The sequence below is a fragment of the Phyllostomus hastatus genome, unplaced genomic scaffold (assembly GCF_019186645.2).
Source record: "Phyllostomus hastatus isolate PE091 unplaced genomic scaffold, TTU_PhHast_1.1 phas_contig_40, whole genome shotgun sequence".
Taxonomy (NCBI): Eukaryota; Metazoa; Chordata; class Mammalia; order Chiroptera; family Phyllostomidae; genus Phyllostomus; species Phyllostomus hastatus.
The window spans coordinates 76,624,133-76,696,221 of NW_025333872.1; the positions used below are offsets into that span (position 1 = coordinate 76,624,133).

Here is a 72,089-nt window from a genome sequence, read left to right on the forward strand (position 1 = left end):
GGACCCCCAGCCCAGGGTTCCAGTACTAGGAAGATAAGTGATAACTTCTGGCAGTAGAAACCAGTAGGGATTGAGTCTGTGGAAGATAGGAACTGCTGGACTCCGTAGGTGATTTTCTTAAAGTGCCCATGAATAGACTTACACACACTCACTCCCTATGAGCTCCAGTGTGGTGGAAGCAAAGTGAAAGGGAGGAACTGAATTGTCTGGCATCAGAATCAGAGCTGAAGGGCAGCTTTCTCCCAGACAGAAGTGCTGGCAGAGGCCATCGTTTCTTTTCTGAACCTTCCCTCCACAGAGCCATAGAGCTGGGAGGCAGATACCATATCTGAGTCTCCATCAACCTAGCTCACACTGTTTTCCCCACTCTGGTGATTCCCTGAGGCCCTGTCCCACCCAATTTTGGGGCCCACCCAAGCTGTTTCCAGTGACTTTTCTATTCAAATGGCTTGTCTTGGCCCATGCTTCATATTTTCCTTAATTGTCTCAAACAAGCAGCATTTGGCTTCAGGAAGCCACATACTTTTCACTAAGTTGCCGCAGGCCCGATACTAGCAGCAGCTAGACTTGTTGCACATCTTGGCCTTGCTTGGGCAACTCCAAGCCCAGCACAAGTAGTAGCCATCTGCAGATTACTTTGTTGCTTATGCCATGTGACCCTGGACAGAACACTGTCAGTGGCTGACGTTGGGTTTCCCAATAGCAATCAAAGCTCAACTACAAGAGGAGGACATACACAGCTCATACAGTGGACACATCTTGGGTACTGACCTTGGGTAATAGGGGAGGTTGTGCCACAGGATGCTACAGGATACCTACTATATTAGGTCACTCTACCAAGCTTGGGAGTCATAGCAACTCCACCTAATACATAAACACAAACACAGGGAGGCTGCCAAAATGAGGAGACAAAGAAACATGGCCAAAATGAAAAACCAGAATAAAAGTCTAGAAAAAGAACTAAATAAAACGGAGGCAAGCAACTTACTAGATGTAGAGTTCAAAATACTGGTTATAAGGTTGCTTGAGGAACTTAGTAAGGACCTTGATAGCATAAAAAATCCAGTTAGAAATGAAGGATACACTAATTGAAATAAAGAACAATTAATAGGCAATCAACAGTAGAGTGAATGATGCCAAGAATTAAATCAGCAATTTGGAATATAAGGAAGCAAAAACAATCAATCAGAATGAAAGAAGAGTAAGAATCCCCCCAAAAGGAGACAGTGTAAGAAGCCTCTGGGACAACTTCAAGCATACCAACATTTGCATCATGGGGGTGTCATAAGGCGAAGAGAGAGGGCAAGAGTTTGGAAACCTGTTTGAAAAAATGATAGGAAACTTCCCTAACTTGTTGAGGAAAATAGACATACAAGTCCAGGAAACACAGAGAGTCCCAAACAAGAAGAACCCAAAGAGGCCCACACCAAGACACATTGTAATTAAAATGCCACAGGTTAAAGACAAAGAAATAATCTTAAAAGCTGCAAGAGAAAAGCAGTTAATTACCTACCGGGAAGTTCCCATAACAGTGTCAGCTGATTTCTCAAAAGAAACTTTGCAAGCTAGAAGGCATTGGCAAGAAATATTGAAAGTGATGGAAAGAAAGGACCTACAATCAAGATTATTCTATCCAGAAACCTTATCATTTAGAATTGAAGAACAAATAAAGAACTTCCCACACAAGAAAAAACTAAAGGAGTTCATCACCAGCAAGCCACTATTATATGAAATATTAAAGGCGCTCTCTCTCTCTCTCTCTTCTTTCTTTCTTTATTTCTTTCCCTCCCTCCCTCCCTCCCTTCCTTCCTTCCTTCCTTCCTTCCTTCCTTCCTTCCTTCCTTCCTTCCTTCCTATAAATTAAAAAAACATTTTTTTTAGAGAGAAGGTAAAAGAGGGAGAAAGAGAGGGAGAGAAACATTGATGTGCAAGAGAAATATCCATGGGTTGCCTCTTACTTGCCCCCAACTGGGGACCTGGCCCACAACCCTGGCATATGCCCTGACTGAGAATAAAACCAGGGAGTCTTCAGTTTGCAGACTGGCACTCAATCTACTTATCTACACCAGCCACAGCATGGTCTTCTTTAAGGAGAAGACCAAAAATATGAATAAAATGGCAATAAATACATATCTATCAACAATTGATTCTAAAAGACAAAATAAAGACACAAGCAAAACAGAAACAGAATAGATACAGAAAACATTTCAATGGTTGCCAGATAGGAAAGGGGGTCAGGGAGATGGGTGAAGAGGTGAGGGATTAAGAAGTATGATATAAATTGGTAGTTACAGAATGGCCATGATATATAAAGCATAGAGAACAGATTAGCCAAAGAATTTATATGCATGACCCAAGGACATGGACAATGAGTGGGGATTACTTGAGGGAGATGGGGAGGCTAGGTAGAGTGGGGGGCAAAGGGGAAAAAACTGGGACAGTTGTAATAGCATAAACAATAAAATATATATATATATTTAAAAAGTAACAATTAAACTACTACTAGTAATAGTACTCTCTGTAAGGGATTATGGTAGAGAGAATAGCTGAGAATCACTGTTAATTCATCAGAACTGTTTGAATTTTTATACAGAGAATATAACCATTAGGTGCTTGTATACTTAAAAATTAACTATTAAAAATAAACAAGAAATATTGAACATGGGCTGTATTCAGTTTTTAAAAGCAATTATTTTATTCATGAAACCAACCCTACTCAAATGAGGGCACCACCTGTCTCCTCCATCTGTTTTCCCGGCTTCCTTTCTTAGTCAAGAACACTCCTGTGGACACCTGCTCATCCCAGGATCTTCACTATAACTCTAAGCTCTCCAGTCTTAAGCCTCATCAAATCCATCCATCCTTTTATCCATTTTTTCAAGTGATTACCTAGTATGATAGATTAATTCCCTATAGGAGTGCTATAGTAATAGCTTAGTGTATTGTCTCTCATAGATAAACTATGTACTTTAACAGAGATCTTTGGTGCCTTATCTTGCAGAATCAATCCATGTATTCACTAATCTGTACACTTAAGATTTGTCCAATTTACTGTGTGCAGTTAAAATCTTTTTTAAAAAAGCTTAGGACAATGGGAAATTACCCACAATAAGCATCTTGTCTTTTGGAGTGTGACCTTGAAAGTAAATTGGGATTGTCCATTTCCCCAACAGATGGCAAAGAAAACGGACTCACAGATGCACATAAGACCCAGGGACTCTTCAAAATGTTTGTGGAGGTGAACCCTAAGAAAAGACTAGATTTATAGCTAATGAAGGACGTGGGAGCTGAGAGTATTGAGTTTGGCTCTAAGTGTTCATGTAAAGTGATCGCATTTTTAACAATTGGCCAAATAGAATCTCTCTGAGTTAGTTAAGAATTAGAACCATGTTTGGCCATATCAGTTAAGCTATAAAGCTAGCTCACTGCCTTCTGTTTTTTTTTAAAGAAAACATTGCTAAGATGATTTATCAGCCAAATATTTTCATAAGAAAGAATAATTGATTAATAAAAAGAGCTTGATTAGCTTCTGCTTCTTCATTTACATGTTTCCCAAAATTACCCTTTATATCAAATACCTTATTTCTCTCCCTGGCTTTTTCTTTCATATGTACTTTCATATTGCTGTAGCATATGACAGTTTATTAAAGGAAATCATAATTTAAGCCAATAAACCTAGTGAAAGGAATATTATGAAGCCTTAGATGACTGACTAATCTTTGATATGTCTTCTGCATCTTCCAATAACTTACATTTGTGTTTATAGCTGCCAGGTGTGTGTGTGTGTGTGTGTGTGTGTGTGTGTGTGTGTGTGTGTGTAGAAAGACAGAGCAACTGGTCTACCCCAAGTTCCTCAGTGTAGTTACCAAATAATAGCAAAATTAACAATAATGACAACAACAGCAACAGCTAGAAGCTTAGCAGTAGATTTTGTGATAGTTGTGCCATTTAAGGAGGAAGAGCTTCTTTGAGTACTTTGTTTCTGCTTCAGAGGAGCACAATTTTTCAACTGAAACATTTCTGAGTCTCAATTCTGGTTAGTCATGCATTTATTAGTTAGATGAACTTGGGGAAGTTCTTTAACTTCACTGGACATAAGTTTTCTCATCTAAAAGTGGAAAAAATAATATCTCTTATGGTTTTTGTGAGTTGGAAATATCATCACTGTAGAAGGGTCATAAAAGGCAATGTAGAAATATGTGTTCTTTTTCTTGTCCCAGCTGGAGGACTGTCCCGACACCTTTTTCTGGCAACATCCAACTCTTTCCCAATCTACATGTGGCAGTGTTGCTTTTAGACTGTTGTAGACTCAGCTAAGGAGCAAACATTTTGAGCTTTTGCATGGGGTCACTGCTTGTCAGCCAACAGGTAGATCTGTACTCCTGGAGTAAGCACAGCAGGGTGGATTAAATCTCTAGTTATTTTATTGTATCAGATCTTATTATTTTATAAATTAATTAAAAAATAAAAATATGAAAGTGGAAAGACTGGTTTATAAAAAAAGATGGGTCTTATAAACCATACCTTTCGAACAAAGATGTAAATTATTTGTCATGCCAACAGCTATGATGAGATATGCATTGACTTATGAATGAAAAGAAAATTGAAGAACATTTATAATATGCTGGAGCTCTATCATGGTGTCTAAAGGTAAGATGAGATCAAGATTCCTATAAAGATTTTAGACTTTTGGGAACAGCCTTGTACATGACATGGAAAGACTGGCTGTAATGACTTAACAGGTAGGATTTCAATTCAAAGGTAGGATTTCTCAGTAAATAAAAAGTCTTTATAAGGACTTACAATGTATAAAGTACCCAGACTTACTAGGTACAGAGCTTTTCAAAATGATGAAAATATCATTTTAGGAACCGTCTTGGTAGCAGAATTTTCCACCTCAGCCTTCCACTGTCCTCTTCTGCAGACAGAGGCTGCATCCTTTCTTTGCTGCCAGAACAGCAGTGACAGCCTAACAGGGAAACTGAAGAGGATTTACATGAATTATATAGACCCCAAAATCAAGCAGATAAATTCTCTTAGAATACATATCATCACATGGGGAACTTGTATCCCAGTTTGTTACTGGAGAGATACTAAAATCTTGTCAAAGCAAATGAAGAGAAGTTTGCAGGAGCTGCAAGTCAAGAAGAGATCATGAAAATGCACTGGCCAGAAAGAAGCCCTGGGAATATAAATGGTCTCTTAATGGATCCCTTGGGGAGCAGGTACTCAGGAAGCACTGGAAGAATTGAATTTACATCAAACTCCCTTTGAGGTGAAGAGGCTAATTTAAAGTAAGACTAATAATTTTAGCTCAAAGGCCCTGTGACTGTCCTCACATAGTGGCACAAAATTACCCTCAGGGTCCCCTGAGGGGCAGGCATTTTTCTCATCCCATGGAGGCATTTCCTTACTCTCTCCTGGCCTAATTAAGTCTCTCTTCTTTCCACTCTTTCTGATTCCCCCTCTGCACACAGGAATAGACATCTTTGCTCAGGGCTTCCACAAAAAGTGATTGGTGGTTAAATAAGTGTCCCCAAAGTATATTCAGTGAAAGGTCTTTTCCTGCCCAGTGCTTTTCAGTTCTCCCAAACCAAATTACTCAAGTTTATCTACTGGCCTCCTTGAGCCAATCCACCAAAGAGCTATACACCTTGGTCACGTTCACATTCAATGTGTTCGCAGCTCGTGCACGTTTCAGTTATTCTCATTTGCATCGTTCTCCCTCCAAGCACTTGTTATGCAAAAAACTTATCAGCTAGTTATTTTAACATATTTGTGATTCTTCTCTATTTACTGTTCCCCTGCAGGAAAAAATATCTCCACTATGGAAAAAGAAAAAATGTTAACTCTACTTTTTGCATCTGAATCTGGCCAAGAGTGCTATTAACCTGAGGGTTCAGAAGCGATCATCGGCATAACTCAGATTAGTGCCAAATCCTCCAGTGGAACATTCAGTTAGTGGAAACCAGCAATAACAATTCCATTCTAATTTCTTTTCATAGTTATGGCAACAATTCAAGCCACGTGATATTTCTGACTAGCATTTCTTCTCCTCCTCTTCCTTCTCCTCCTCCCCCTCCTCCTTCTTCTTTGCCACCAGAAGACCATGAGGACATTATGTTGGGAATGAGGAGCTGCTGGCCACAGCCGTCCTCTGAGATGCCTGTATCACTCCAAAGAGTTCAGATGTGTTTACACCAGGGGAACACGGCATATACAGAATGGAGCTAATGAATAGCATCTCTGTGAGGAGTGAGAGGGCAACTGATATTATCAATGATAGGAAATAAAAAGTAATTTTGCAGTAGAAAAGCCTAATAGACCCCTGTAACAAGCGATCAAAGTTAGCATTATTAGGAATGGGACAATGAAAATAGTATCAACTAATAGAATGCAATGAGAACACATAGGTTCTGTGATATTCCTTCCAAAGATGTGTAATCTGAGTGCTGTCATGATAAAATATCAAATAAACGGACATAAAGGGACATTCTACAAAACTACTGGCCTGAAATTGAATATGTCAAGGTCAAAGAAATTAAGGAAAGTGTGAGGAACTATTCCAGATTGAAGGATACTAAAGAGATGTGACAACAAAATGACCAACATGATTCTGAACTGAATCCTTTTGCTGTAAAGGATGTTGGAACAAATGGCAAAATTTAATTGAGGTCCAAGGGTTAGATGATAGTATTGTTATCAATGGTAATTTCTTAATTTTGATAGTTGACTGTGGTTATGTAGCAGAATAGCTTTTTTGTAGGTAATATATCTCAAAATATTTGGGGGTGATGAGGTAACAAGTCAGTAACTGATTCTGAAGTAATGCAGGAAAAAAATTATTGGTACTGAACTTGCAACTTTTCTCTAAGTTTGAGATTATTTCAGAAACATTAATATGAAGTAGAATGATACACACAATGGCAATACAAAGAGGATTCTTCTGGCTTTTAGTTTTTCAAGGACCACCCAGAGGATATACAGGAAGACTTGATCAAAATAGGTTTGATCAGATATTATAGGTCAAGTGCCTGGTTTTGAAGACTTGGACCAAACTTTTCTGTGAGGACAGACTGGCTCATGTGGTTTGCCTTGAGTTCTCTTCTCTGCAAACTTCCTAACCCGAAGTCTTTTTGTCTCCTTACCCCATGCTATATTGCACTGGTGGCAATGGCACAGCTTCTCTTTCCTTTCCTTGGCCAGGCTATGAGACCTACTTCACCAAGGCCAGAGTGTGCCCGGCTTTGATGAGAAAGCTAACTTCTCAACCTGAATGACAACACAAAATCTCCACATACAATTTCATAAGATCAGTAAACCCAATCAAATTCGGTTTAATAAGATTGGTAAATCTAATCATGGAAGTAGATTTCTACTTTATAAGTAGCAAAACACAAGCTGGAAAAAATAAATAAAGGTCAAGAAGTTGAGTGTCTTGGATAAGCACAAGCCCGGAACCTAGAAGAAGATGCCCAGGGAACCAGTCCTGGCTCTAGCACTTCCTGGGCCAGTTACCCACCCTGGCCATGTCTCTGTCTCCTCCTCTGTAAAAAGGGTTAAGACTGATACTCTCCTAACTGACCTTGTAAATGTAAAGCACTTACAATAGTACCTGGTAGATGGTAGTTTCTCAATAAGTACTATTAGCATTATCTATTAAAATTTCAAATATTTGCACCTTATGATTTAGCAAATCTCCTTCTAAGCTTCAGCATAGAGAAAGAGGAACACCATGCACAAGAATTTCCATCGCAATAATGTTTGTGCCAGAGAAAAATGTAATAACGGAAATATCTATAAATCAAAGGTTAGGTACACCTTGACACATTCCTATCATATTTTTTTATACTGGAATTCAAAAGAGTAACTGTCATGTTGTGTTGTGAAGGATAGTGTGTATTGGTACACACACTATCTTTATGTGAAAAATATGCTAAATAATGCTATATATTTTTGTGGTTCTACATAAATGTATGTAATGCTTAGAAAAATATCTGGAAGAATACACACAAAAATTGTCAACCATCTGTTACCTTTTGCGGTAAGAAACTAGGTTAAAACCATTAATCAAGAGCTATGTAACTTTGCTTATAATCCTAATTTTTAAAAAAGATTTTATTTATTTATTTTTTAGAGAGAAAGGAAGGGAGGGAGAGAGGTAGAGAAGCATCAATGTGTGGTTGCCTCTCAGGTGCCCCCTACTGGGGACCTGGCCTGCAACCCAGGCATGTTCCCTGACTGGGAATTAAACCAACAACCCTTTTGTTCACAGGCCTGTGCTCAATCCACTGAGCTACACTAGCCAGGGCTATAATCCTAATTTTTAAGAATATATTTTTATATTATTTATACAATTAAAGATTGGTAATAAAAATCATTACGGTATTTCTGTGCTATAGATATAAACATTTTAAGCATATGATTAATTTTTTATCAGCATTCTAATGAGAAGGGACAAAATATTTCAATCCAAAATATTAAATTGGAGAGAAAATTTGATGTATTTTACTCTGGGAGATAATGTTATTCATGTGTTTGCTTCTTTCTCCCGCCTATTTCCAGTTCTGTGTTTTACAGGGACTAAAAATAAAAGTTGTCTTTATTTTCTAACCAAATACCAACAGATGGGAAGGGATACTGGGATGGGGAGGGGGCAGGAAAATACGCTCAAGCTTTAGCTAAATGATGACAATTTTTTCGTGAGTTGTTTCTGCTGCTGCTCCTGGGCTAGTAAAGATTTTGTGCCTGGGGTCGTTGCATTGGATGGCCTTTGGAAGTATGTATGCTTAGTTTTCTCAGAAATGCTTTCTCTCCCCTGTGTCCTTTGTCCCTCTGACTGCCCGTTTGAGACTAGGGAGTGGACTTGTGGTTCTGAAAAATGAACGCTGAGACCTAGTCATAGTTCCCGGGAGCTCCCACCCGCTGGCCCTCTGCGAGTTCTGCTAGAGCAGGAAACGTTCATGTGCAGCAAGGAACAGGGGTGTGCCCTTGTGGGTAAAATGGAGGTGGGAGCCAACGGCAATGACCTCAAACCCTGGCTTGAGAGAGTGTTTGCACTTCAGTAATAGGACATTTAACCTCTCATTTTTTCCATTTATAAAACAGGAATGATAATAGCACTAACAAATGTAACCCAATGCCACATTTACATAGCACTTAAAACTCCGGGATAAAAAGCAACTTAGAAAATGTCTCTGCATTACTCACTGGGATAATGGACCAGGAATGGGCTTCCTTTGAAAAAGTTAAACTCATAATATTCTTACTGGTTATTTGATCTCAATATTTGTGCCAAATGCAATGGAGATAATACAGTTTCCTATGCTGCTTACATTTTTATTACTCAGCCATAGAAAGTTCAAAATCAAATGTTTACTTACTTTTGGAGTTGGGGGAAAGCAAAATAAAGCAACTGGCCATATAGGCACAATAAAGTTAAAAGCTTTGACTTCAAAGAAAATACAATATCCATTTAGTCAAATGGCTTAAAATAAGACTGATTTAAAGGACACGAAGTTAAGGAGTTGGCAAAAATTAGACACAACTAGGATGCCAGATTCCCTGATGGGCTCCAAGGAAAAACATAAGAGAAAAAGCCAAAAGCCAGAGGCATCAGTGTGAAGCAGGAATAATGCAGCTACAATTAGGCCACAGAAATGCTGAGCTTGAGGGACAACAGCCAGTCTTTTCAGTGTGTCTGGAACCTGTCCCACGTCCAGGACCTGCTAGTCCTCTGTCTCCGCAACCCTAAACAATTACCTTAGATTCCTGGGAGTTTGCTTCTGGAATGTCAGCTGCGGGATTTGGAAGTTGATTCCCACCAGCTACGGGTCACTCACAGTTCCTTTTATTTTTTTCTACCTAGCTTTGGATGCAACTCAGTGTAGTTGGTCTGTAATTTCAGACAAGCACAAGGGCTGGCCTGAACTGCCTCTAGAAAGAATGTCATGAACTTGCCATCTACTCACATGCTAGCAAACGGAAGGGCCTGCTTCCCACGCGAGGCTAGCCTCAGCACCACTTCAGTACCAACACAGATCTGCGCCTATAGAGACTCATTTGGTCCAAATTGGGTGATCTGGGTGTGCGTAACCCTAACCTGAGCAACTCTTGCATAGGAGCTGGTAGTAGGTACGTCCTGGGTGCTCTGGATAGCACGGAAGTGACCTTGCCCCTCAATGGCTGCTTGAACTGGCCCCAGATAATTAAGAACCTATCCTGTTTCCTTTCTTGATCACTTCTAAGGAAGAATTTCATTTTCAGCTCCCCCCAGAATGCATTCCGGAGTTTACTAACCCACAACCTACACTCTTGGGAAACAAGACACACGTCCTCTCACCTGTGAATACGGGTGGAGCTGGGGAACGGAGTGAAGCAGGCTGGGGGAATGTCTTTTCCCAGGATGTGCCCCGGGCCGATCGGACAGTTGATGTGATAATAGCTTAAAATGCACTCTATGGCGTGCTTCCCAGAGAATTCTTGACTCCCACTTCCCTGGCAGTCTGCTGTGAGGTGTCCGTGGCTGAAATGAACAGGGCTTTCATTAGGCCTCTGGCGGAATGGCATCCCCTTGTTCCCTCTGGAAGCTGCTCTCTCAGTAAGTGAGAGAGGTGGTACCTTCATATCATGATCACTAAACGTCAGTGGAATCTGTTTTCCACTGGTCAAGTCAGATTCTTGATCTCTTTCTTAGTTACTTCCAAGAACTACAAGAAAACTTGCATTTAAGTAATGAAGTTCAGACATAAAATTTTAATGTAGGTAAAAATAATAGGTTATGTTTGTAGATAACTTTAAATGCTTTGAAATGGTTTTATTTATTCTCGACAGCCCTGAGAGAACACTGGAAGTATCAACTATGTAGAGCTGGAAGAAAACGTGGGGATTATTTGCCCAGGTACCTACATGATATAAGAATTTCCAGTGCAATCTGTCCCCAAAAGTAGTTAAGGTGTGTGATGGTTAATTTTATGTGTCAATTTGACTGGGCTAACGGATGCCCAGGAAATCGGCAGACATTATTTTTGGGTGTATCTGTGATGGTGTGTTCGGGAGGGATTAGCATTTGAATCTGTAGTCTGAGTGAAGAAGATCATCCTCACCGATGTGGGTGGGTGTCAGGCCATCTGCTGAGGCCTGAATAGAGCAAAAAGACCAGGAAGGTTGAATTTGCTGTCTTTGCTTGAACTGGGACATTCATCTTCTCTTGCCCTTGGACACTGGTGCTCCTGGTTGTCAGGCCTTCGGATCAGGCTGAATTAACTACACTGCTGGTTTTCCTGGCTGTCCCTCTTGCAGATAGTAGACGGTGGGACATCTCAGCCTCCATGATCAATGGGGCCAATGAGCCCATTCTCTCTCTCTCCCTCTCTCTCTCCACACACACACACACACACACACACACACACACAAACTATACAGGGTCCAGCACAAATAATGCCCTCTTTTTATTACAAAATCTTTTATTACAAAGTCTAAGCATGTAATTCTATCACATGACAGTATCACACTCAAGTACACCATATGACATTTTAGATGAAATGTTCAAATTAAAACTATAAATTATTACACACATATTATTATGCTACCAATCATTATTACCCTACCAATCACACTCAAGCAGGCATTATTTCTGCTGGACCATATATATATATATATATATATATGTAATTTTTTCCATATATATATGCATATACATATATATGCATATATGCATATATATGCTTCTGCTTCTTCGGAGAACCCCGACTGACACCTGGAGCCACAATATGGTCACTCCAGCCATCAGGATTTCACTAGGTTGCTTCAAAGTGGGCCTCCCTTTGCTTCTGACCCAGTTCCCGCTCTGTCTTCACACAGCACAGCAAGATAAGGGTAATCCCTGCTTCGCATGAAATATTTGTGGGCAGCTATCATGCTTTCCATCACTTCCCTCTCAGGCTAAATAGACTCCTCTTTTCCCAGCTCAGCACTCACAGTTTTTGCTTATAGAATCTGGGTTTAGTACTTTCCCATCCCACTCATTTTAATCCAAAGGCATTTCTTGAAATATCCTCCTGATCTTTTCTTGAAATTGTCCTCCTGATATTGCCTCATCAGTAATAAGATGGAACTGCTTTTCGTTTGGACACAGCCTTTCTGTTAATCAGCCTAAGAACACATTTGATTTTCGGAAGGCTTGTTTCCCCTTGACTCATATTGGGATTGCAATCAATTAAATTGTCTAATTTTCACGTGCACTGCTAAGTCCAACTCTTTCAATTTTATAGTTGTGAAGTTAAGTCTTTGTACTTTTATCTGGAATTTTATATTATTTATTTACTGGCTTTCATTTGATTTGATTTTTCTCCAATAATCTTTTTGAATTCTGATTCTATCATATATTATGCAATAGTTCTTTTCTTAGTCTTAAGTTTTAATTTCAGGCTATTGACCTTTTTGTTTATATATATTTTTTACTTGTTTTGATATTGTTATCACCCTTCTTTTTCAGTGAAGAGTATTTTTTAAATGTCTGAAAGGTATATACAGGTAATTACTCACTCACTGATTCAACAAACATTTGTTGAGTATTTACTATATGCCAGGTATATGGATGCTAGGGGTAACAGAGATCAGATAGAGAAAATCTTGACCCCCGGGAGCTCATATTCTAAGAAAAGACATAAATGAGTGTGGTGTAATAAAGGAAATAAGTATATTGGGGACATAATTTATAGGGAGCTGCTTTAGATAGGGTGGAGGGAACACGTTTTCCTCAAAAGGCAGCGTAGGTGAGGCAGACTTTCAGGAAGAAGGAAGAGAAAATGGAAGGCCCTGAGACAGGAGAGAGCTTGATCAGTATGAGAATGTCCTGAGATGCATGATCTGGTTTGGTTTCTGTCTGTCTGGTTCCAACTCTGGCCTTGACCCCCAGCACAGGACTTCTTGGGTTTACTCATGGCTTCACATACCAGAGCACAGTGAGAAGTCTTTCCCAGGGCACAGCCTTGAATGCAGGGCACTGGTCACTCAGCCTAGCCCTGACCAGCCTTTGAGTGGCAAATGCAGGACTCTTCTCCTATGAGTCATTTCATGGGGATTTTTGTTTGAAAGACCACATGCAATCAGGCATTGCAGGTTGAGCAAGCACAGCAACAGTGCAAAGTCCAGAGTCTCAAAGTTGAAAAGCCTGGGTTGCTGTTAAGAGTTTAGCTGGTGTGTGCAAGTGAGTGCAAATGCTTGTGCACTGTTCTTACTTTACCATCTGTGTGTTTCTCTGCAGGCATAGTCCTTCCACTAACCTAATAGGTAACCTTATTACCTACTTTCAGTCTTCCAATGTCTCACAATAGTGCCAACTCAGCTGCAAAGTCATCTGGAAAATTAATATCCAGGACTAGTGACACCAGCCTCTCCTCCATATTAGCTTTGGTTTCCAATTTTCCTTCTTCCCATATCATATTAAATGATGAGAACACGAGCCAAAGGGGAACCGCCCAGGGGGCCCTTCTCAGAAGTCCACGATGCAGAGAGAGAAATTACAAAAATGTGGTCACCATCAGCTCCAGAATATTTCCCTAGAACCGAGACTATGAAACAACATGCACTTAATTTAACAGACCTGTTTCGTTTGTGGCCATTTCTGAGAAGAATCTTAACCTCCCTAACTTCCTCTGCAAAAATAAAGAGATTGATATTAACCGTGTGCAATTTCCTGGCACCACGGAGAGTGAAAGTTTGTGACTGCCAGTTGACTGGATATCATGAGGAGTGAAATACATTTGGGTCACAGAGGAGTGTGTTCCGTTTCTGTCAGTCAGTCTTCTCACAGGGAAGGATAGAAATAGGAGAGCCTCTGGGGTCAGCAAGACCTGACATAAATCCTTATCCATAGAGCTCTGCCCTTCATGAGCTCTATGGATAAGTTACTTATTCTTGCCAGCCTCAGGGTCTGCCCCATGACCCAGGCCAACGGTACTTATCTGATTAAATAAAATAAGTATCTTAAATGCTTAACACATAGGTAGGTTTTCCACAAATGTTAGCTCTTCAGTAACATTTGTGTGGTTATTTAATTACTGCATATCTCTCTGACTAAATTTACAAACTTCATGAAAGCAGATATCACATTGCTTTTTGCTCATCATTGTCTGTCTTGCACTAACAAGGTGTGGACTTAGCAATTTTAAGCACAGCTTACGGGCAAATAAAGAAGGAAAAAGACCTCTCCAATGGCATCCACGGCTTCTCCTTCAATGTCAAATGACAGCTGGTTTATAAGACAAACAGGTAGCACTCATGACAATGACAGATATTCAAGCATAAAATATGGGTTTGTTATGATTTATACTTATAAAATTCATTGGTGAATATTTACCACTAAAAACAAGAAGATATATACAAATATGCAGCATTATTGTACCACTGGGTGGCACTGCAGACTGAGGTTGATGTTAAATCACAAACTTAAAGACAATGAAAGTTGGGACAGTGATTTCTTATAAGTTAAAGTTTCTTTCATTTGATTCTCACACCGGCTTTATGAGGAATGTAAAGTCTGTATAACAATTCCTTAAACACAGACCTTAGACACCATTACACATAAGAAACTACCTTTTAGGAGGTTTGTAAGAAATATTAATGGAGCTATAAGATGGACCATTCACATTTGAGCTGCCTGTTCCAAAGTTATTTGCTGGTCACCATGGTTTCTCTCTTTAGTTTTGAGTCTGTTTCACTAAAAGGCAAGCTCCATGGAAGGGAGACTAGGAGAGCTGACCTAGCCGTTCCTGGTGGGGGCTTCTCTGCTCACCGCTGAGCAACTGCGCCCTGATGCTCAGAGGCTGTGTAGAGGGCAAGCATCAGTGGGTTCCAGTCTGACTCTTCCACTTACTCCATAGGCATCTGTCTATTCATTGAAACTTTTCAAAGTTTATATTTTAGCATAAGTAAAAGGGAATACAAATAATTTACCCCATTTGTTTTACCCGTCTGGTAAGATAAAAGGAGTTAACATTAGGTAGCGTGATGTGTGCTGTGTATGTGGGTTATTATTTTCTCTGTCATGTTTTTACCTATTTGTTTATTTTCCCGTTAATATGTTATCCATTTATAAATAAAACATTCTTTCCTGTCCTCTGATTATTTTGTCTTTTATTTGTTATATTTTAAAGGAGTTGTCAAATATATGTTTGATTTGAAAAATTATACTTTCCATAAATATAGTTCAAAATATCCATTATTATTGGTAGCATGTGATTTATTGCAAGTATCAGATCATTTCTGTGTCCCTTATTTTATGATCTTTTAGAGGAAAGTATAATCATTATTTTCAATTTGGACCCCAAATTGTCTCCAGCGTAACTTTAATTAACCTAATTAAATAAACTTTAATTCAATTAGTTATGGCCAACACAAATAGATCTGTGCTGTGCTTTGCCAGTAACACTGCAACACATTTGGAATTAAATTAATTCCACTCAGGGGCAGCAATGACTTTGGCCTCTGGAATGCTAATTTAAAAATCTATGACTTGACAAATTGTATAACTTAGAAAAATAGATAAATTCCTAGAAAGATACATTTCTTTAAGACTGAATCAGAAAACCTCCCCCAGAAAACCTGAACACAGGTGAATTCTATCAAACATTCAAGGAAGAATTAAAAACTATTCTTCTCAAACTATTCCAAAAAATTGAAGAAGAAAGAATGCTTCCAAACTCATTCTGGGAGGCCAGCATTACCTTGACACCAATACCAGACAAAGACACTACAAAAAAATTACAGACCAATATACCCAATGAACATAGATGCAAAAATTCTAAAAAAAATGAGCAAACAAAATTCATCAATATATTAAAAGGGTTATATACAATGATCAAGTGGGATTTATTCCAGAAATTCAGGGGTGGTTCAATATCCACAAATTAATCAGCATAATATACCACATCAAAACAAAGAATAAAAATCATATGATCATCTCAATAGATGCAGAGAAGGTATTTGATAATATGTAACTTGTGTTTATGATAAAAACTTTCAACAAAGTGGGAACAGAGGGAATATATTTCAATGTAATACAGACTATATATAACAAAACCACAGCTAGCATCACACTCAATGGTGAAAAGCTAAAAACTTTTCCCTTAAGTTAAGGAACAAGAAAAAATGCCCACTTTTATCAACAATGTATTGTAGTCCTAGGCAAAGTAATAAGAAAAAAACAGCATTCACATTGGAAAGGAGAAGGTAAAACTGTCATTATTTGCAGATGACATGACATTATATGTAGAAAACCCTACAGACTATATAGAAAACTGTTAGGATTAATAAATGAATTCAGTAAAGTTGCAGAATGCAAAATTAATATATAGAAATCAGTGATGTCTGTGTACACTAATAATGAATTATCAGAAAGAGAAATTAAGAAAGCAGTCCCTTTTATAATTTCATAACATATAGAATACCTGGATATATTTAACCATGGAGACAAAAGACCTGTATTCTGAAAACTATAAGACCTTAATAAAAGACATTGAATAAGATGACACAAACAAATGGAAGAATATATCATGCTCATAGGTTGAAAGATTTAATATCATTAAAATATCCATACTTTCTAAAGTGATGTACAGATTCAATGCAATCTCTATCAAAGTAGCAATGACATTTTTTTTCACAGAACTAGAACAAATAATCCTAAAATTTATATGAAACCACAAAAGTCTTCAAATAGCCAAAGCAATCTTGAGAAAGAAAAACAAAGCTAGAGGTATCATACTTCCTGATTTCAATTATGCTACAAAGATATAGTAAACAAAACACTACATTACTGGTACAAAAACAGATGCATAATTAATGGAACAGAGTGTAAAAGGCAGAAATCAACACAGGCTTATATGGTCAATTAATCTACAACAAAGGAGGCAGGAATAGGTGATTGGAAGAAGACAATCTCTTCAATAAATGGTGTTGGAAACATTGGACAGACACTTGCAAAAATATAAAGGTGAACTACTGTTTTATGCCATATACAAAAAAGCTAAAAATAGATTAAAGACTTAAATATAAAACTTGAAGCCATAAAACTCCTATAAGAAAACATAGGCAGTAAATACTTTGACATTGCACTTAGCAATATTTTTCTGGAATATCTCCTCAGGCAAGGACAACAAAAACAAAAAAATAAACAAATGGGACTATATAAAACTAAAAAGCTTTTGCATAGCCAAGGAAACCATCAGCAAAACAAAAAGACAACCTACTGAATGGGAGAAGATACCTCATTGTGGTTTTGATTTGCATTTCCCTGATGATCAGTGAGGTTGAGCATCTTTTTATAAGTCTTTTAGCCATTTGTATGTCTTCTTTGGGGAAATGTTATTCAGGTTTTCTGCCCATTTTTAAATTGGATTTTTTTTCTTATTGAGTTTTATGAGTTCTTTATATCTTTTGGATATTAACACCTTATTGGAAATATTATTTGTGAATATCACCTCACACCATTCAGAAGGGCTATTATCATAAAGACAACAAGTAAGTATTGGTGAGGCTGTGAAGAACAGGGGGCCCTTGTGCACTGTTGGTGGGGCTGTAAATTGGTACAGATCCTATGGGAAAGAGTATGGAGGTTCCCCCCAAAATTAAAATAGAATTACTATACATTTCAGCAATTTCACTTCTGGGCATTTATTTGAAGGAAACAAATGCTAATTTAAAAAGATATATGCACTCTTATGTTTACTGAAGCATTATTCACAATAGCCAAGATAGGGAAGCAACCTAGGTGTCCAGCAATAAATGAAATGAGTGGGTAAGAAGTTGGTATATGTACACACACACATACATATACACACAATAAAATATTACTCAGCCATAAAAATAATTAAATCTGGCCCTGGCTGGCATAGTTCAGTGGATTGAGCGCGAGCTGTGATCCAAAGTGTCACAGGTTCGATTCCCAGCCAGGGTACATGCCTGGGTTGCAGGCCATACCCCCCAACAACCGCACATTGATGTTTCTCTCTCTCTCTCTCTCTTTCTCCCTCCCTTTCCTCTCTAAAAAAAAATAAATGAATAAAATCTTTTAAAAAAATAATTAAATCTTATCATTTGGGACAACATGGATGGACCTAGAGGGTATATTGCTAAGTGAAATGAGCCAGACAGAGAAAGACAAATATTGTATGATTTCACTTATATGTGGAATCTAAAACCCAAAAAGAAATGGTCAAATAAAACAAAACAGAGACAGCCTCACAGATACAGAGAAGAAACTGATAATTGCCAGAGGGGAGGAGCGGTGGGAGGACAGGTGTAAAAAGGTGAAGGGGTATAAGAGGTACACACCTGCACAGTTATTTTAAAAACCCAATTAAGTCACTGGAACGTAAAGTACAGCATAGAGAAAACTGTCAATATTACTGTAATGACTCTGTATGATGACAGATGGTTGCTACGTGTATTGTGGTGATCACACTTTAAGGAATATAAGTGTCAGTGTGTTATATATGTGTGAAACTGAAACAATATTGTATTTCAACTCTATTCCTTAAAAAAAGAGTATGGCTATTTAAAGTGACATTAACTACTGATTGAGCAGAATTGTGTTTAAATCATCTGGGTATCTGAACAGATTGGCAGCCACTTACCTGTTTCATGTATTTGCGTGACAATTGTATAAAGTGACACTATGCCTTTATGCTCATGACCCTTGGTCGACTCAAGAAGTAATTGTCTGCATGCATGCTTTTTGCGCACAGTCTGTACCTTGTGTATTGTTGTTTTATCATCAACATCATCATCACGCCTGCTGCGATGATGACCTAGGTGGAGCACAGAACAGGCAACACAGAAAAGAGAAAATCAAATACCCTGCCCATCGGAACTCATGGTTCCCAAGATCTTCAAATACACAAACATACCTGTCTGAACACAATGTGATAAGTAAACATCAAGGATTACTCCTACTCTTGTTGCTGAAGTCCCCACAGAAAAATGTGGAAAGCAGAGAAAACATGTAAATGAAACATGTTCTTATATAGTAAGCATGGAGTGCCCAAAGAAGACCAGGCACATGTAAGCCACATGTAAAGTCTAAGCAATAGAAATGTAATTGGTGGTTTTGATGATTGTTAACAATTTTCATGTCATATGAGAAAAAAATTTAAATAATTTAATTGGGATTAATTTAGAGGAGTGTTTTTTTTTCTTAATAGAAATGGAGTTCTAATTAATACCATCTTAATTTTAACATCATTATGCTCCTGTTACAAGACTCAAAACATAGGACTTTAGGGGCTTTTTGATGGATAAGTGAGAAATTTCTTAACAGGATGGGGTAGAGATTGACTACGGTGTGTAACATCTTGCTTTGCCAACTACATTGATTGATTATTGGCAAGCTGTCTCATTATATCCTGGGAATGTGGAAGAAACTGGTGGGTGGTCTTTGTCCTGTTACTGCAGCTGTAACAACTACTTCGATGAGCTGGGTCAGGTACACTAAAGAAATAAACTACACAAATGTGCCTTGGTGTTTTGATTCCTCCTTCTTCTCCACTCCATTCTCAATAACTCATCAGATAGGGTAAAGTGTCCTTCCTTTGTGTTTCTGTAATACCCTGTTTTTGCCATACTACATATTTTAAACATTTTTATTGACATATAACAAACACAGAAAAGGGCACATACCACAAGTCTGTAGCCTGATGAGATACCAAAGAGCAAAACCACTCTCTGAAACCCTCCGACCCAATCAGGAACTTACCACCACCCAGAAGACCGTGCACCTCGGGTGTCCTCTTACCCATTACTTCTAACCTCTCCCCGCAAAGGTGATCATAGCTTTACCTCTATGGAGATGCATTTTATTTGCCTGCCTTCAAATTATATACAAATCAGGTCACACAGTGTGGTTTCTGTTTTTCTTTGTGAGATTTAGTCCCTGCTGTTGTATGTAGCAATTACTCATTTTTATTGTAGTATAGTATTCCATTATATAAAATCACACTAATTTATTCATTTTACTGTTGGTAGACATTTTATTTTGTTCACATGTTGGGGCTAATATGGGTAGCGCCACCATGAACATTATTGAAAATCTTTTATTGAATATATGTAAGTTACTTTAGGCATAAACCATGGGGTGGAAATACTGGGTCATGAAGTTATATATATGTTCATTGTTAGTTGATAGTGCCAAACAGTTTTCCAAAATGCTTGTACTAATTTATATTCCCACTGCAAAGTATATCTCCAGCTGCTCCTCATCTTCATCAACAGATGGTGTCTACATTATATGCACCCCCCTGCCCCCCGTCTCTCTGTCTCTGTCTCTCTCTCTCTGCCTAGCATGACACCTAGGAGGTATCTTAGTAAAAGTCTGGTGAAATAATAAGTGAATGACTAACAATGGCTTCTATATTCTGCTGTCACCTGTCAGGCAGAATGGTTACACGCACAGGCTTTGGGGTCAGACTGTCATGATTCAGCTTCTAATCTCACCACCACTGACCAGCAAATCACCCTTCTGTGCTAGTTCCTTCACCTTTGACATCACAGGGTTGTTCTGAAGATTAAATAAACTGAGTATAAAATACTTAGAACAATGATTAGCATATAGCATATATTAGTAGTATTAGCTATTACTGTTACCTAATCCTCAGGGCTTGAATCCCATGAGACCCCCTAGAAATAGAATTGGTTAATAAGACTCTTTGATCTCCTTTTATGGAGCCTGCTCCAATCAGCTGACCCCCCAGAGAGCCTCTGGACTTCTGAAGTCCTCTTTACCCCTCATTCACCACCTGTCATGTCCCAGGGGTAGGTGCTGTGTCTCCCAAGGTAGAAGGCAAATTCTCTAAGCACAGTGTTTGACCCACTCCTCAGGGCAGCTGTGGTTTTAGAGTCCCATTTTACCTTGTGGGGATCTTGGCTCAATAATTTGCCCCAGTCCCAAAGACATGTGAGCAGGTCTGCAGCCCGAGAGCTGTGAAGAGAATTGGCCCTCTTTTGCAACCATCATGCTCAAATGTAGTTTCAAACGCTGGCAAGAACGTGCACCACGCCTGTAGATAAAAGATACTTACTTCTGTGCGAAGGCTACTTGACATCACTTGAATCATTTGACATCAGAGCTTAGTAAATATTTGCCCTTTTTTATTGATCCCTTGTCCCTTCTTGACTTCCCTGTTCTTGCCTTGTCCCCGTCCTGCCCACTTGTTTGATCCAGTCTCCTCCCACTTGGGTAACAATGCTTGCGATCCTGCTGGCTCCTTTCAGTTCTCAAACAATGCGAATCAGATCTCATATAATGATTGAATGTGACCCCATAAACCAAATTCCTACCCTTTAAAAAAATCAATAAGCTTTGAAATCCACGACTGGATCCTCTGAGTTATTTATAATCAGATTATCGATTTTCAGCCTGCCAGAACTGTGTTCAACTAAAAATGTGATTTAAGCACTTTTTGTTCAAGGAAGAATTCATAACTGTTACTTATGAGAATGAGGGAGAGATCTGCAATAATCTCCCGCTCAGAACTAGCACCAGTGTTTACCAGGAAAATGCAGGCTTTCGATTCTCTGCCATTGTAGCTGATTTTAGCATTTGGGGTTGGTTAGGGGAGCAGCACCTAACACACTGACTTGGACAGGAAGCCACCTTCTGCAAGAAGTTGCTGAGTCACTTTGATCCCATTCCTTAAGTGGATTATGAAGGACAAGGAGCAAGTGATCTTCAAACACCTGTTCTACCCTGAGAGGCCTTGAGGGTGGGGGTGGGGTCGAAATATGAGAAATATGAAATAAAAGGGAAAAAGATGACAACTTTCCCTGGGGAAATCCCTCTGCAAACTAAGAGGTCAGGGTAGAGGGAATACAGCTGACTTAGAGGTTAAGGCAGCAGCAAGGCCAACTGTTGCGGAATTCCCTGTTTGCTAAGAATTTGTGTGAAAGGCAGAGAAAAGTACATGTCCAAACAATTTGGATGCAAGACATTGATCTCATATCGTGCTACCTTCCCCTCTTCCATGGTAATCATTCCAGTGGAATGAGCTCTAGGAGCGGCCTCTGCACACTAGACCTAGAGTTTGCAGGGTCCATGCAGTGCTGGGTGCACACCAGAGCTGTGCCGCTCTTTGCAGATCCTTCTCTGAACCAGCACTGGACTTGGTTCAGTTCTGGGTACTCTCCCACTAGAAGTCTTTTGGGGAACATCAACTTTTGGGGGCCATCTCTATTTAGGACAAACGTCCTCACCCTCTTTGGTGGCCTTCTTCTACCCTTGCAGACTATGAACTTGACTTCCATTTCAATAAACTGCTTCACTGACAAAGTTGGCCTATTCTCTCAGGCTCTGTAAGGGCAGAGATTTGCCTTCTTTGCTCATTGCTAGAGCCCCAGCACACAGGACAGAGCCTGGCCCAGAGCAGGTACTCACGTACTGGTTGAAAGAATAACCTGTTAATCGCAGACAAGCTAAATGTCTGAACAAACAGCAGTCAATGTCACAGGACAGGCAATAAACATAGGGAACATTATGTCATGGCTGTCCTGGGGAGACCCATAAACTGAAAAGGATTTGTTTGGATAGATTTATGAATAACTGACCTCATAAAATGCTGCTAAGAAGACCTGGAATATATGTTGGATTTAAGACCGCCCTATACGTCCCTGGAGCCAGAAGGCGCTGTTATCAGAAGCAAATCAGTGAGCTGGAAATCACAGCAGCATTTTCCTGGTTTTAGATTTTTAAAAGGACCCATTATTGCCCCCCCAACCAAAATACACAAAAGAACACACATGACACAATTTATGTAAATATTTTTCAAGGTTTTATTGCAAACCAAAATCGGTTTATCACACACAAAAAAGTTGTGTGCTGGGGAGGGAGAAAGTATTGTACATATTATAACCATGTTAATTACAGTACATTACAAGGGTGGTTTACATTACAAATAGGCCTGTAAGTTTAAATATACTAGTGTTATAACCCAATGTACAGACTTTCTTTATACAATACATACAATTACCAGGAATGCAAAAAAAAATAACCCATAAATAATGCCCATTTTACAGGTGACGTTTTAAACAATGAAAACACTGGGCTCGACCGACAACTGGGGCATTGGTCCATAAAAACCCTTTCTAAAAATAGAAATATTTGTAGCAGCAATGCTTTCTTTAAGCATCTGGATACAAGTCATTGCAAGACCATTTCAATAAATTTTAGTTATTAACTATATCTTACAAAAAAACAGTCTACACATAAATTCATCTTCCCAATATGGAAGAAACAAACAATGTCCCACATTGTAGTGTCCTGCATGTGTCACGCTGACGCTCACTACTCGGTCCATCTGCGATCAGGCACCCCGCCCTCCGCCCGCTGTTCACACAGCGGTCCACAGGGAAAGGCAGAGGGCTGAAACACTGCAAGGGGAAAAGCTTTGGAGCTAACATGATCGCATCAGAAAAGGCACATTTCATAAAGTTCATCACCACCGCCCAGACAGACCTTCGGGAAATCCTTCTCAGAGCAGCGTCCTGCTGCTAGTCAGACCCCTGTGTCTGTCTATGGCGCGCTCTAGTGCGCTTTGAGAGATAGCACCACGTTGGAAGGAGGAGTGAGAATGAAAACTTCGTGAGCTCACTGAGAGGAGGATGTGCTCTTTGAAAAGCTTCCAGCAAACAGTGTGCAATGAGATTGCCAAGGTGTGCAAGCTCCCAGAGATGTGCAAATTCTCTTTTAAGATGTCCTGTCAGCTGGCAGCTCCGCCAAAAGGCTAACTAAAACATTTTCCAACACACAAAAAATCCTTCAAAACCAACCCTAAGACTGTTCAGAGGAAAGAGTCCACGGGAGGTGCATAGGAGAAGCCCAGGAAGGCCTCAGCGGCCTCCTTGACGCTAGCTGTGAGGAGGATGCTGTCGGGAGACCTGCCGATGGAGTTGGGCACTGGCTCTTCAGTAAACTCGGGATCGAAGTGCCGCAGGTCGCTGGGTCCGCTCTGCAGCAGGAAGGAAAAACCACATTCAATGTCAAGAATTCACACTGGATACAGGGCTTGGAAATCCTCATTTAGGCCTAAAGTTCTGGAGCCCAAGTCTTTAGGGCACAATATGGAAATCCCCATAATAATCATCCATTTCAAGCACAAAACCCAGAGGCCACACAGAGTTGAATTGATAAAGATAACATTCCCTTTCGGTCTTTTGGGACTTTAATTGATAAATGTGTTGGAAAATTATGTGAGCTTAATTATGTGGGACAAAAATTCCACTTTTTCTTTAGGTAAAATAATGGCCCATGAATAAAATATCTGCCAATTTGTTCCTCAGGGCCCTCCCCCTGCCAAATGTGACTTAAAGAAATGCCCTTTGGGCCTCCCTCTACTTAGAAGAGAGATACTCACCACATTTGGGTTAAAAGGAGGAGTGATCTTCTTATTAATGAGATCATCCCAGTTAATTACGGAGAAGAAGACATGATTCCTAATCTCCATCTGTGGAGAAGAAACACAGGATTCATTTAGCCAGGCAGAGTTCAAGGAGGGCAGTGAGGTCCAGCGCACACCCCAGACAACCGGGAGAGAAGAAGGAGGTCACTCACAAAGTCATCCTGGGCACCCAGCCTCTTCGTCCTGTCCTTCTGCAGGAGGCCCTCCAGGAGGTGGCGTGCAGAGTTCGTGATATTTGGCTTCAGCTGGAGGGGCTTGTTCAGAATGTTGTCGTACATCTCAGCTGTGTTTCGGCTATAAAAAGGAGGCTGAGAGAAGGGAGAAAATGGCTTAGTATTTAATCATAAGTTTTGGACTGTGTACATTACCAATAGAAAGATTTAATTCACAGGATATTTGGTTGGATTTAATGCTCTTTTTCTTGATAGGTTTTCTTTGCCCCGGATTTTTAAGTGTGTATTTTGCAACTTGTTATCAGGGGTTAGATGCTAATAAGGCCATGTTTTTCATTCTCACATAGGTTAAATGTGGTCAAATCTAGTATAATGTAAATTTACAAAAGAAAAATCTACTAGGTAAGAGTTTACCCTAAACTATGTATAAAATAACCAATATGCCTCCCTTATCAGCATTTGATAAGCTTGCTGATAAAGGCCAAGCCACCATGACCAGGTCTGCAATGGGGACCGAGTGCCCTGAAGAGTCTGGATTTTAAGAAGACCTACACTCGAGGCAACATTATCAAATTGGGGCAGTATCCCATGATTCTCAATGTCCTATGACTCACCAGGCCATATAGCATCTCATACAGGACGGCTCCCAGGCACCACCAGTCCACAGTCCTGTCATAAGGCTGCTTATGAAGAACCTCGGGTGCGAGATACTGAAAGACAGACAGGAGAACAGAGTTTAGAGCTGGTGAAACCAGGCAATCCCAAGGCCAGGCATGTACTTTGAAAGAGCTGAGAGACCCTGGGTCCCCTTGGAGAATGTATTTCTTCAAATGACTTCCTGATATAGCTACTAGATTTTGAGGCTGACTGGCCACCCAACAGCATCTTACTTGGGGATTCAGAAATCCTTTACCACATGCTAGTTTTAATTAAAGCAACATAAGGCCTTGAAATATCTCCTGCTGCATCAAAGAGCAAATGTATTTTACTTGCACTGAATTGGGCTAAGGAACCTCAGAGAACAGTTGACTCTCAGCACTTGAAAGCATTATTGCACTTATGTCTCTGGAAAGAAGAGGGTAGACCGGGCACCAAGTGGACCATGCTCTTACCTCAGGTGTGCCACAGAAAGTGGATGTCGTGCCGTTGGGTTCGATGTTCTCCTTACAGAGCCCAAAGTCAGTAAGGACAATGTGTCCCTGGGAATCTAGCAGAATATTCTCTGGTTTTAAGTCTCTGTAAAAAAAATGAACAAAAAGTAGTTGCACAAGTTAATTTCACTTCATAAGAAATCCTCTGTAAAGAGAATTGCTAGGGGTATTAGAAGCATTTTACATTCACGGCAGTTGTATCATATAAAAAAGGGAGCCCTTGTTCTGCTAATCTATTCTGGATGTGGTCCAATCCTCGTTGGCTAGTTCCCTAGTGGCATGGAGTCAAGGCAGCTCACATGCTGGGGCATCTGGTTTTAGGTGACCGAGTTATACCTAAATACAGATTATTTTAAGGCCCTGTCAAAGGCTAGGGCTGCTGTGTCTCCTTTATACCCAAGAAGGCTGCCTTGAAGAGCTCTTTAGCTCACCTATAAACGATGTTCAGAGAGTGCAGGTAACCCAAGGCACTGGCTATTTCAGCAGCATAGAAACGGGCCCTCGGTTCCAGGAAGCAGCGCTCCCTCTGGAGATGGTAGAACAACTGCGGGAGACAGAATACAGTTAGTCTGCGTTGCCAACGCCTGATAACAATGCATTTAATTAGTCTTGACATATATAGCTAAAAAGAACAATTGCAGGAAGTGGCCCTAAATAGTCTATTAACCGTTTGAAACCTGGCAGCTTAAAGGAAATTCTAATTCTGGTAACTTCCCTCCCTCTGAATCTCTTTTAAAACTGTGCCCAGACAGGTCAGCTCATCTTCCCGCTGCTCACCTCTCCGCCGTTAATGTAGTCGAGGACAAAGTACAGTTTGTCAGCAGTCTGGAAAGAGAAGTGAAGGCCCACCAGGAAAGGGTGTTTCACATTCTTCAGTAGAACATTCCGCTCTGACATAATATGCTTTTCCTAGGAAAAGGACAATTAAGATTTAGTGGCAAATTTCAACATGGCACCGAAGTGCTAACGTCAAACTATTAAATGGAAGTCAATCTCCAACCCCAACCCATCAAGCACATCTCCTACCTCCTTCTTTTTCAGGATCGCTTTCTTCTGTAAAACTTTGACTGCATAGAATGCTTCTTCTGCTTTGTGTCTTGCTAGAAGAACCTAAAATTTCAGTTGATAAATCATTTTGCTATCCGCATCCAGGGATCAAGTAAAATATGTGCATGAAAGGCTATAGATATTGAGGTCTGCAGATTTGAAATTACCTTTCCAAAACTGCCCTTCCCGATCACTTTCAAGAAGTGGAAGTCAGATGGTTTAGCGTGAGGATTGGATGATGGGCCAAGGTTGATTTGCTGAGAAGGACTTGGCTGGAAAATAAAATGTTTTCTTTTAATATCTTGGTTTCAAAGGAAGACATGGGTAATAAAGTACAAGCATTGTCAAAGATGCCTGATAATGACTGAGGCCAGTCACCATACGCCTAAAAAATCCCAAACTACTTTTCATCCATGCATGTTAATTTTTCAAATTAGAGTATGAAAACTGTACACAATGATATTGTAAGCAGGAAAGACTTTTATGAACTATGCCTTTTAAAATACTCTGCTGACTCAGTTGTTAAGTGCTTGTGTCACTTGTGCCTTAACTAAAGAGGCATTCCTGCCTTGATACTAATTTCTAGAAATGCCATTTGAATTAATCAATGTAGGAATATTGACTCATTTACAAGGTCCCTGCACAGATGCATCATAAATAGAGAATACTTACCGGAGGAGAAGGGTTGGCATTCAAAAGCTCAGGCTCCTGAGGTTGGGAGATTTTCAAAATGGACTGAACTTCAGGACTGCAAAGAAAGGAAAAATTTAGGACCTCCTAACTAGCCACAAGGGGGCACACCAATACAACTAGTGAGTTTCTGGCTCAACTTTTTCCAGAGAATTCAGTGTTTAAAGTAAAAACACCCAAATAAATTACTCAGTTAAAGAAAACAGCCAAAGAAAATAATAAACCAAGTTAAATGAAAAGATGAGGGTTGTTCTTCAGGGAAGCAGGGGTGAATTAGGCAAACATGAAAATTTTATCTTACAGCTTTAGAACAAGCGAAATCTAAGAATTATTTTAATTTTAAAAATGTTTTAAGTAAATTGGAACTTCAAAAAGGGATCCCCATCCCTGAAGTCTCCGGCTTCCGGATGAACACACTAAGGAGAATGTCTTTACTGATGGTGAACTCAAACTACACTAATTTTCATTTCTCAAATTCCCCTGACTTACTGTTTGCAGGCATAGGAGTTATTGGCAATCTTCTGAATAAAGTCGTTCAGGCCCATCCTCCTCTGTTTCATGAAAGCTGTGAATAAGAAGAAAGAAACGTTAAGATGGCTTTGAAACACCCGACGCCACAGGCACTTAATCTGATTCAAAAATTTTCCACTTGGCATATCGTAGAGTAGAAGTCCAGTTTTACACCTGCACTCACCGATTAGAATTGCTACCATTCCCCTCATCCTGGAGTAAGTGAGGGTGCTCCTAGCAGCCTCGGTTCTCACTGTCATTGCCGCAAAAAGAGGACAGAGAGCGGACAAGGAGTCTGTCCTAACTGGCGACCAGCTGAACTGACTCTACGCTCACCCCCAGCCGCCTCTCTTATAAACTCTGCGCTGCTGTGGGGGCGGGGCCCGGGTGACGCGAACCTAGTCCTCCGCGGCCAAGCCCCGCCCCAGCCCCGCCCCCCACTGCCGCCGGGGACCGCAGGCTGCCGGGCGGTCGGCCGCAGGCGGTTTCGCGCCGGCCGGGGGTGAGCCTGGGTTGGGGCGGGGGATGAGAGAAGCGGGGTGCAGGGGGCCTCCGGGGGAGGGCCCGTCGCGGACGGTTATCAACCTCTTTTGCCCCAGGGCCTGAGGGAGGGTAACGATCGGCGGAGGGGGTGGGGAGGAAGGGAGATCCTGGGGTAATTTTCCACCCTTTTCATTTATTCCGCCCAGCGAGGAAATCAGAGTCCCAGATCCCAAGCGTTTTCCGCCCGGTGCGAGGCAACCGTTGGCTCCGTGCCCGCTCTGGTTTCTCAAACCCTGGTTTCGGATTCACTCCGGCCCCGGCGCCTACCCTCTCCCTGGATCTACACAGCAGCCTCATCTGCCCTCGCCCGGCGGCCGCGCGCCGCCAGCCAGGGTTATCTGTCGGGCGCAAGGTGGCCGCGCCGGGGGAGGGCGGCCTCGCGCGCCCTTATCTTCGGGGTCAGCGTGGGGCCAGGGCGGAGGGCCAGTCCCCACCGCTCCTGCCGCCACCCCCCCCCCCCAGCCTCATCCCTCCACTCGCACGACGACCGCAGACACCCAGTCCCTCTCGCTGTAGCTGAGCAACAAGTGGGGGAGTGACACGAGTCCCGCGTGCTGGCGGCGGCGCTTACCCAGTCCGGTCAGCAGGAAGGACTCGCTCCTTTTCTGCGCCTCGGCCCTCTTTTTGTGGCGGGGCCGGAGCAAGGACTCCAGCCGGGCCCTGGCCATCGTGCCCTGCATCTCCCCCATGGAAAGCGGCGGCCGGGCGCGCAGCCGGCGAGGGCGACAAGAGAACACTGACGTTTCCTTGAAGGAGCCGCCGTGACTCAGGCCGGGCAAGATTTCCTGCCCCAGTCCCAAAACAAACAAATGGCCCTTGTGCACGGCCGAGCCGCTTCCGAAAACGCCTTTTTTGTGCTTTTGGCCAAAGCCAAGCAAGGCTGAAAAATCCCATAACTTGGAAGAGGAGGAAGGAAGGAAAGAAAGAGGGAAGGGGGAGGGAGAGGTCAGGAATGTGTAGAGGAGGGGGCGGAAATAAAATTCGTCTCTGCACTAAAGAAAAAAAAAGTACAATCTGCATTTCACTTTTTTTTTCTAAAGTAATCTCTGAGAACATTCTGTCCCTTCCGCATGTATTTTTTTTTCTTGCATTTTTAATCCCCACCATGCCCAGAACACGTGAGAAGTCGCCAGTCTGGGGAGCAGTGGCTCCACACAGGGGACAGACCTGGTGTGGCCCCGGGGCAGCAAGGGCGGCGCCAGCTCTGCACCCCGGGGCTGGTCGACTTCCCGGATTCTCTCTCCCGCTCTCCCACCTGAAAACTCTGCAGGATCACGTTACACTGTCTTAAAGACCCCACTTTATCCTCTTCTTCCCTTCCCCTCCTCCGGCTCATTTCCAGGGCTGGCGCAGGAGTCTTCTCACAGTTTTACCACTAGTCCCAGCTAACTGTGAACCGTTAGCTCCGAAAAGATTAGCCGGGGAGCCTGGGCTCCAGAAAGCAGAGGAGAAGGGGAACCTCTGCAGAGCAACGGCAGGGTGCCCTTCTGTAACCCCCAAGCTGGGAGATAATGGGACCTGCAGTCTGACCGCCGGCGCGAGGAGTCGCGCTCGAGTTGGCGGGGCGCCGCCAGTGCCGCCTCTGGGCCAGGAGCGAAGAGAAGGCTGCAAGTTACTAAGATTTGCAGAGCCCGGTACCGGGTGCTTGCTGGTGCTGTCTGCGGTGGCTGCCCTGCCATGACCCCTTGCTGCCAAGGGCCCTGCCATTTCATAATTGCTTGCTGGATCTGACATTCTAAAATACCAGCTGTCAAACCAGGAATAGCATCGAAGGGGGTTTTCTTTGGTCGTGGGCAGGGATTTGCGTTGCAGGCACAACCACCTCATTTGCCCTAATATGATCTGTGGCCTGAACTGCTTCTTGGTCCACTCAGTTACCACAGCCCCACACTGGGAGAAGTGAACACACATCCTTTCTCCTGGAGCCTGGCTGAGAAATTTGACTCAGCATCCAGTCTTTGCAAAAGCACTTACTATTACCTGAACTTGATGCCCCAACCTAAAGCAAGGTTTAGGAAACTCCAAGTCACAGTCACTGGCCCACTTCTGCTTCCCCTTGCATGGATTCTTCACAATGTACGATTTGTTACTGCCAATGCCTTGCGTACCAATTCAACTAGCCTAGCTCAGCTCCGTCCTGCTCCCACACCATCCCTCCCCCCTTTGAGATACCAGATTTTGCAAAGACTGCTTAGAAACATCAGCCTGCACAAAGATTCCTGGTTGCTTGCTTTAAAACACTTAAAACCTTCCTTCAGAGACCCTCCCCTAAGTCTCACCTCCTGTGGCTTCCCATGCCAATTGACCCCAAATCCTCTGAAGTATCTTTGTTTTATCCATTTCATCAAATTAGAGCAATAAAAGCAGACGAACCTTTAAAGGAGGATTTTATAGCCTCCTCTTTCATTCTTCAGGTTGCCTAGGACAGGACGGTTGGAGGTTACTTTGTGGAGGCTGGAGGTAGGTCGAGCTCAGCTAGGGCCAGAGTAGCCTCTTGCTCTGTGTGCCTGATAAGGCTGGAGGCTGAGATGACAGGGGAGCACGAGGAGGAGTCAGAGGCGGCTGTCCCTGCTGTGTTATCACCCCCACTTTATAGAAAGGCAATTTACATACAGGAAGGGAGCACACTACAAAGTTCAACACTGGGCCATTCATGCCTTCCATTGCAAGCAACAGCAACGTCACTCAGAAAATTACAGGCTTCAGAGTCCTGGGTTTATTACACCCTCAGCGAGACACACAAAAAATGTAAGTTGACTGATTATCATCACAAATCAGTCCAGAAAATCAAAACACATGCATAGGAATCATTTTTCTCAAAGAAGCCCTGCCGCTCCAGCTTGCATTCCAGGAAGAATTTAAGTTAGAGGGCTGTAAGTGGGACAGAGAAGAGGCACAACCATATGATTTGTGGTTGGAACAGAAAAGGGCCCTCTGATGTGTTCCCCACCCCCCACCCTAATGTTCAGCAGTTGGAGACGAATGGTCTGCTAAACTTATCATTTAACGGAGAGAATCAAGTTGTTGAGACTGGCTTTTCTTCCAACCGGATACCTGATGGGTGGAGCAGGCGCCCCCTGTCCTGTCCCGGCAACCTACTAAGACTTCCGAACAGGAAGGTGACACACGGACGGCGGGTGTACGGAGTAGGGGGAGGTAGGCGAAGGAACTGTGTGTGACGCGCGCCAGTTAACTCTGCACAGGCTTTAGGCTGCCCCGCGGCCGCTATTCAGACGCTTGATCTGTTTTTTCCTTCCTGTCGCCAGCTCCTTTCTTTGGTCCAGAAAGCCCTCCTACCAGGAAGAATCCGGCCCCTTCCCTCTAATTCCCTGGTGGCGCAGCGGCCAGAGTTGCTCACAAAACTCTGCTAGTTAATGTAGCCTAGAGGGCGATCGTGTTCTCTGGAGAGCCACTCCGCAATGCTTGATCTCTCCCACTTCTCTCCTGAGGTTTAATCAGTTCCAGAAAATTTCTTTGCAACACCTTGGGCAGTCACAGAAAATACAGACGATTTGATAGGAAATAGACTAATTACCTCCCCACTCCCTCAAGCCAGTCCTCTCCCATGTAGGCCTCACACTGGGCAAACTGCAGCCAAAACTCTCAAATGGAAGTGATTCCCCAAGATGTCAGGTTTGCACCAAACCTCTTCTACTGTATTTTTTCTCCATGATGGACTGTAAGAACAAAAGCCTGAAACTTTTACTAAGATATTACCTTTTCCATTTCATTTAAAGGCACAGAAAACAAATCATTAGTATTTCTCAATATATTTGAGGGAATACTTTGAAAAATAGTTTTCATAAGGACTTAACTATACCCCTACTTGGACCACTTAAGTGTGTCCGCCGTGTTAGCCTTCATTCCCTAGATACGATATCTTCCACTATAACAGGGCATGCAATTGTTTTGCATTGCTCGAAGTGCCATACATTCTAGAACAATGCTGTACACAGTTCAGGTTCCTGTACTTATTGATTCATTAGCTGATGCTTATAGAATTCTTTCCCTGGTGCTTCACCAAAAAGAGCACATAGAAATGGCAGAAAACATAATTATTACTCTAGGGAGCAACTAAATGGACTCATTTTTGTTGAAGGTTGTCACCAAGTACATCCTTTTTCACAGTACTCGTCATATAGAAAACGACGACACGTGAATTTATTTGGGGCAGGTATTACTGATAAGACACTGGCAGTGGTAATTAAGTACAAGTCTATTTATAAAACACAGGTTCTAGAATGATTATTACCTTCTGTAGTCGTCACTGTCAAAATTGACATGCATAAGGAGTTAAGAATGTGATACTGTAGGTAACTAAGAGAACACATTATCTAGAAGAGCATTGTTATTTAAACCCACAAAACTACATGCTTTCTGTACATAGGCCTTTTTTTCTCCCAAAATAGTGATTTTGAATACACAAAGACTACACCATAAGAACTTTAGAATAGGGTTTTGTTAAATAATGTGCATATAGCTGTCTAGCATGGAAGTCTTACGTTGTTTTTCCCAATAGCATTTTTTTAACTATAAGGGATAATGCAATTACTGTTATTTTTTTTCTGAGTTGGGCAGATGATAGGCAAACTTCTTACCTAGCAAAACTTGCTTTTAGGACTGAATTTGTCTTCTTCTTCTTGTACTCCTCCTTTGTCACTTCGGCTGACTCCTGGGCTTCTCCCACATCCCATACACAGCACTAGCGCACTGCATGGTCCCCCGGACCCTGAACTATTGCCTCCCACTCTCTTCTGCACTAATACCAACTGCCTTAGAGCATTGCTTTCTGCTAATCACCATGGGAGAAGGTAACCGAATCTTTCCTTGCTTCCCCCTGGCATCCCTCCCTCCCTTTCTCCCTCTCTCCCTTTCTCCTTCCCTCCTTCTCTTCCTCCCTCCCTTCCTGTGACCCTTCCATTCATTCACACAATCATTTAACAAGCACTTATTAGGTACAAATGTTAAGATCATGAGTAATCCAGTTGTCTAACTTCACAGAAGCTCTCACTCTAAAGAGGGGAGACACACACACAAACTACGGCACAACACGATGAACGTGAAACTGAAGCCTGAGCCAGTCAAAGCAGAACAGAGGAATTTTCTCCTGGGTTGAAGCAGCAGACATGAATTGTTGAAGGAAGTCTCCACAAAGAAATGATATTTGGGCTGATCCTGGAAAGCTCCGCTTGGTACAAAAGAGGAAAGTTGTTTTAAGCAGGAGAAATAGTCTGAGTGCCGAACTCTGAGGTGCTGCGAAGCAACTCTGGAATAATTTGGAAATATGGTCCTCATTCAGATCTTACACACAAGCAAAATGTATATGGCCACTACTGGTGAAACAGGAAAATAGCACTTCCAAGTGAAATTAAAAAGAGCTTAGCTGGCATGAATCAATCTCTCTCTCTCTCTCTCTCTCTCTCTCTCTCTCTCACTGCTCCCTCCCCCCATCAATAAATATGGAATCAATAATGTCTTAAAAATGTATCCATCTAAAGGACTGCTGATTATCCTGCATAGACACTTCTATGCCTGGTACAGCTCTAGTCACGGTTGGAGTTCATTCATCCGTTCATTAGCAGATACTTCTGGAACTATGCATTAGACACTGTACTAGATGTAGAAGACACACACATGGAAAGCATGAGCTCACAGGGAGATGGGCAGGTAAGCAGTCGCCTACCAAGGTAGACTGAGTCCTCATGTCAGGACATTTCAAAGCTACCAAGGAAAAACCCTCTGCCAAGACTTTTAAAGTGGCACATTCCAATGTGTTTTGGAGGGTTAATTCAAGGCCAAACAGTGATCAATAATAACTCAACTATTCTCCTTCTATTAAGGATATGTGCTTTTATTAAGGACTTCCCATCTCATGAGAAATGAACAAATTTACACACAAACACATAAGGGAGTGTTGAAAATTGGAAGATGGAGGGAAGTCTTGACAAACATAGTTATGGGCTAGCACAGGGATTAGCCATCTTTCTTCGGTAATAGCACCAATGGTCTGTACACATTCCTTCTAGAAAGCCGGGCCACAGCAAAGGGGGCTGGAGGGTGGGGGCATGGTTTGTAGTAAATCTTTCTTTTCAATCAGGGCATAGATTAAAGATGGGTGGCCAGTGGTTGCTCTCCACACAGGAGGAAGGGGAATCTAGCTAGCAATAAATCAGTGGGTATATGACAGGCTGAAAGCTGCCTTATCTCCATCTTTGGAATGTTATAATGTCCAATGTATCATAACCCAACAAACAATAGAAACAAAAACTGTCACCTAGAATACAATACGCAGGGCAAGGAATCACATATGTTTGACAGCTTTATAGTTGGCTCTCAGGATTGACCTGGAAAATGACATCCAGGGAACTTTCCATATGGTTATAAAAAATAACACAAGAGCCGGTGGGAAAAATCGTAAAGCCAAAATTCAGTATTAGCTCTGACTTTCTAAACACAAGAGGACTATGGCATTACTGAAAGCCTTCAATATTATCAACATAGCTTTAGAGTTAGGCATTTATTTATCGTTAGGCTTTTGCATTTTAAAAGACCTTTCCAGTCAATTCAGAGAAATTACTTTGTGGCGATAAAACCTCAGGTATTGTGGCAAAGAAAGACAGAGGGCACTGGGCTGAGGAGCCTCTCCCTTCACCCCGTGCAGGGCCACCCCATGCGCCCACTTATCTTCCCTACTGGTCCTGCGGCCCAGCCTGGGCGTTCAGGCAGCACAGGGCTTGGGATATCTTTGCTGAATCCTTGAGACACACATATTAAATTGCAACCTACACAAAAACAGAATAAAGGGCTCTCTTTCACCCCCACTTTATTCACCAAGTGCCAATAGTAAATAAGGAGCCTGGATTTCTGGCAGACATGTTTAGCCAAACTAAAGTGAAACCTAAAAGCTTTAATTGGCTCAGTGTAAATCTCTCCCCAAATCCCTCCCACTTCTGACCCTATAATCAATCTAGCAAGAAGCATCAGAAACTCAGGCCACCCTAAAGGACTGTTTCCTATAAACGCTGGCTATAAATTGCCCCAACAAAATAAGATGAATGTAATAGTAACCAGTAGTGGGAAAATCAGGGACTGGATGGCTGGCAGAAGGTCGATTGGCATCACTTTAATGTAAAGCAGTTTAGGGAGCTTGTAGTAAATCTTTCATTTCAATCAGGGCATAGATTAAAGAAGCGTGGCCAGTGGTTGCTCTCAACATAGCAGGAAGGGGAATCTAGCTAGGAATAAATTACAAAAGCTACATGAGCTTCCTTTTGGTTTCAACTCTGAATGTAAGCTACATGAATATTTATGTCACGTCCCACAGCAAGTTCAGGAGTATCTGTTAGAGGCTAAAGGTACACTTTAGTTGGCTACACCTGAGGCTCATTACCTGTGAGACATAGACGAGGTATTCTGCAAACCTCAAACTTTAATCTGTATGTATCATGGGGATACTATCGCTTAACACAGATTGTGAAAAATAGTTGAAATAAAGAATTTAGTAAATGCCATGCCATGATCAAATTGGAATCTCACATGGAAAATATGGCAACGTTCCTTGCCCCCACCCTATGAGTATCACCCACCACTACAAACACAGCACATCACACAAAACTCCAACAAGTCAAAATAATAATGGCATGTGCTGTGTTTAAAGCACATAAACACCACTTAGTCTGCAGGGCCAAGGATGGGCTGAGGGTAGTCCTGAATGGGGGGAATTCCACAGAAGGCCTGAAAAGATAACCCACTCCGCTCTCAAACATCCTGTTCCTCCCTTGGTCTCCCCACAAACAATGCTCCAGAAAGGGCTGTACCAAAGAACTGCCTGCCGTGATAACAGAATAAATACCTGTCTACCAAGTGTTTGAAGCAAAGGCTTAAGTTTTGGGTGAAAAAGCAGAGAGGAAGCCAGAAGCCAACCCAAAGGAATTTTCAGTTGCTCAGGATGGATGGGAAATAATAGAATGTAAGTTTGGGCCTATTGAGAGGGTGAAGTCATTGAAAGAAGGTCAGAGAAGGCCAGCTAGCACGGAAGATGCCTTTTCTAGGCCATTCAGCTTGTCCTTCAGTTACGGAAAGAAGATCCAGTTCCAACTTACTTTTAATCATTGAGAGCTCTATGGGGCACCTTCTTCGTGCCAGGCACTGTACTAAGCCTTGGATCTGACAAGAATGCAAGAGTGCCTAAGATAAGCAGTGTTGCACACTCAGGCGTGGTCTGTACTTATTTGGTTAAGTTGAACAGTACTTTCCCAAAAGAAAAGGTAAGCTTACACATAGCTCTACTTTTCTTGAGGCCCAGCTATGGCTTAATGCCCTTAACATGCAGGCTTAAGCAGATTTAACCATTTACAATGTGCCCCCTCTCAAGTGAAGAATGGACTGGAAGTTCTCCTGCAGTTCTAATATTGCACACCTCTGTGATATCCAGGAAACGATAAATCTAGAAGGAACTTCTGAAAGCCCAAAACCACCTCACATCGCTTCCTGCAATAATGCTCCACACCTCGCTAATCCTCTGGATCCCACCCTGCTTCCCCTCATTGTAGCCTTTAGTCATAAATTTTGTGCTGTAAGTTATTTAAATCTTGGGTGCCTCTCTGGACCTTGAGTTCCTTGAACACCAGACAGTACAATTCATATTTCTTATCTACCTAAACAGCCTCCAAGCACACTCCTCTCCAACTCCCTCTCTTCCCACACTCCCTTTTGTCCTCCAGGCTGGTGCCATGTTGACTCTCTGTTCCTTTAGCAGCCCAAGCTCTCGTCTGCCTTGGGGACTTTGTGCTCTGCTCTCCCCCTGGAATGCCTTCATCCAGACACTCACATGGCTGGACCCTTCCCACTGTTCAGATCACAGAGTGAACATCATTTATGCAGTGGACCTCGTGTAAGCAGCTGCCATCTTTGTCACTCACCCCATTTCAATTCTCTGCATATGAGTTCTATTATCTGACATGTTTCTTGGGTTTATTGTTTGTCTCCCCATACAAGGAACTAGTCTCTGTGAGACAGGGACACGATCTGTCTTATTCTCCATAGCATTCCTGGTGCCCTGAGGAATGCATGGCCCTAGGAAGTGCTTAATAAATAAAATGCTTTAATAATATCCCCCTTAGTCTATGGCCATACCACCCTGAACGCACCCAATCTTGTCTAATAATATCCTCCTTATATATTTCTGGGCACATTATCCCTTCTCAGTCAAGTTTAGTTTTCCTTCCTTCACCTAATAATCAAGGGTACATTTCCCTCGCAGTCATTTTATATCACTATAAAAAGCAAAACAAAATCAGGGCAAACAAAGAACCCTTGGTTTCAGTAATTTTATTATATATTACGCTACTCAATTGCTTCAGACATCTGAGAGATGAGACATTGTGATGTACAATGAAGATTTTTAAATTAAGGCTATTCTTCTGGTCCAAAGGGATCATTAAACCATCATGTTGAGTAACCATTTTCCAAGAAAACCAAAGTAAATGCTATTTTGTTTTGTTTTGTTTTATTTTTTACACACACATCGAATGGATACTTTGTCAGGTTCAGAGACACAAACTATTGGAAGGGTGGCCATCTAGGCTTTCATTCACCCAGCTGGCTTAAAGTGCCAATTTAACTTCTTGTTCCAAGCATCACAGATGATCTTCCAACAAGTCAGGAAAAAAATGTATCCCCTTTTTTCTCTCCTTTTTTACATGGTCCCCAAACTCTCCTTTGCCCCAAATTCTTTGCTGTCGGTAAAGACAAAATTAAAAAATGAGAAAACCATTGGGTCCCATGATTCTTCTATTTTTAGCTGAAGGCCCTCTGACCTGTTCTGTTTATGAACTTCCTAGTTTTGTGGGTGTGCAATGGTCATATTCATGAGACACTGGCAGTTGGCCAGGAAGAACTGCCCTTTCTTTAAAGTTTAAAGAAAGTTGACAGCAAGCGATCTTCCCAAGAGTATTGTAGTTCCATCCAGGGGCAGCCTGGTGCTCTCAAGGCCTCTTCCCAGCAATCTATGATTGCCCCGCCTACTCTGTAAAAGCGCATAGATGATTGATTGGTAGATGATTGTAGCAACTGTCATGCAGTATTTGCAGATACTGGGGAATAAAGGGAGGGAAAACCCTCTTCATTAATGACACTGCATGAGGGTGGTTAATAGAAAAAAATGCTGTCATAACCTGTTTGATTTCTGTCATTCCACCAACTTTTCCCCAACTTTTAGTATGAAGACATAGTGATATTACATGGCTGCCTCATGGAATGTTTTCTGTCTAACTTGAAATCATAAAGTTCTTCCATAACTTTCACATTATCAGAGTCTGAATGAACACTTAATACAAAACCCTTCTACTTTATTTTATGTTTTAAAAATATCCTTCTCTACATAATGGTAAGACACTGATTAAAGGGTCATCCTACCCACTTGATCATTAAAATCCTCCTCTGCTGAGGTTGCCCTTTGATAAGCATTTACATGGGATACAAATATCCTCTCGTCTTCCCTTTTCAAAGAGGTTTATCTCCATACCTCTTTCCCAGACTTCATTGTCACCCAATTTCTAATCATGTTCCTTCTACTTCCAATTGTCTGACTATCTAGCCAAACCACTGGACACAGCCCATGAACTGGTATATAATGACACCTCTCCTTCCAAGCAAAAATAAACAAGCAGGTGAAGTGCTCTTAAGTTCTTCCCACTCTCCTTCTGCTGTGTCCCAGGAAGCGGATATAGTATTGCAGCTGAAGGGGATATAGCATTGCAACTGTCTGCTTCTGTAATTATATGTAACTTGCTGGTGTCATCCATACACAGGGTGCCACACACAAGCTCCATCTCACACAGAGATATGAAAATGCAATAACTCACTGACAAGATAGTAAGCACCTGGATTTTTATTTCCTGAGTATTCTACATCTTCATTTACTTCTTTCTTAGTGCTCTGTAGATGTAGGTACATTTCATTATTTTTAGAACATTCCTGGCTAGCTTTGATATTTGGGTCTTATATTTCTTGCCTTCCCACTTTCTTTTTAGCTAATAATTTGCAACATTGTTTGTAACCCTAAGAGAAAACTTGGCACTGCATCAGTTTACCGAGCAAAAATTCTAACAAAGATTATTACTGTGATGCCTTAACCATACCACCTGACCATCCACTTAATATATTTGAAAATATTGAGTAAATAAATGGAAGGCATTGTCTTACCATTAGACAATTTTTTGTGGGAAAGCCAGGGGGTCACCTAACCACATTTCCTATTTCACACACTAGCACCATGGCTTGACAAAGGGAAGTAGCCAAACACCCAATGTGCCTGGATATGACACCTTAGTCCTTCTGATGCCTAAAAAGGCTCTGGAAAAAATGTGACTTCTTGATGTCTGTTACTTTGGGGGGTGTCCACTGTGTCTCTATAACTGGCTACTCCTAGAATTTCAGGAGATGTGGCAGGAACCCCACGCCCCCCACAGCTTATTTTGGAGTTTTGAAGCTCGCCTCCACTCTAAAGCCCCCCAGTAAACTCACTGGTCTCAGCACCACTAACAACCTCCCCTTTACTTACCAGGGGTTTTAGGAACCTGTGCATATAACTACATGTTCCTAGTAACCTGAGACTCCATTAGTTTGTGCAATTAATTGTCTTTCCTCATTCTCTAACACATGCCTTGATTGTTATCAGTGATCAGTAAATACTGGACATATTTGATGAACAAATCTTCCTGGGCCTACCATAACTTTTCCTGCTTGTCCTTATTTCTCAGCTTTAAAACCCTAAAATGACTATTGAAAGTCTTGATCTTTTGCTCAGGTGACACTTTCAGTGGCACATGTTTAGACTAGTTAACAGGAGTGGACTCAGGTTTTGTTTTATACCCTGGACCTGAGCTCCCATGACTGGCTTTCATAGCCCAGTTTCTAGGAGCATATGGTCATACCATCAGACACTTCTGACAGTGTCCTTTGCTTTGAATTGTGATTATAGAATCCTTGTAACAAATAAGATTGGTTATCATAAAAGTACTGTTTGGTGGTTTAGCTAAGAATTTCAGTATATAAACTACTGCTGTTATTTTTTAGTGTATGTGATAACACCAACCTTGGTTTCTAATCATCATTTCACAAAAGATATAAATGAAATTGAAGAGAGTGAAAATAAGCTTTTGTATACCACCACAAGGTACTTACAGAGAAGAATTCAAACAGATGTGAGCAAAAGATAGGAATCATGAAATATGCCTCATTTTCTAAATTAAAACACATGGTCAGGCCCTGGCTGGTGTAGCTCAGTGGACTGAGTGTGGGCTGCAAACCAAAGTGTCGCAGGTTCAGTTCCCAGCCAGGGTACATGCCTGGGTTGCAGGCCATGACCCCCAGCAACCATACATTGATGTTTCTCTCTCTCTCTTTTTCTCCCTCCCTTCCCTCTCTGAAAAAAAGATAAATAAAATCTTTAAAAAAAGGAAATGTTTAAAAAAAACACGTGGTCACTTTGAAGAAGTTACTCTGAAGTTATTTGTTTATAAAACTTTATGTTAAGATTGCAAAAAGGACAATAAGTATCAGTATTTACAATAATTCTATTTCACAGTTCATAAAATGTTGCTAAAAAATCTAAAGTCCGGGAACACAGACAAAGATCATCACGACTGACTAATTTGAAATACAAATGCAATTTCGCCAAGTCTGTTTAATAAGCCTTGAATTTACCTTTTAGAAGCAAAAGCATTTTCTTGTTCTTTACCACATTGAAAACACTTTTGTTTGATATCCACAAGCTCTTTTTATGAGCTCTCCGACAGCCCACTGCTCTAAGCCTTTTCCTTTTATAATGGGAACAAGTAACCAAAGGGCATAAATAAGCCCAAAGGACAGTTTCTGTCTCAGGCCCACTCGTCTGCGTCCTTCTTCCTGTCCCTTCCCACTACCCGTTTTCCTTCCCTAGGACTTCCTGTTCTTTAGGGTTCTTGGTTTCTGTGCGGTTGACAGAGACCTTCCAGGCTCCCCAAGACTGCAACTCCTTTCCCATCTTTTTTCTTAAAAGAGTTACAGAGAATTAGAATTAATATTTCACACATTATATTATGTGTATATATACATTTATAGTACACATGGTACATTACATATTAAAATATTAATATTTTCAAAATATTAGGAAGCACATTTGCATGAAGAGGTCAGAGAGGACCAGATACACCTGGCCCATCTAGACTGCCTCCAGGGGTCAGAGAAGCGTGTCTGACGCAGGCGGCTTGGTCGGAACGCGGTACGCCGGATCTAATGTCTCACCTTCCCCACATGAACCGACTGCCTTTCCTTGCAGAGCGATCTTTTCCGATTTTCTCAGATGTCTTTTTAATAATTCGTCTCACAAAGAGACTGGACAAAGACGCGGGGCTGCATCATTGCAGACTCGTTGCCATTTCGAAAAACAGCGCCACCACGGCTCACCTCGGCTCTGGTGTTCTCGTGTGCTCACGCGTGTGAGGCAGTTCGGTTCACAGCCAGCACGCTCTGTGTGACCTTTTTCTCTTTGTTTTAAAGTTTGAAACTATTGTATATACGTGGAAGTTGGGTTTTTTTTTTATTTGAACAGTGCTGCTGGCTTCACTTCGTGCTTTGTGTAGAATTGTAAACAGATTCTAGTAGTGTTAACAGAGAGGCAAGGTGGTAAGAAGCCAGGCAAGTTTCTTGGCAAATGGAATGGGGAAACTGAGACAGACAGCTGAGCTGAACAAACTGGCGGGACAATTTACAGCCAGATATAGAAGGTCCCCTGGGTGGAAAGCCCCAGGTGCCCAGCAACAGGCAAAACCGGTGAATGGCCTCGCCCTCAGGGCGGCCTCTCCCCAGGGTGGGCTTCCTCCCCGGGCACATCACTGGTCCTGTGGGTTGGATACCCTCATCTTCCTGCCCTAGAGCTAGCATCTAGGCCTCAGCAGTATTTCAGTTCCAGGCCCTGGAAAGTGGCAAAACCAGACAAGCGACACTATCACTGACCTCAGGACAGCTGTATTGATTAATGACCCCCTGCCCTGGCACTGGCCAATCCTTGGAGACCACAACTCTGAAAGGGCACACCAGGTAAGCTGATGAATATTCTATTAAGACCTTCCCCTGGGGCCTCCTTTAAAATAGCCAATTTAGAAGTCCTTCGGACAGAGCACCCAGTGCATTCTCCCTCCCCGGAACACGGCTGTGCTTCTCCCTTCCTCCTCTTCTTCCCTCTCAGGCATGCGCCTCGTAAACTCTAAGGGACCCCAGGAGACTGGCAATGAGCAGTAGCTTGACTCGGGCTAAGCCCCTGAACCTGTCCCCAAGGCCCCCTTTACTCTGACTTCTCAGCGAGACAGAGCAGCCACGCCTTGGCTCTCTCCTGCTGCTTTTCTGCCCTAAGCCCCCCCTTGTGTCACTGTCTCCAGCTTTAGTACACATACTCTCAAAATCACCTGGCCTCATGCTGTGAAATCTTTCCTGCATGACGTCAAGAACTCACACACTACTGGCAGGTTCAGTTCCTGTCTGGTAACAAAAAGACCTTAGGAACTATATGAGTCCACCTTACAATATTCACCAAAATCACCTCTACTTCCCAGGCTATCTCTACCATTGGTAACTAGCCTCAGTCGGTAAAGTTCTTCCTTAGACCAGGTTCAAATCACCTCAAGAAACTTTTTTAAGGAATAGCTCTTTGCACATGATAAAGCCAGGCACAACAGCGGTGCTAAGGCAAGACTGATAAGCAGAGATGAACATGCTCTTCTCTGTAACTCCACAGCTTAGTGCACCTATCATAATAGCTAACACTGAATGATCACTCTCAGTGCCAGACACGATGTTTTAGTGCCTTTAATGCAATTTCTCACTTAATCCCCCTAATGACCTTATAAACAAATCCTAAAATCTGAGGTTTAAAGAGGTAAGTTTTGTGACACAATGTAACTAGTAATGGCAAAGTCAGAATGCAAATCTAGGTTTTTCTGTCACCAAAAGCTCTGCTTTGAACCAGTGAAGTAATCTGCCTCCCTAACCATTCCAAATGGCAATCCTTTGTGTATCTGTGGGCAGCTGTAATTACTTGAACTTATGCTTACACTGTGTTATTCATAGTCAGTCTACCTGTGTCTGTCCAGCTTATCTACCTGAGTTTTTCAACAGTGAAGACTGTTCTCTACAGAACCTAACCAGACCACTGGACAGAAAGGGACCCAAGGTGCCTCCCTCTTGTGAAACAAGACCTGCACTTGCCTTCCTGTCCCCCGTTCCCCAACTCCCCCACCTAAAGGCCAGATGACATCTCATTTCAAATCTCATCCTTTATTTACTGCTCTTTCCCCCACATTCAAGCTAAAGCCCCTCTCGTACCTTCTGGAAGCTGTAGAAAGAGAACTGGAGGAGGTCCCAGGAAATCTGACTTCACTTGTGTTTTCGCTTTTGTAACCCAGTGTTCAGCCTTGGGCAAGTCACTGAACATCTCCAAGTATCCTGAGGGTGGACAACCATTTTGTTAATCCAAAACCCACAGGGCACTGGAAAGATCAGATCAGATTAGATACGGGAGAATAATTTGAAAATCCATGTGTGTTATGGAATTAAATACTTATAAGAACAGTGCAGCTGAACTATTAGTATAAAATTTTTCTTTAAGAGCCAAAATGGTAGTCACTGGAAAAGAATTGATTGCTTCGCATGTCTGAGGATGGAGGGAGAGGGTCACTGGAAGGGCCCCAGACCACCCAATTTTTTTCTAAGTCCTTTTAATTTTCTTTTTATTATAGTCAATGTCTCCCTTCATAGAATAACAGAGCTTCAGAATAAGAAAGAACCTTAGGGTTGATTTCCTTCAACTTATTTTCCAAATGACTTTGCTAGGGGCTCCCTGCCCTAACTTCTAGTTCCGTTCCCACTCGGAGCCTCCCGGGCTCACACACACCTCCGCCTCCCATTTCTTGCCTCCTGCCCCCCTCCCCCCATTCCTAGTCTCTCACTTTCTGTCCTTTCCCGCCGCCCCTCTCTGTGGGCCTCCTCATTCTCCGTGTAGCCTGTTTTCATTGTTAGTCACTGGCCTATTCTCTTTATTATGGACAATGTTAAAGGTGTAAAACAGCTTTTCATCAGAGTTTGAAATATATGTTTATATATGATTAAATAAAATGCTTCTATTATTAAGGGCAACAATCCAAAATTCTTTTTCCATTTATTTTCCCTATGGTAGATATATAACCTCCTGAAACACTGTTTTATGTACTACATAGCATGCATTATGGGACACTCTTGTGGGGCAAAGAAAAAGTTGTCAAAGAAAGTTGTCAAATAGATTTCAGCATGTTTAAAATAACTAAATACATTAGGACATTTTGACATTATCTGCAACTAAAATTCACTACATTAAAAACAATCTGATGTCATATTAGTCTGATGTTTATAATGACAGCAGAAAAGGGTTATTAAAATATGGGGAAAATAACTTTACCGAAATTATTAAGTTGCATTTAATCTGTTTTCCTTGTATTTTTTAAGTGAGAAATTTTCTTGGCACCACTTTAACCATAACAAAACATACTTTAATACTCTGGAAATCAAAGATCTTGGACATGAAATGAATGACTTGGATAAAATGGGCAGAAGGGCAAAATATTTTAAAATATTTTCACACAGTATTTAAAGAGCCCTGGGGAATCAGAAAACTCAGCCATTGTGAAACATGGTTAGTTTAGCCTTGAGTAAAACAGCAGAAATAACAGTAATGTTGGTCCTAACAAAGAGGAAGAGAACTGTGAGTTCATCCAAGGCAGATATACATTTTGCCCTACCTGTAAAGCTTCAGAAAGCTAACTCTTAATTTATACAATCCAAGGGAAAAGAAGGGGGCTTCTCTGCCCTGAGCTGACCTGAGTACACAGTCACACATTCACTCACTTGGCAGCAGGACAGCCGTGGCACTGGCTTTGACGAACTTTGCTGTCAGACATACTTAAGTGCTCATGAGCATGACTCAGTATCTTTAAACAGGGGTTCTGAAATGACAGTTTGCTACTCACCGGAATAAATACCTGCCCATGAACTTGGAACCCTCTAAACCATGGTAATGGTTCAAGTCACACAAAATGTTACAGATCTTTGCTTAAGACGCAATATTTTATCTAAATGACCAGGCGGTATCTAAGGTTCTCTCTAGTTTGAGGATACTATGTCCTACCATACGTCTATTTTCAGGAAGCTTCTCAGTCTGGGGCCCGAGACAACAGAGACAGTGAATGGCAAGCTTCATGGTTCAGGGAGAAAAAAACAAGCTATAGATCCAGCAAAGTAGGACATAGTAACAGTAATGGCAAAATGAAATGTATTATTCTTTCAACCCATATTTTGTAATCCTATAGGAGAGCAGGGGGATATGTTCAAGTTTGCATAAATGACATAATTCTTTCTCCAAGTAAGAAGAGCTAACAGAAATTGACCAGTAACTATATGCTATGTGTAGTGCTAAATACCTTTTACCTGTAGTATCTTCTCTAACCCCCACAAACCCCTATGATCTATTATCACTACTTCATTTTTGCAGGTGAAAGAAATGGAGGCACAGAAGGGTGAAATCTTTTGTCCAAAGTCACAGGTAATAGGCACTGAAGTTGGAGGCAAGCTCAGGTGGCCCTGTTCAAGGGTTCGTGGCACCAACCATAGCAGATAGCAAACTGTTGAGCAGGTGCTGCTGTTACACCCAGGGCTCACTGGGAAGCATGGCCAAATGGTCACGGTCAGGTCTGAGGTGAGCTCAGTTGACCGAAGGAGATGTGGCTCAGGACACTGAGGGTGATTGTGGCTACCTGATCTAAGACGGAGGAAATGAATCCCAAGTTTGATTTTGAAAAGTGTGTAGGGGAAGTAGAGAAGTCAAAAGCAGCATGAAAGTTGACTTCTTATGATTGTGCCCTGTCCTTTCCTAAGGCTACGTCCATTGGCAGCATTGCATGATCCTAGGAATTGTTCAATGTGGGTAAGATGCCTTTCATTACTGAGAGAGCCATTGTGTTAGTAGGTAGGACCCCAATAAATGAGGTCAGCCCACCTAAAAGATTTTCATGGACCATCTTGCCGTCTCTGTCACAAAAGTTCCTGGAGGTCAGTACTCCTAAGTTTGCTCAATGAGACAATATATCCAACAGGCAGCAACAACAAAAATGTGATCTTCTGTTAAAGGAATGTGGGACATAGAGAAATGAAGAAGATAATGATGTTGGTAGCTCACCTCAAGGAAGAAAGAAATGTTGGCGTTGTTTTCAAGGTAATTTGGCATGAGGAACTTTTGTTATCAATGTGGTGGATAAGAGCTTCAGTCTTCACACCTCCGGAAGGATGATGAAAACATGGAGATGAGGAATGTCCAGAAGTACCAAGTAAGACACACTCCCTATACCACGGGACATGACAGGAGGAGAATAAAATGGCATAATGAAGGCTGAATCTGTGTTACTCTGTGAAGTAATAGAAAACATCTCGAGAGAGAAATGGGGGAGAAGAACACACAAGGTGGAACCCAGCTGAGTTGGTTCAAGGTCACAGTTCCCTATGGAAGAAAGTATGATAAGACATGGCTAACGGATTCGATCCAGAGCCATTGTAGTGCCCCCTTCACTGCAGTGGACTTCCAGTGTGTGCAGCACAGGACCTGATTCTCTGCCTAGGATGCTAGCACTGCCTCTGCATTGATGGGTGTCAGCTGTAAGATTTGTGATGAGAGCAAAAAGATATCTATTATTGTCAATACTTCTGCTGTACCTTACTTACTCTGCGTGGGATGAATTGGAGCAAGAAAAAATGGGACAGCCAAAGCTGACCTTGAAGAAATGATAAGATGTCTCCCAGAAAGCTCTTGATCTCTAGTACCCCAAGATGACCCAGACCTGGTGTACCCTGATATTGATCTAATCCTGACTAGAAGAAACTGCATGACTGCTACCCTGCAGACCATCAAAATGAATTTCCCTGAGCTGTTGTCCTTGAACTTGCACAACTGTTCCAGCTAGATGGCCTATCTAATATTATGCAGATGGTCTCACAATCAAGATCCTGAAACTCTCTAAAAATGAGCTTAACTCCACCTGGGAGTTGGGAAAGGTCAAAGACCCGAAGCTCAAAGAGCTGTGGCTGGAAGAGAATCAACCTCTTGTGCTGCGCCTTCCCAGACCAATCCACTGTGTAAGTGCCATGAGGAAATATGTCCCCAAGTCATTACCCTTGGATGGCCAGGATTTACCCCCACCAATTACCATGGACATTGACAGACACTACTTAATAAAGCCCTATAAAAATGCTAAGGACCTGATGTTGTGAAGAGTCAAGCCCTGCAATTCCTGCAGTAATATTACTTAACCTACAACTTTGGAGACAGACAGAGTCTCCTTGGTGCTTATCACAATGAGGCCTGCTTCTTCCTGACCATTCCCTTCCACCCAAGATCCAGAACCAAGCAGCTTGTTTGAGTACTTCAAAAATAACAGTAATATGAAAAACCTCAAGGCCCCCAAACTGCATTTTCAGCTGCTGAAACATACAAAACATGACCTAGTGTGTTCATCCTGTGTGTTGCCCCAAACTCTGCATGACCTCAGCTCCTTTGTCTTGGACATGGGGTTCCAGTAGGAAAGCATGATCTTCTCCAGTGTCAACTGGGCGTTCAGGGAAGTGGAAGGAAAGTCTCAAACTTCTGTGTGCATCTTCACCCAGACCTTTGTCGCTACCCCTGCCAGCAATTCCAGTATGTTCATCATGAATGACGAGCTCTTTGTGAGGGTTGCCACCCCCAAGAAGACTAGACTGCATTGTCCAGCCAAGTCCCCACACCCTCCTGCAGCTCTAAGCTCACACTCTCTCAGGAGCAAAGAGCAATGCTGCAGGTTTCCTTCAACCTGTCTCAGGTGAGCCTCTCACCAGAGTCTCAGAAATAAACAGCAAGATCCCAGATGAGACCTTCATATAATGACCTAGGATCCTGTAAACAAAGCCAGGGAAAGGAGCCTGCAGGTGTTCTCATTTTCATCCTCATCGTATTTGTTATATTTCGTCTTCAACTTGAGGCCACATCCATGACTAAGTTTGGAGGCCGACTGACCATGAGGCCGAAGTTTGCCCTGAAGCCTGCTAGTTGTTCTACATTTTCCTCACTCTGGATCCTTGTTTATTTTCATACTAAAGAGTTTTCATGGGTCCATACATTTTTACTAAGTGGTTTATCTCTACTAGCAAGAAGCAAGTCTACACTGGTCATCAGGGATCAGATGTAAAGTCTCCGTGTAAGCAGATTGTGTTCACCTTCTTTTGTTAGATCATGCCGTGCTAGGAGAGATGAAGCAACTGTTTCCTGCATATAAATATGAGAATGTTTTTGCTTTAAAAATCTGGAAATTATGTTTCTTCACTTAAAAAATCTATATAATGGAATCTTTCTTCTTGTATTAATTCAATGATCTAACTTCATATGTTCTCTGAAATACTAAAACACTTCTGTGGCCCATATGTTTTCAAATTGAATCATTTTATTTTTACATTTTGTATAGAAACTATTACTGTTCCTGAATAAATATGAATGTACCACTTTATGATTTCCATATTTCCAGAAATTTGGGCTAAATTTTAAAATATGATGAATCATTAAGAACTATAAAGAAACAATGCATAATAGGAAAACTAAGTTTTCTCTCTGGGAAAAATTTTGTACGAGATTCTTACAAATATGAAAAAAATATGATTCTTTTCTTTAAGTTTTTCTTGAAAGAAATCTAGGCATTTTGAACACCCCAATGGTATAATTTCATGCTCTTGTTAAAAGGAGACCTCAAGTAAAAACCCAGGGAAGACATACAGGACTTACATATATTTTCACCCAGCAGTGCCTGGTAAAAATCATGGACCTTGTAAAACAAACCTTATTGTTTAATCACTTTATTATCTTACTTCCTCTAAGCAAACAACATTATCTGTATCACCAATAATTGTATTGGGAAAAACATACATTCTGAAAGTATGGGGAAACTCACTCTACCTTGAAATTCTAATGTAAGAGAATGTTAACAGACCACTCTAGGGCCAGCAATTGAAAAACAAAGGTGTGCAAAAACAAACAGGTCTCAAAGCCTGAAACTAAAAGTAACAGAAAGGAGCCTGAACTTGTGCAGCCAGTTTGCATTTTGTCAGAACAAATGCTAGGAATGCATGAGAGGGTCAAGTCCAATCAAAAAGAAAAGTATGGGTGGTAGGATTATGGGTGATTACTTTTCTTTCTTTTTCTATTTTCCATTTATGTCCTATGATAAATATATGCTATGTTTATATAATATTTTTAAAAAGCCTTTTAAAAATTACCTGTGTGTCTCCAACTGTCAGTATCTATCTGCCTGTGGTAACTGAGCCTGCCAGGCCTGCCCCTGGTAGCTGGTGTAGAAAGAGAGAGAGCAGGAAGAGCTGGGCAATCTCACCGGATTTCAGGGTGAGCTAACCCTCAAGAATTCCTTACATCAAAACAAAAATAATTTTAAATTTGAATTCTATTTCTATCAAACAAAGTGGATGAGTTTCCTCTAATATTTAACTCTCCTTAAGCAAGGTATCAAGAGACTATGTATTAGATTAAATATATAAAATACTTTGTGATGATGCCGGCTTTGAATGGAAATATTCCATTTACTGAAATATATCTTCCATGGGAAATGGTGGAATTATTTTATCACGATTATTTCAGGAATTGAAAAGGTTACCATAATAAAATTCATACTGCGACTAGAATATTACCTTTGGTAAGAATCCATTGATAGGCTCATAAATTTGCATGTTGCAGAAAGATGGCTGTGGAGTTGCTTTAGCCCGTGTTTACACTGAACAGAACGGAAAGCTCTAGGAAACGTGTGAGCCAGAGTGCTGCCAGCTGAAGGAGAAAGGGCACACAGCAGTGCAGAAACCACAGCGGAAACAATTGCGCCCCTCAGATTCAAACGCTAAGAAAAGTATGAATAGACCAGAAAAATGTTTAATTTCCTAAACGTGAAGTTATATATCTTAAAAAAATAGATCTTAGTCTAGACACATTGTAGTCAAACTGATAAAAACCAAAGATTTAAAAAACAAAGCAGCCAGTGAATGACAATACATTGCACTCAGGGTACCAATAATTTAAACAATCACTGAGTTCTCCTTAGAAACTATAAATATCAGATGATCATAGACCCAGATCTTTAAAGTTATAGAATACTCACAGTTCCATATCTAGAAACCATACTTTTTAAGAATAAAATGAAGATATTTTCATTCACAAAGGCATATCATAAAGATAGAAGTGAACTAAGAGATATCACTGCCAGGGAATCACTGCATTGTAAGAAATGCAAAAAGAAGTTTTTCCAGGCTATAAGAAAATTATCTCTGAGGGAAACTTGTATTTTGAAGAAGAAATGAAAATTTTCATAAGTGGTAAACATCACAATAAATATCAGAGATGTTTTTCTTCTTGTGTTTCTTGAAATATATTGTAATATAGGCTTTATTTCATATGTAGAAGTATCATTTTTGACAACCACAATGTAAAGAATGGAAGGGGAAGTGATGGAAATGAAGCTATACAGTTTCAAGTTTCTAAAATGATCTATGAAAACGTAAAAGTTATTTATTGTGATCCCTAGAGCCACCACTAAGTCAATAGATACATTCACACTGGTTTCTGAAAAATATTCAAGTAATCTTAGAGAGGTCGGGAAAGGAAAAACAGGCAAACAAAGGAGACAAGGGACATGAGGAAAATAAATAGCAAGATAGTATAGTTTTATCTAATGAGGTCAACTATCACATTAAGTGTAAGTGGTCCACACATTCCAAATAAGAAATAGATTGTCAGATAGGATTGAAAAGGAACCCTGACGATATGAGGTTTGTAAGAGAAGCACTTTAAGTACAAGCCACAGACAGGTTGAGAGTGAACGGGTAGAAAAGATACACCATGGGAGGGGTAGGCATCAGAAGGCTGGATTGGCTGTATTAATATTAGAAAAAAGTAGCCTTTGAACAAATATTTGTACCAAGATAAAGAGGGACATTTTATAACGATAAATAACCAATTCATCAGCAAATCATAGCAATTATGAAAGTACATGTGCTTAATATTAGAACATCAAAATACATAAAGCAAAAATCAACTGAACTAAAAGAAGCAAAAGGTTATTCTACCACCATTGGTGGAGATTTTAATACTCTGATCCCAGTAATTGATTGAACCATTAGCTCCTACCCCCACCAAAAGAGCCACTGAGCAAAAACCCTAGTCTAGGAAGATCTTCATCAGGTGAGCTGCTTCAAGTACGACCCATGGACATGAACTAAGGTGGGGGAATGCTGCTGGGAGTGGGGTGTAGGGTGGAGGGGAATAAAGGGGGGAAATGGGACAGCTATAATAGCATAATCAATAAAACACATTTTTTAAAAAAAGATGAGCTGCTTTAGAGGGGACATTAGATCTTTGTAACCCGGTTGCTGACACAAAAATATATTTTTAAAAGTTTTAAAAATGAGTAGGTCTGAACCACTCCTGTTTCTATTTCTTGTATAGTTGTGCATTAGTGTTTCTCGTAACCATTTCTCCAGCTCTGAAAAGTGTCTGAGCATCATTTTGTGGCCCTGTCCTGTATACATTCCCCTCCCACCCCATTTCTGTTACTTCGAGAATCATTTATTTTTAATTGTAGTGTTTTTTCTACGAGGTTTTCTTCACAATATGTGTGCTATAGCTCTTAATAGCAGTCTCAGGCAGTGGATGGCTTGTTTATTCTGCAGTTGTTCGGCTAATGGACCAATATGATGGCATAAATAGGCCAATTCAGGTTCATGTTTATTCATCCTTCTTCAAAAGACATAAAACAAGACAGAACAGTTCTGCTGACAGATGAAATTGATAATAACATTAGACTATAAGCCTGGTCTTTGAAAAGAGGCATCAGAGAGTTTTTCACTCCCCTCCTGAAACCCTCACGCTTCTGCTAATAGGCATGGTCTCTGACTCTCTTTGATGAAGAAAAGATTAAAGCATGGATTTAGCCCACGCTGCTTCTCACGAGAGAGCACCTTCTTCCTGGGCAGTGAAATACAGAACTGGGCACGCAGACTCTCCATCTCGCTCCTTGGCCTGGTGTTTTCTGGTCATGAGCTATAAAGAAGTCGGCTCACCTCTCTCAGCTTCGGATCTCATCTCTCACTCAGGGAGAGGGAGGACAGCCTGCCCCCTCTCCTTCCGCAGGGTTGCCCCAAACACTAAATTAGAATTTTGTGAATGCACTTTGTAAAACTATGAGGCTTAATACAAACATTAGGTGTCATCACTTGTTCTCTATCTAATGAGAAAGAGTGAAGAAAGTGCTAGTAACACTCTCTTAATTATTTTAGCTCCTTTTGCTTAACCTCCCCTTTTCATTTCCAGTGTCTTTACTTGGTGCAATTAGGCCTTATGGCTCAATGTGTTTGTGAAAAAGAATGAAAAGGTGTTTTCTATTTCCTATAAGGACATACCCTGCCCTTTGTCTGAATGTAATTATATAACCGAAGCATATTCTCTGATCTTAGAAACAGGCATCCCTCTGATTCTGATTCAATTTATACACCAGGATTGACAGAATAAGTCATACCTCCCCTCCACGAAGTATTCTGAAATATGACTTACCTTAGGGCTCTTAATGCCTTCCCTCCCCTGGGAGACAAACTGTGTATTTGCCTCCTTTATCCTGTTGCTCTGTCAACCACTCCAGGAAATGGACTCATTTCTCTGCTTCTCCACCTCCCCCCAAACCCCCAGCACTTGAATATACTTCAAAATCCAGAAAGCTGTACCTGCTGGAATGTATGTTTACTGAAAAAAAAAGATATTACAAAGGGTCTTGTATTATTAAAAAATAATTTTGAGGTATATTCAAGTGTTGGACTAGGTATAAGCAAGTAAACCATAAATTATTCTTAAACCTTGTCTTTGCATCATGCTTTACTCCAGAACTCAGTACATCACAGGGCCAGAGTGCATGTTTTCAATAATACCTGAATCATCATTAGTCCAGAAGGTTCTTGGATCAGGCTTGGTCAGGATGTTGGCATGATTACATGGCTCTTTCACCTTGAAAACAGAAGGAGAAAAAAGAAGTAACGTAAAAAATGGCTTGATGATTTCAGCTGTTTCAGGAGTACGGTTCTATTGGCAAGATTCCAAGGATGACGCTAACACACATGGCACATCTGTGCCCTGAATAGGTGACCCGCCGTCACACTCTGACAGGGACTGACGGGTCTCCCAGGCTATAGGATTTTTGGTCCTGGGCAAATGGTCATGGTTGGTCACCTTAGGCCTGTCAGAGCTTCACTCTTGGGGCCCAAGGCTGGGTGAGCATGTGGAGGTGGGGCCAGGCTCCCACTCACACCCTGACCCCTTGCTTTTTGCAATCAGCACACTGCCCAGCTGTATGCAGAGGTCCTGAACAATTCACAGACTTACTAGTGTGAGAGCACTGGTCACATAAAAAAAAAAAGTCTTGGACTTCTACCTAACAAATAGTTTTGTTAGGTAGAAAATATCATTTGTTACCTAACCATTTGTTAGGTAACAAAAAGCATATATACTTTTAGTATATGTGCTTGGAAAAATGCATATTAAAAAAGAGCTAATTTTAATTCAGTAACACTTTAAAATGAATTCTTATTTTATAATCATAGCAGAATCTATATTTCCAAACATTAGCACATGCATATATACAGCACGTATTATTTATTGAACCTAAAAGTTCTGCCCAGTGCACATCCATCTAATAGACTTCTTACAATAAGTTCCAGGGAACGACAATGATTCCTTTTTTTTTCCAACTTTATACTATTATGATGTGTGACTTTCAAACACATCCTCAATCAGGAAAATATAAATCTTCCTGATAAAAAGGATATTCTATTTAAATATGCTTTATTATGTGATAATTTGATTACTGTGAAGTCTCTAGTATTTACTATTTAATGGATAAGTTCCTGCCATTGCAAAGTACTCAGAGATATCACTAAGATACTGTTAGTTCCATTGACTTTTTTTCCATAACAAGTCTCTACTGATGCAGAAAGCAGTGCATCAATTTATAATTTGGCACAAACTCTTTCTCTTGTTGTAAACTAGTATTAAAAAAGGTGTGGAAACCAGGAAATCAAAGAGTTATTTGCACTGCCATGTTCTCTGAAACATTGTTCACAACAGCTAAGGTGCAGAAACAACTTAAATGTCTATGGACACACAAACAGGCAAAGATAATGTAGATGCATGCAATAAAATATTATTCTGCTTTGAAAAAGGAAACCCTGCCATTTCCAACAACAGGGCTGAAATTTGAGGACATTTTCTTAAGTGAAATAAGCCAGACACAGAAGGACAGACACTGCACGATACTATGTGAAGCTATTTAAAGTAGTCAAACACAGAGAAGTGGGGCCATGGGAGGAGGAAATGAGGAGTTGCTATTCAGTAAGTGTAAAGTTTCAGTTACGCAAGATGAGTGAGTTCGAGAGATCTGCTGAATGACTTCGCGCCTGTGGTTGACATTACTGCATTGTACACTTACAAACTCACTTACAAACTCATGAAAAGAATGGATTTCATGTTCAGTGTTCTTAACACAAGTTTAAAAATTAATGTCTGCTAAAATATTAGACACATGGTATGTTTCACACATAAATATGTAAGTGGTCTATAATTTATTAGTGGAATTTTCTGGTGATATGTTCTTACTTTATAGGAAACATAATTTTAGAAGTAAAACTGTGGCAAAAAAATATCATTAAATGTAAATCTCAAGAAAAAGAAAAACAATGTGTAGACTAGAACCATTCTGTGGATGACTTCTTGAGCAGTCTGCAAAATATCTCTCAAACTTCAGTAAGTAGGCAAGTATAAATTTCTCCAAAGCATTTATCTATTTCATTAAAGTATTGCTCCAGAGTTAGAAAGCTCTTTATAAGTTTAACTGAAATCTGGTTCCTTGAAACTTCCCTCACTGATTCTACATAAAACAGATCTATTCTCTTTTATAAAATAATATCTCAAATATTTAAAAGTAGCTATTCTGTGTCACCTTAACCTTCCATTCCCAGGTTAGCTGTCCTTCTTCCCTTCCACTCTTCCTTGTGAAATGTTTAAAGTCTTTTTACTGAGGTCACTGTGCCCCAGAAGTCATCCTCTCTGGCACGTGAGCTAATCCCCTGGGAGCTGCCAGGTAAGGGCCAGATAACAGCCACTGAAATAAGGAGTGGGTTTGGAGAGACAGTTCTTGGGGAAGACTATAAGCATTATTTCCAGATGCAAGTAATTAAAAATTTTCCAAGAACTGTAAATAATTCTTTATTACTGTACCACTTTTTTATACGTTTTATTCCGGAAAGGCCTAACTGATTTTATAACTATGGACCCATTTGGGAAAACTGCTGTGTATGAGCATTTTTTCCACACTGAGCTCTAACTACCTTGTGTCCTTGTGGTGTTTGTATCAAACAAACTTCATTCACCTAAATATCCTTTACTTATGAAGGATTCTTTATCACTCTTTGTGTGAAATATTTTCTACATGTCAAAGCTGCCCCTGTTAAGTTCAGGGCCATTGGCAATTTCTTTTTGCTCTTTGTGTTATTATTGTGCCATAGAACATGCAATTCTTCATGATCCCCAAGCACCAAAGTACCCGCAGCAATGATCTATAAAGTACACATAGTGAATTTTCAGTACAAGTTTATGTAAACCCACCAATATTTGTGCATACTGCCAAAATTTATCAGTCTCATAAAACTGACTCCTGTAATTTTATGTGCTTCACACAAATGAGAAAATTCATTATCAGATGTCAATCCTGCTCAGTCTTCACAAGACCCCTGTGGCCAAAGAAGTGACCAGCACCTGGACCCTTGAAGAAGTGACGTTTGAGCCCTGGCTGCATCCACAGTGGGTTCTTCAGTTCTCTCTTTCCTTAGGAAAGGGTATACAGTATGGTATATGCCTTGGAAGTGTGATTGAAGAGGGGTGAAAAGGTAATAATATAACAAGCAGAGTAGAACATTATAGAATTTTTAAACATTTCATCTTGAAATATTTCAAGGATACACAGAAGTAAACAATATAATACACTGCTATGAAGCTATCACCCAGTTTTAACAATTTTCAACATTTTTCCAATCTTATTTCATCTATCTCCCCTTTTATAGCCTGGAATATTTTTAACTTATTTATTTTTAGAGAGAGGGGAAAGGAAAAAAAGAGAGGGAGAGAAATATTGATGTGCGAGGGAAACATGGATTGGCTGCCTCTCATACGCTCCCAAATGGTGACCTGGCCTGAAAGCCAGCCATGTGCCCTGACTGGGAATCGAACTGGCAACCTTTTTGTTTGCAGGCCAGCACTCAACCCATTAAGCCACACCAGCTACACACTAGCGTATTTTAGATCAAACCCCAGACATCATGGTATTTCATCTATAATTTTTTTGGAAATGTATTTCTAACGGGTGATATTTTTTTGTTCACCCATCATGCCATTAGTACAATTAACAATGTCAACAATAATTGGATTTATTAACGTTTAATAAGGGTCATTAACATTCATTTATGTAATAAATGACAGCATGTGCAGTCTAGGAAAGCCGAATGAGTGCTTGCACTGTGTTCCATACAGAGCACTTTGGAACTAATGAGGAAAAGCGATCCTTTCAAACTGTGGGCTCTACAAAGTCAATGGAACTTCCCTTCACTTATTTAAATCCTTACGGGTATTTTAGGAGAAGCCATCATAAAAAGTCATTTCAAAAATAGAAGTGGCATTGTCTTTCAACTTATTCCCAATGCATCCTTAGAGGGAAAGGAGAGAAATGGCCCTGCCTGACAGAATTGAAAGCGTTGGAGTGTGAAGGTGAAGGGAGGAGGGTCACTGCTGACTGCTTAATCCCTGTAGACTTGAAATCTAGAAGTGCTCTCATACGTTACTATAACATCAGGACGTTAGACAGATAGGGGCATTTGCATTAGGAAAGAGGGATTTGACTATTAGGAGGTAGGGTATATCAAAATATCACATTTAGGGAGATGTGAAATGTTAAGAAATTTTGGATATGCTCTGGGAATAACTCATCAAAAGTTCTACTGACATGAGAAATGAGCTAACGCATTAATTCTACAAAATTCCTCCAGTTAATGGCAAGTTGCATTATTGGTAGTTTGGTAGGAAGGAAACAGGTATGGTCATATTTCTTCATGCACTCTCATCCTGATTTAAAGAACACTGCTCCAAAATAAATAAATACAGATGTGTGAACATATTTAAAAATCACCTGTGATGCTGATATAGGAAAAATAAGTCAGAACATATAAATTTATTCCCCACTAACATTTGAGTTATTCATACAAATTTGTATATGACTTTCCATAAATCATTTCAACAGTATATGCTAAAGTCATTAGTCCTTCTTAAAATACAAACATAAATTCTCAAAATACTTGTGTCTTATTAGCCAAGGAAGTTGGTTCGCTTCCTTCTCGTGTTACCTTATGTTCAGAAGCAAGCGAGAACACTTTATATATAGGGAAATGAAATTTTGCTTCTCGAACTGCGTTAGTGAAGCCTCAGAAAATTTCCCCTGGATTCTATTACAGGATGTAAAGTAATCCTGCAAATACTAATTTGAATTCGGTTTCTTTGTACTCAGGAGGAAGAAAAGTCTTCTTTGGTTATTTCTCTGGGACGGCTCCAACAAGTGTTTATGGGGCATTTATTCACTTCCCAAATGCTGTGCTGGTTGTTACAAGCATACAAAGAACACTTGTTGATCTCTAGAACTTTATATTCTAATTTGGGAGCAGGACACAGACATCCACAGAGTGACATGGAACCCAATATTACAATAGGTTCCTCTAAACCTAGTATGAAGAATGTAGTGGAGCTATTAAATTTTCTCAGCACTTAAAGGAGGAAGCAATACTGTGGGCAATGTTGGTGAGCAGGTTTTGTAAACACTGACAACATTTGACTTGGTGGGGAGGCCGTGAAAAGGAATCCAAGGTGGGAGGGATGATTTAAAGGTGTGGAAGCAAAACTTAAAAGGCATGTTTAAGCAACTGCTGATTGAATCATTTCCTGAGATTTGGAGGATCATGGGAGAAAAGATTGGAAGCTTGGTAGAAGCCAGATGGTAGAAGGCTTTGAACCTCAATGTGGCCTTTTCTCTGAGGGAATTTGGCAGTTTGTATGAAACACCAGAGACAGAAAAGACCCAGGTTGAGGAGATTAGGAGGCTGCTTGTACCATATGTGCCATCAGAGGAAAGTTGTTGAAAGCATGATGGGGGCTGTGAAAATGGAAAAAAAAGGGTGGTGCGAAAGGCAGCTGGGATGATTTGGTAAGACTTGATGAATGACTGGAAATGATGGAAAATGGAAGAATCCCTAAATTTCAGAGCTTTGAAACTTGGTGACTAGGAGGATGGGCAAAGTCGGTCACAGCTGTCCATGATCTCTGGCAGCTAAAGGAACCAGGCCCGTCTTGCACATGGGAGTCTTTCTGGGAAAACTTGCTGCATCTCTGACCTGCCCAGGCCACATCATCTTTCAGTGCTTGGTGGCGAGGTCTCACGTGCAGTCATGGGCAGGTAGATGTTGCCAGCCTCAACCTCTGGGCCACAATCCTCCACTTCACACGTGCCAGGGTGAGACTCCATCCACAGTACTGCACTACAGCCAACATTCCACAGCGCATGTATCTGGTGCCACTAACCTCCACCCTCATAAAGATGACAGTTTGGACAAGGACAGCAGGAGTCTTGTGGGTTAGTGAATGAATCTCATCAGCTATCATGGATCTTATGTTTTTAGCCCTGTGAGCTAATGATTTAACCTCATTTAGTTGTTTAACTTTAATTACATCCATACAACATGGAGCATAGGGACCGTCCCCAGCCCCTGAAGAGACTGTGATGCTAAGCCACTAGACAAATGTTCTTCCTTTTGTGGCTTTATTTCACTTGCCTCCTGGTTGGCTCTTGTGACTGTGAATTGCATAAGGCAATTTGCCACCCAACCCACTTACTTATTTCTGTTTCCTGCCTGGCTCAACAAGTGTTTCAGTTTCAACCTCTGGTCTACATAAAGTCCAGGTTAAATCTGTATCAAATCAGGTGTTTTCTATAGTCTGCCTCAGTAGTAGAGGGTCAGAGTCTAAGTTCGACTACTATATTTCAAGATTTCAGGTGAAAACTGGTACTGGTTTCTTAAAACTTGGAATTATCCTCAATTTTGAAGTTGATTCAGTTATGTATTTCTTTCAACAAACACGAGTAGATTACTTATTGTATAGTAGGCACAGTGCTAGACACCACGGGCATGGACGGGAACTAGGTGGACGGGGTGCTGCCCTGTAACACTTATTTCTAATGCTGGCAGCCGAGAAAGGTGCTCTGGAGGCAATAATAAACAGAGTGACGTGAGTAGACAGTGAGGCGATACGTGGTCATTTGAGATGTGTTTTTGTTGGTTTTTTGTTTTTGATAGGCGGGTGGGAGAAGTAATTTTGTCTTTCATTTTAGATGTTTTCAGGGAGTCCATCTTCTGATACAGTTTTTTAAAAAAATAATATCACCATAACCAGTGATCGCACACCTGCATTTGAAACTTGAAACACAAAGCAAATTAAGCACTCTGGTTGGTTTGTCTGGAATCCGGGTCAAACCTTTATATATTCTATACTAAAGCACATCATTGAATCCTTAAAAAATATTTTGTGACATGGTAGTTTTATATTGTGCTTGGCTCAGGAAAGGTAATCAATACATGGTTATTGACTGTATCATTGCTTTGATAGAACTCAAAAGATTAAAGCGGCCAAAGTTAATATATCACAGGATAATAGTATTTTGTGGGCAGGACAGACTTAACAGATGACTTAGTGCAGCCTCCTTGTTTAATATACGAGAAATACATTCTGACAGAGGTGAAATGACTTAGAGAAGTTCACACAGACAGCCAAAAATTATTTCTGTTGTTTATAATATATCCACTGTGGTTAAAATATGCCTTCTTACACTTATTTTAGAGCAAAGTTGACAGAAACAATTAGATACACCTCTTTATAACATGGCTTTGGCGTCAGACAGCCCTGGAATGAAATATGGCAGCCTCATGCTTGGAGGTGGCCCTGGGCAAGTTACATAGTAATCTTTTTTAGGCTTAGCCTCTTTTTTGGAAAAACTGACAAATTAGAGTTAGGGTTAAGGTTAAGGTGAATTTTAGCTTCCTGGGGGTCAATAATTGATAGGAGTTATTATCTATGGTCACTCAATCAAACATGTTAAGAGGAGTATGACCTTAGAATGGAGACTGGAAGAGAGAATGTTTGGATAGAAAAAGTTTGCTCTGTTAATTGAATTCTCTGTATGCAGACAATATTGACAAAAGTAAAAGGACTTCTTTCCAGGCACTCAGGCTGGAACGTTGTTTGCTCAGGCAGCTGCGAGACTCTCATCTCCTTCAGGCGACTACTCCCCTCACCTTGGCAGTGGAGCCTTTTCTGATACTCTGTTCAAAGTAGGAAGTCGCTGCGTTATCTGTTTCCATGACACTTAACCCCTCCTCATATGTAATTGTCTTATTCATTTGTGATGGTCTCTTGTAAATTTCTTGCATCTTAAAGGGGTGTTTGACACATAGTAGGCATTCAATAAACATGTGCTGAGGGATCAATCCCTAAACAACTGAAGATAAAGACTATAAATCCCAGCTAAGCTAGTAGAATTAAAGGAGGTAGTCATGTGCCACAATTTTGCGGTGTGACATTGTCTTCCTTTCTGCCAGTGGTTAACCTTCTTGTAATCTGGGTGTTAGGGTGCTGCAGTGATGTAGGGTGGGGTTCACTCAGAATAGTTCTCGCATCTGTAAATGATTGGGAGTGGGACAAACCACTGCCCAGTTTAGCAGTAAGGATGGGACCAGGCCTGCTGTTAAACTCCTGACATTGCCATTCCATCTCATTCTTACTTTTATTTTTGCATAAAGATGTAGAAGATTGTTTAGGCTATACTCTGCTACCAAATATATTCAGTAGAAAAGTTATTAATGATTGGCCAATTTTATCTTTCAGGTTATTGCTATGATGATAACTCAATATGTGGCTGGGAAGAAATAATCTTTGAAACTGCTTAGATTCAGGCTCAATGCCATCAGTCATTGGTATTTATACATGACTAGTCCATGGTGAGATTTTTTCCCCCCTTTGAAGATTGCTTTTTTTAATGATTCTCAATCATGGTCACACATTACAATGAGGAGCTTAAATACCAGTGCCAGGAGAGGGGAGAGGGGCCTGAGGTATCAGTATATTCTCAAGGTCCCCAGGGATCCCTTGCTTAAACCAACTTCCACCAAACAGAAGTAATATGGATTAAGTGGTATTTATCCAGTGGGTACAGGGGAAAAAAGCTAAATATACTTATTTTAGGGTCATTGTACCATATAAAGGTAATATAAGAACTGATTCCCAGATCTAAGTTAGATAAAAACATCCACTCTTAGTAGTCATGGAGGAAAGAGAAATGTTTGAATGTCTCTCATTGCACAAGACAATATATTCCTCAGTATTTTTCTTCTTGAGCTTACCTTCAAAAGGGTATTTGACAAGAGGAGAAAAAAGAAACTTGAATCTGGATTTTATGTGAGGTTCTGGGAATAATGTTCCTATGGCTTCTTCACACAGAAGCTGTGTGAGATTTAAGGCCAATATGATTATAATTTGCTCTGTGCTGTAATTTTTGATGTTTAGTTTTCTTTTAATAAAAACGTCTGATACTCAATCTTCCAATAACACTTTAGCCAAGTGCAATTGCCAACAAATGCATAGTTTCTTTTTCCTTCTGCAAATGGAACGCGACATCTCCGTTTAAATACCCGCTGTTTTTCTCATGCAGTAGGCTAACTGTACAGTATTTAATGGTCTTCAGGTCTAAAAATATTTCTTATATGTCTTGGCTTGCACAGAGTGCTTCTGCAAAACCAGTTAATAATCTGGCCATCCCAAGAGTCCCAAATGTTGAGTTAATTTTTTTACAGAGGTTCCCAGATGTGCTGGAAGACTCACTCTTCGCAGATCCGGCCAACATTTTTTTAAGATTTCATTTGACCTTTCTTGTATCTGATATGAAACATATGTTGAAAACAATACCTGACCATTATGAAATATATTTTTTGCATAAGCAAAAAAACACCATGAATACATCTTTTACAACGTTTTGAATGGCAGAGATGGAAGGTTTTCCTTGCGAAACTGTGTCAGCATTCAGCCAAGTTAATCATATGTCTTGACAATGATTCTTTATCCAGCGTCTCTCCGGTATTCAGTGGGTAGATCATTAGACCAATGGAGAAACAAGTGGGAGAATGTCCAGGGAATCAAAAACATCTATATAACATGTGGAGAAGTGGATAGTTTTACTAAGCACTGAATTGCAGCTTTAGGAGGTGCAGGTTCTGATCCCAGCCAGGTCTCTTGAGCTCTTAGCTTCTGGGAAGCAAGCAGAATAACAGGGTAAGGCTGTGAGTGCTCCAAGCAGACCCTGCATTAATTGTTTCCTTTTCCAGACGTTTTCCATACATGGTTTTACTTTCACCCTTTTTTTCAATCTATATTTTCTATTTATTTTTCAGTGGGCTCTAGAAAACCTGAACATAAAATGAACTTGTATTTCATCATTTCTTATAGAGATCCTACACTATTTATGAAATATAATTGCAGATCCACAGTTGGGTCAAGGTTTGAAAAACATTCTAGATTTTTAAAGGCATCAGACTGCTACTGAGGAATAAATGGTGCTCCCGTTAGTGGCCTTAAAAAAGGAAATAAATGCCACAGCAATCCAATATTAAAGTTTGTCCTAGACCTAAAGTACCCAGCATTTAAAGTCACACTGAATGTCAGCATAATATTGCTAATAACATTTTAATGGTGTGTTTACACTGGCCCAGGCATACTTATGATATCATTTCTTGGTTAATTGTCAGAACAACCTCTGACATTCTTGTTGTCCCTTTTTACGGGGAGGGGAAGTAAGGACAAGTTAACCTTTAAAATCTTATCCGTGAGGTGGCATCAGCAAAATGTCAGAATAGGAATCTCCAAGCTCCTGCCCCAGACAGAAACATCAAAAAACAAGCAGATCTACCAACACGCTTTATACTCAAACTGTTGAAAGACAAAGACAAAGAGAGAATCTTAAAAAATAACAGAAAAGAAGTAATTCATTGTGTATTAAAAGGATTCTGCTATATAAGTGGGTTAAAGGTGGCCCCTGCAGATGGCTCATATGTTATTTGCTTCTTCAAGCAGGCTAGGACCTCTAGCTCAAAGTTCATTGACACCAAACTCTAATTTTACACACTCAGTGTTTTAAATGTAGCCTCAAAATAGATTTTTTAGCCATTTCCATAGAGCCTGCCTGCTTTGCATACCCATGAAATTGCACCCAACATCTGCTGACTATAGATAAGACAAACTCTGGTTGTAAAGGACCCCAAACTTCTGCAGCTATTCAGAGCTCTCTGATCCAGAAACTCTCCACCTTGCTGCTGAGCAACATCACCTGGACATCACTTAAGCTCTGTCTCCAATTCTCCTCTCTCCTGTGAGTCCCCTTGCCCTTTCCTTCTCCTGAGTGGTACCCCCGTGTCACTGTCTCCTGAAGCTTTCCGGCTGTTGGAGACTTCCCCTCTCATGAAATTCTATCCAAGTGCTGCACAATAAAGCGTGTTGTGCAATATTGCTTAGTGGAAAACATAGGCCGGAAAATTTAGCTACCTCATGTAGCAATATTTTTGCCAATGTATTTTCTAGGGCAAGACAAATAAAGAAAAAAATAAACAAATGGGACTCCATCAAATTAAAAATCTTCTGCATGGTTAAACAAACCATCATTCAAATAAAAAGGGAATTGACTATATGGGAGAACATATTTGTCAATGATACATTGGACAATGGTTTGATCTTCAAAGTATATAAAATATATAAAGAACTCATATAATTCAATACCACGAAGACAAACAGCCCAATTAAAAAATGGGCAAAAGACCTGAATAGATACTTCTCCAAGGAGGATATACAGATGACACAGAGACATATGAAGACATGCTCAACATCACTAGTCATCAGAGAGATGCAAATTAAAACCACAATGAGATATCACTTCATACTTGCCAAAATAGCTATCATTAATAAATCAACACACAACAAGTGCTGGCAAGGATGTGGAGAAAAGGGAACCCTATTGCACTCTTTGTGGGAATGCAGACTGGTGCAGCCACTATGGAAAACAGTATGAAATTTCCTCAGAAAACTAAAAATGGAACTGCCTTTTGACCCAGCAATCCCACTGCTGGGACTATATCCTAAGAACCCTGAAACACCAATCCAAAAGGACCTATGCACCCCGATGTTCACAGCAGCACAATTTACAACAGCCAAGTGCTGGAAGCAGCCTAAGTGCCCATCAGTAGGTGAATGAATTAAAACGCTGTGGTATATTTACATAATAGAATACTACACAGTGGAAAGAAAGAAGGAACTCCTACCCTTAGCGGCAGCATGGATGGAACTGGAGAGCTTTGTGCTAAGTGAAATAAGCCAGTCAGTGAAAGACAAATACCATATGATCTCACTTATATATAAGAGGAATATAATGAACAAAATACACTAATGACCAAAGGAGAAAAAGAGACATAGATTCATGGAATAGACTGACAGTGACAAGAGGGGAAGAAGGAGAAAGGGACTGATTGAAAGAAGGTGGGGGGATTAGTTAAGGAGCGTACATGAAGGACCCATAGACACGGACAACAGTGTGGGGATTGGCCATGGAAGTGGGGAACAAGCTGGGCAGAGGAGAGCGAGGGGGAAAATCAGGAAAACTGTAACAGCATAAACAATAAAGCATTATTTTAAAACACAGAAACTGTCAAATTAGTTAAAACTCTGGAAAACAGTTGAAAGTTTGTGGCACCCAAATGAAGACCGAATAAAAAATGGGGGGAGGGCATGGTGAGAGCTAAAATGATAGGAAAGCTTTGTGCTGTCTTTCACTTATCCTCACCATCCTCCCTACCCAGCTCAGCGGCAGTCTTAAAGTGTCAGCTCCCTCCACCCCCGTTGCCACCATTCTCAGTCCCTATTTCCTGGCCCTGGAGTGTATGTCTCTTTGAACCTGTTGGGAGCTACCTACTAACTAATGCAAGGGGTTCATCCCTCTGCCAGGCTAGAAAAGCAGCTGGAAAAGTGATAGGCAAGCTGCTGCCTCTTTAGGGCAAAGGACTACTCCTATAGCCAAGGGAAAACCACGTTATTCTGTGTTCCAGTGCCTTAGCACAGTACCATACTAGCATTGGCCATAGTAGTCAATCAACAGATACTTGTTAAATGAATAAATGGTAAACCATGATTTTACTTACACATATCTCACTATTCAGTTCTGCTTAAAACTGGAAGTGTATCCTAACTAAACAGATACAAGTGATTGCTTATGTTACCTTATTTTCAATGTATCCCAAGCTCTCCTATGGGGAGTTGCAAATGCTGCATACAAAGAAAATGAACATTAGGGTCTTATGCCTGCCTTGGTGCGTGCTACAAGTCGCCATGGCTGCAGAAAAGAGATACCAGGGTAGGTTTATGGCAAAGCATTGTCTCCCGCATACTGTGCTTGTTTGTCACCTGAACTCGGTCCCCATACCGTCTTTACTCTTCCCATTGAGTATTTTAACATGACAATGGTAAGCCTGTAGCACTTAAGTGCACAAGGAAAAATGAATCTGAACAATCTCTTACTTAAACATCGGCTGGAGTGACTCCATCCTGTTCCTTTTACTCCATATCTATATAAAAGTGACAATTCCATTTATGTTGGTCACATATGCTTAATTTCTTCAAGGAAATAGAAGAACATCTTTTATGAACATTAATGAAATAAAACTTTAGTGGAAGTGATCCACTTTTTAATTGAATTGATTGAGGAGGGTAAAGGTAATTCCTGATTATCTGATAAAAGTGCCTGGAGAAGGGACCTGTCCCCAGTCCTACACCCCAGTAGTCACCAACAACAGTTTCTTGTGGGTTCTTCCAGAAAATGCTCACACATATATGTGCAAATATATATCTACAGTAATTTCTTGTGTATGTGTGTGTGCTCACACACTTGCACACACATCTCTGGGTTTTATTTTCTGTAGAGAATAACAAGCATGAAACCTCAGGATCAGAAATAGGGAATCAGGCAAAAAGAAAGGAACATATTTGCTTTGAGTCTGTGTAATTTCTTTCTTGATCTCAACACTTCTTTCACCAACACCTTGTTTCCCAATTAAAGCCACTAAAAATTCGAATACAAAATGACATTTAGTTCAGTGCATAAGAGTTTGTTGTGATAACTAACAGGACTTGACCTTACAGCATAGCTACTGAGTAAGGCTGAATGATTAGCAACTCAGAATACAATTGTTTATGTAACTCTTTGAAAAAAGATGGACTTCAACTGTAAATGCTATGAAAAATCTGCCTCAGATATTATTGTGGCAGATCAGAACTGAGGACGGTGCACTGGTTTATCACCATGCTCCTTAAGTAATCCAAGCTACTTGTTGAAAACCTAAATTGAAAATGTTTTGTCTGTATACTTTAAATAATACATATTTGACTTTTTCCCCTATGTGAAAAATTAGGGTTAGCAATGATAATATTTTGTTGGAATATTCATACTTAAAAAGAAAATTATAGTCATCATAATATATGGAACTAATTTTTTAAATGGCAATATTCAATGCTGGCAAGAGTTTACTAATACTGGGATTCTCATAGACTGATTATTGTATTTTAATTTTAAAAACATTTTCTGAAAATGACTATAGTATATTTTAAGAGCTTTCAGATGCTCAATACTTTTATCTCATTTATCTTATTTTAGGTTGTTTATCTTAAATAAATAATTCATAAATCTACATATACAAAGTTGTCTTCACATTATTCATAATGACAAAACCCTGGAAGCAACCTAACATTTAATGGGGCAATGATTAAGTAAAGAATGGCATAGCCACTAATCACAGGGTGTCCTTAAGTGTTTTTAATCATGAGAAACATGTTACCCATCTTGTGTTAAATGAACTAAATCACAATGGAAAACTGTGTTTCAATTGTGTGTAGAGAGACAGACAAGTCAATGCATGAAGCGATGCTTATTGTTTTACTCTGGAGGTATTATGGGTGCTTTTCTTTTGTTTTCTATTTTTAAGATCTTAATATTTTTGTTACCTTCATAATTTAAAAATTATCCAGCATCTACTCTTATCTGTTATCTATCTGTCTGTCTGTCTATCTATCTATCTATCTATCTTGTAAACAGAATAGCTTTGTCCATATCTAAGAAATGGAGTAGAGGGTGCAGGTCCTAATGATTGGAAAAGGTTCTGATATAAAGTGTTATTATAAAAAAATGATATGCATTTTGAGGCTACAATTTCATACTTCTTTCAGCATGGACCTATTGAGGAACCTGAATGCTTGTGCACCCCACCTTAGTCTTCTAGTTGGGTTTTCTCAAGCTTTTCTGGACATGTGCAAAGATAAGGCTCTCTAGTTCTGGTCCATGACAGGTTCATTTTGTAGCATTGATAAGGAGTGTCAAAATTTTCCTTGTGAATTTTCCTTTAAGTCTCATGGGCCTCGATCATTATTGCCATTGCCTAGTTTCCCCATGTGCCTGCTCATCTCCCAAGGTAAATGAAAACCCACATGCCAGAGCAGCACTTTGTTGAGCTTCCCAAGACCAATCCTGGAATGCCAGGTAGGGTTACCCTTTCTGAAGGCCTGAATCTTCAGAGGGATTAATGGAGTTAATAAACTACAAGTTACATACTCAATTATCTTCAGCCTACTTTCCAAAGGGGGGAAAAAAGAAAAGAAAAGAATGAAAGAAAGAAAAAGAGCAAAACAATGGACTTGGATGCAGAAATAGCCCAAAACATTCCTAAAGGCTCTAAATTTGTTCAGAATCATATTGATGCCAAACTAAATTGGCATAGATTTTGTATTAGCTTTATGAAGCTAGTTTCTGATTCAGGGTTTGTTTTTTTTTTGTTTTGTTTTGTTTTTTGTTTTTGGCCAGAAACCTGCTGAAAAATTCATCCAAGATTAGAGAAAAAATATTAGACAAAATATTAAATGGAGAAACAATACAACTATTTTAGCTATAGTTATAATTTCTAGAAATGCTTCCTTCCTGAAGAAATTTTATGTATGTGTCAATGTTGCATTAAACTGTCAACTCTGTATAGACACCCTTATTTAAAACCAGTTACATTAAAAAATCCAAATCTAGACAGAAATTGCTTTTGATACTAGAACACTTGAAAAGACCAATATAAAATAAATAAATGTGGAATCAGAGTGTGATATGAAGGAGCTGTTAGATACTCTCAACTTAGTATTAATCTCAAATGTGAACTCCTAAATTCTGTGTTAAGACTGATGGGAGAACTTGGCAATGATTTGGAAGGCAACCACAAAGACGGCAAAATGATTCAAGCGCTGGAAATACCAATGAAGAGAGGTAAACAAGACTGTTACTCATTTTCTTGAAGAGAAGGCCAGATGGCTGTTGAATGCGTTCTTTGAGTATACGGAGCACTTTTTATAAGATGGTTGGCTATCTGCATTGAGTATAAAACCAGGGAAACAGGATGAATATGAAGTATGAAGGTTTTGGTTAGACAGAGTAGTAGCATTGAAATGTCAAAATGAGATGCAGGTTGAGGTTGTGCAACCTTCTCGAGAGCCATGAAAAATAATCTATGTGTGGCATCTTCTTTAGGTGGTTCTGATCAAAGGTGAGGGGTATAAAATTAAACTTTCACTTCCCTCCTAGTCCTAAGATTCAGGTCTCTGGAGGAAATATGAGTCAGGGTGTTAACGTGAACTCTGAAACTAAGTAAGCTGAAGCCACTAAACAAAAGGGACAGAAAGTAATTAAGATTATTGTAAAATTGTAGTTCCAGACCCTTTTTAGAAAAAATACAGTAATGGAATCAGTTAAAGATAACACAATTCATTATTTTAAAAAGTTTAGACAAGGTTCAACAGAAAGGAAGTGGAAAAATAGATATTTTAAATGAAGAACAAAATCAAGTGTTAAACTACACACAAGGTATTTCTAATTAACTCACTTTTCCAAACACAGTATCAGGAAACAGCTTTGAAACAGGGAGACTTCAGGTCAGCCTCAACGTGGAGGCCACATGCTCAGTGTGTGCACAGAGCTACACGTGTGTGAAGCTCCTTAGTCTTATCTGATTATCCCATTAATCTCCAACTTTTCTGTATGAATATTAGTGTGCAGTGCAAGGGTTGTAGCACTGACAAATTTGTCCCAAAATAGATTGTGAGTCAGTTATGAAGGAAGGATTCCATGAACTAGAATTTAAGAGTGAAGTTTTAAAAATCACCTATGACTCAGTTTCAACCTATTTTACATACTATCGGGCACTTTCACTTCCTATAATTGCTTCTATGCTTCATCCCTAGAGTTTGTTGTTTCCGTCAATAGCTCTACATAAGTGATTTTAAATAGTCCTTAAGAAATGACTGTTTGGGGGTGGCTTGCCAGCAACTAAAATGATCTGAAATAGCCTGATGGTAAGCGTTGAATGTTAAAGGTTTTGCAGATAATTATATTAATTGCAGAATGGTGTGGTTGGCTATTAGCTGAATTCCAGTTTTCCCCTTGTCAAAATGAGGAGGCTGTTAGCTTCCAAGTGCTAATGGGATTCAGGATGAAGCCACTGCCGCTATTTTCAGTTTCCCTATACCTCCCACCAACATCACAGCTGAACAACAAAGCGCCCACGGCAAGCATCCCAACACTGCGATTATATTATTTATAAATAAATTCTTCATTGGGTGAATATATTCTGCTTGTGGAATTCATTTCCATTGGCCTTATTTTAATAAAATAAGATCAATTTCATTTATATATACTTTTTAAGTAGTGCTTTTCCAGCTTTGTTTTCGACTAGCTTATTTTTTCTGTCCTATTGCATAGTCTGACTCCACTGAAATAGCTTAGCACCAAATAGTTAGCACCAAAAAATTCTCTTCTCTCAAGCAGAGGTATACTGAAAGGAGTAAATAAGTTAGGGTTTGTACTTCCAGAGGCTCTAAACAAGAATAAACTTGCCACTGGAAATAATACACTGCAAATAATTCACATAACTCTTAAAATTTTGCACTGGTAAAAGTGTGTATAGAAATCTCATTTCCCAATATGATGGCTCCCTCAGTTTATGTGACTTAATTATTTTTTTTTAGAATATAATGTCCTGGAGGCCAGACATTTTTTAAAATGATTGTCTGTATGTCTGGGAAAGGACTGCTCCCCAGCTGGAAAGATATGCTTTCTCCCATTCTCTCACCTTTTGCATGGAAAAGCAAATAACCAACTTCCTGCCCTGGACACCTGGATTACTTCTCATGAGAGGAAGAAATGGGCTGACTGATAAATCAGGAAAGTGACCAACCACAGGTCTTAGAGAATCATTGACTTGAAATGTAGGAAAGCTCTTGGAGGTCTGGTTTTAACTCCTTCAGAAATAACAAAGATGAGATTTAAAAACAAACAAACAAACAAACAAACAAAAGCTGCTTCAGGGAAACCCGTTAGCATCAGGAGTGAGGTAAGTCCCCTTTCAGCATTAATTATATTAAATGCTGTATAAAGAAAGGGGATTCTGACAACTAAGTGCTTCCCTCATGGCAGAAATCCAGAACAGACCTGAAACCAAAGACATAGGGTTGAAAGTCAAACGCACTGACCTAGAAACTTTTTTTTAATTAAAGGACTAAAGTATATTAATTTTCTCACTTGATTCTCAAAGTCAGTCATTTAAAAAAATTTCCTCAAAACTTCCATGCATCAAAAGATGGTCCTGGGATATGAACATGGAAATAATTAGTACTTTTAATTAGTACAACTGGGAAATGAGGCAGACAGGCCTTAATAAGAGTCTCCAATCTGGAGCACATTAAAGTAAAAACACTTTTTTAATATCAAAGTATATCCTGCTGATGAACACACAAAATGAGTTATTTTGCAAAGTGGAAAAATATAATTGGATTCAGAACAAGTTCATTGTATTAAGAAAGGAGACGCCTTGGAACTCTGGGACCTGGGGATTTTAGGCTGTCTCAGACATTCACCAATGCATTTCTAGAGCACATGATTCATACAGAAAGGTTTTTAACTACTTAAATTCTGAATATCTTTAAATAATGCATAATGCCTATTTTATGGATCAAAAATTAAACCTGAAAATTATCGAGTCTGTTAGAAGCATGCCAAAGAACATATCAGAGCACAGCCTCGCAGCTGAATACCTACTTGGCAAGATGAGGGCTGCAGCCACCTTACCCCGGAGCGACAGTAGCA

General features: G+C 40.5%; 1 protein-coding gene across 3 annotated transcripts; it reads right to left on the minus strand.

Annotated features, from left to right (window-relative positions):
* Positions 1-22,797: 22,797 nt before the first annotated feature.
* On the minus strand, positions 22,798-31,101 carry SGK1 (serum/glucocorticoid regulated kinase 1). 3 transcript variants are annotated; one of them, XM_045843349.1, is made up of 12 exons: positions 30,934-31,101; positions 27,997-28,072; positions 27,490-27,565; positions 26,985-27,089; positions 26,797-26,880; positions 26,548-26,679; positions 26,202-26,314; positions 25,732-25,855; positions 25,234-25,329; positions 24,599-24,754; positions 24,402-24,491; positions 22,798-23,996 (listed from the first exon to the last, which is right to left on the minus strand). In XM_045843349.1, exons 1-12 carry the CDS (start codon positions 30,965-30,967, stop codon positions 23,829-23,831), a joined length of 1,254 nt encoding a protein of 417 aa, XP_045699305.1. In that variant the 5' UTR covers positions 30,968-31,101; the 3' UTR covers positions 22,798-23,828. The 3 variants fall into 3 exon arrangements, with proteins under 3 accessions (XP_045699305.1, XP_045699302.1, XP_045699304.1); XM_045843346.1 differs by lacking the exon at positions 30,934-31,101 and adding an exon at positions 29,132-29,479; XM_045843348.1 differs by lacking the exon at positions 30,934-31,101 and adding an exon at positions 28,202-28,361.
* Between the last annotated feature and the right edge of the window lie 40,988 nt (positions 31,102-72,089).

Bases quoted from the DNA above. Each gene is read 5' to 3' on its own strand.
- SGK1 (XM_045843346.1), bottom strand. From the start codon at position 29,249: ATGGGGGAGATGCAGGGCACGATGGCCAGGGCCCGGCTGGAGTCCTTG. The intron at 27,090-27,489 runs GTAAGTATTCTC...TTTATTTTCCAG, and splicing joins ATGCCAACCCTTCTCCTCCG to CCAAGTCCTTCTCAGCAAAT. The intron at 23,997-24,401 runs GTGAGTATCTCT...TTCCTGCTGCAG, and splicing joins CTCCTTTTAACCCAAATGTG to AGCGGACCCAGCGACCTGCG.